The following is a 72089-nucleotide window of genomic DNA, read 5'->3' on the forward strand; positions in this document are numbered from 1 at the left end:
CTGGTTGTACCCTTGTCTCAGAGAGGTTTCCTACTTACCTTGGCCCATGAGATTCCCTTAGCAGGACACTTAGGCCAGACAAAGACTTGGGACAGGCTTGTCTCACACTTTCACTGGCCTCACATGAATGAGGATACCAAGGAGTTTTGTCGCTCCTGTGTCACTTGCCAAGCCAGTGGTAAGTCAGGTGGCACAACAAAGGCCCCCCTTATACCAATGCCTGTGGTGGGGGTGCCCTTTGAAAGAGTGGGGATTGACATTGTTGGTCCAATGGAACCCCAGACAGCATCAGGGCACAAGTTTATACTGGTGGTAGTGGATCATGCCACCAGGTACCCTGAAGCTATTCCACTTAGGACCACCACAGCCCCTGTGGTGGCAAGGGCCCTGGTTGGAGTATTCTCCAGAGTGGGCTTCCCTAAGGAGGTTGTCTCTGACAGAGGTGCAAACTTCATGTCAAGCTATTTAACTGCTATGTGGAAGGAGTGTGGTGTCAATTACAAATTCACTACACCCTATCACCCACAATGCAATGGGCTTGTTGAAAGGTTCAACAGGACCCTAAAAGGGATGATTCATGGACTACCTGAAACACTCAGGCGTAGATGGGATGTCCTGATGCCCTGCCTTCTGTTTGCTTACAGAGAGGTCCCACAAAAGGGGGTTGGCTACAGCCCTTTTGAACTTTTGTATGGGCATCCTGTGAGAGGCCCCTTGTGTTTGGTGAAGGAAGGATGGGAGAGACCTCTCAAAAAGCCTGCAACCAACATAATGGACTATGTACTTGGTCTCCGCTCCAGGATGGCTGAGTATATGGAGAAGGCATCAGAAAACCTTAAGGCCAGTCAAGAACTTCAAAAAGCTTGGCATGACCAAAAGGCTGTCCTGACTGTTTATCAGCCTGGACAGAAGGTGTGGGTGCTGGAGCCAGTGGCCCCAGCAGCACTCAAAGACAAATGGTCTGGGCCCCACACAATCCTTGAGCAAAAGGGAGAGGTCACCTACCTGGTGGACCTTGGAACTCCCAGGAGTCCCCATAGGGTACTCCATGTCAACAGGCTCAAAGCATATGTCGACAGGAAGGACATGAGCTTGCTCATGGCCATAGATGAGGGACAGGAGGAAGAGAGTGACCCTCTCCCAGACCTGCTCACTCAGAATCCTGATGATGGGTCAGTAGATGGTGTTGTCTTTTGTGGCAGCCTCTCTGAACATCAGCAGAAAGACTGTAAACAGGTTCTTCAGTCTTTCAGACATATGTTCTCTCTGACACCCAGTCAGACCAATTGGTGTACCCATGAGGTTGACACTGGTGACAGCCTGCCAGTCAAGAGTAAAATCTACAGGCAGCCTGATCATGTTAGAGACTGCATAAAAACTGAAGTGCAGAAAATGTTGGAATTGGGAGTCATTGAACCCTCAGATAGCCCTTGGGCTAGTCCAGTAGTTCTAGTGCCAAAGCCTCACACCCAAGATGGTAAGAGAGAGATGAGGTTTTGCGTAGACTACAGGGGTCTCAATGCAGTCACTAAGACTGATGCCCATCCAATACCAAGGGCAGATGAACTTATAGATAGATTGGCTTCTGCCAACTACTTAAGTACATTTGACTTAACAGCTGGGTATTGGCAAATCAGGTTAGCTGAGGATGCCAAACCCAAAACAGCATTTTCAACCCCTGGTGGGCATTATCAATTTGTGGTAATGCCCTTTGGTCTGAAAAATGCACCTGCCACCTTCCAAAGGTTGGTGAATCAAGTCCTTACTGGGCTGGATGACTTCTGTGCAGCATATCTAGATGATATTGCTGTCTTTAGCTCCACCTGGGAGGATCACCTGGTCCACCTGAGGAAAGTGTTAGAGGCTCTGCAAGCAGCAGGCCTCACTATCAAGGCCACCAAGTGCCAGATAGGGCAGACACAGGTTGTATACCTGGGCCACCTTGTAGGTGGAGGCCAGGTTCAGCCACTGGAGAGCAAAATACAGTCAATCAGGGACTGGGCTCCTCCAACCACCCAGACTCAGGTTCGAGCTTTCTTGGGCCTGACTGGATACTACAGAAAATTTGTCAGGAACTATGGTTCCATTGTGACACCATTAAATGAACTGACAAGTAAGAAAATGCCAAAAAAGGTTCAGTGGACAGCAGGCTGTCAAAAAGCATTCGATGACCTAAAGCAGGCCATGTGCACAGCACCTATCCTTAAGAGTCCAGACTACTCCAAACCATTCATTGTCCAAACAGATGCTTCTGAGTTGGGTGTGGGAGCTGTTCTTTCTCAACTGAATTTTGATGGTCAGGATCAGCCCATTGCTTTTATAAGCAGAAGGCTGACCCCCAGGGAGAAGAATTGGTCAGCTATTGAGAGGGAGGCCTTTGCTGTGGTTTGGGCCCTGAAGAAGCTGAGGCCATACTTGTTTGGCACTCACTTCAAGATTCAGACCGACCATAAGCCCCTCTTGTGGCTAAATCAGATGAAGGGTGAAAACCCCAAACTGCTTAGGTGGTCCATTTCCCTACAGGGGATGGACTTTACAGTGGAACATAGACCTGGTACTGATCATGGCAATGCCGATGGGCTCTCCAGATATTTCCACTTAGAACAAGAAGACTCACCTGGTCAAGGTTAGCTTATTGTCCCAAAGTTTGGGGGGGGGTCATGTAGGAGAGTAGGGTCTGCAATCCTATGATCACCCAGATTTTTTGCTTTTGTTTCACTGGTTTACGACTTTCTCTGGCTGTGGGCCTGCCAATCAGACCCACAGCCTGGCTGTTCTCTTTCTAAATTACCTCATGTACCCTAGGTGCATCTACCAATTGGTACTGGGCCACCTTATCAGACTCTGTAACTCAGGGCATAGGTGTACCCAGGGCTACCAGGGGCTGCAGCACGTATTGTGCCACCCCTGGCTGGCCTCCTAAATTTGACACAACTGGCTGCATGACAGCTGGGGCAAAGTCGTGTAATCACCCTTTGCTGTAGGTGTAGTATACCTATACCTAACCCTAAAATGGACACACAGATTCCTATCAGTCACTCCTATGGCAGGCCTTGACAATCCTGAAGGCAGAGTGCTTGGAATCGTGTGAGATGGTGCTCTGGCATGAGCTGAGCCTGTCTGCAGCTTGCGGAATCAAGTCCTAATAGCTGCTCCATGATATCGCATACCATATACTCTTAAGTGCATTATAATCCTCGCGGTTAAATGCTATCTTTGGTATTGCTTTATCAAAACATGTCGAGTAAGGTGTCATACGAATTGGAATACTAACCCCTCGCCAATTCTGGCGACGGGGTTAGCATTCCACCCTTCTAGAGGGACACGACATGTATGTAACTGTGAACCCCGGTTAAAGTTAACTGAAGCCTCAGCTCCACAAAATGGATGCTGCCACCACAGACACAAGTCTGACCCCCTACAGCTGGGAGTCCTTCCAGCGAGGGGAGCCTGGACAAAGGGTTTCCTGTCAGGGGCGGTGCTAGCACCGTCCCAGACAGGGTTTTGTGTATCCTGGGTAGGCAGGGCTTTACAGGAAGGTGACTGCTGAGTGGCACCCCGGTGCTCACTACGCATAGGCCGGTCTGAACCAGTTCCAGGGGCACACCAGCCCCTGGCCTGGGGAAGTCCGGCATGGCTGAGGGGTGTAACCACCCCCCACCTAGTCCCACCCATAGGCAGGACCTAGTCACCGGGTCAGCCCCCTTTTTTAGTATAAAGATGGGAGCGGGCCCCCTGTTAAAATTAGATCATCTTTGGAATCAAGATACCACTTTCTTCGAAAGGACTTCACGATTTCTTCTTCAAGATTCTCCCTTGTGGCTAAGGAGTAGTCACCCTGCATCAAGCGGGCACCATCCTAAAGAACACTGCGGTCTGCTGCAAGTCCTTCATCACGAATCCGACGACCCAGCTCGACGAGACCCGGCTTCCCTGGCACCTCTGACCTCTACTCACCTCTACAGCCAAGCTGAGAACCGTGAGTGCGACGAGACCTCGAGGGACCGACGATCGCCAAGACTGCACGACATCTTTACTGCAAGCCCACCGTGTCCTCCACTGGTGAGTGCTTTGGGGTCCGAGAAGCCCCGACCCTGCGCAGCTCCAGCACCCAAGATCAGCCCCCCTGCATCTCCACGATCTGCGTGGGGCCCTTCTGCTGTTTGCTGTGCACCGCGTTGTTTGGCTACTAGCCGGCTGGCTTGTGGCCCTCTGAACGACGCCCAACGACTTCACGACTGCTGGTCTGGTTGCTCCAGGCTGGCCTTTGCTTCCTTCTTCAAGAGAGGCACCCCGGACCCTCCTGGTCCACTCCAGACGCCATTTTAGGTCCACCGCGTGGGCTTGAATTTGCCAAGGCTTTGTTGCCCAATCCTGGGTCCAGCGACGCCGACAGCTTCTATCTTCGTGGGACAGCTCGATCCTCCATCCTGGTCGCCGACAACGCCTCCTGGTCTGTGAGATCTTCGAGTCAAGCGTCACCCACTCACCTAGTCGAGGTGGCTACCATCCGGTGCCCTCCTGGTGCCCACTGACTACTGGCTAGTAGTCTCGAACTTGGTCCCCTCTGCTTTCAGGTGTCATCTATCTTCGAGATCCAGGCTTGGATCCAACTGAACTTTCTTCACTGGTCACCGGCCAGCATCTTTTCTTCCGGCTCCTGGTCCGTCTACGAGGATTCCCGACGTCTTTTCAGACCTATGCAGCTGCAGCCCCTGGGCTAGGTAACTTCGGCATTTCGGTGCCCCAGCATAGCCTCACTATCCAAGGGTCAGAATCTACTTTCGTTTTCTCCCTACCAGGTCGGGTTCGCCCGAGAACACTAACTTTCTAATTCCTAGCTACCATAGACTTTTGTCCCGCATCTCGCGTGAGAGTGCACACACTGCACCCGAGTCCCCTAGGCCTCCTAGACATAATCTAACGATTCCCTAGTCAAGTCCTAGCGATTCCAAAAGCTATTAATACTGTACTTACCTGCTAGGAATTTCGCATTCCACTTTCAGAGTATATGGTTTTCCGTGCCCCTCGGGCATTTGTATATACTGTGCTAACTTAAGTATTTTTGTAAGAGTTTTTGGTTTGTGCTTAGTACCCTGTCCTCATAAAGAGTACAGGGCTGTTGTGATCTTTAATAAATAACTGTTTATTTTCATAACACTTGTGTGGTGTCCTTTCACTGGGTATTCAAGGGATATATGTGTGGTAAACAGCTGGCTTAACACGCCCTCTCGAGTCTTTAGCCTTAGACTGCTCGTATCCATGCTACTAGGATAGCTGGTCTATAAGGTTGACTTACAACCAATCATCAATAAGGGTTGCTGGACTGATACATAGTGGGCACTAGAATAGTGACCACTGCATATCAGGCCACCTTCTCACAGCCGGTTCTAGCCAGCTACACACCACATCCTGACATTGCAAGAATGTCTAAGGAAGAGCTGTTAGCACAGCTCAAAACACTAATAAAAATACATAGGCAATTAGTCCAATATGTAATGCGGACTGCAACAGTCCAGCCAGCTGTTAATTCACACCAGCTGACCCCTCACCAGGGGAACACAAATAAAATAACACCACAGAACATACAGTCATGTCTTGGTAAAACACCCGTAAAACGGGAACAAATTCCTTTCTGGTTAGCACAGAAAATAACTCAAATAGAGGCAGTATTTCCTGATACTACCCCTATTGAGAAACACAGAATCTTGACCATCTGCCTTCCTATGGGAATCGCACCACACGTGGAGGACTGTGACACTTGGGGTACAGTCTTTGCTTCCATTTATACAAAAACACACGGTGTTCCGTCTATGGCGGTTATACCAGAAGTGCTAAAACAGATTCAAAATGAATTCGGTCCAGAGCCCGCTTTAAATCTAGGTATGAAATTACTGAAAGACTTCAAGCAGGTCTCGGCTATATTATTAGCCAACATAAAAGGAGAAGCAGCATCTGTGGCGATTCGCCAGAAGGTGAGGGAAACAGATATAAAAGATCCTGTTGAGCTTGCAAAAATCATAGAAAAATGCTATGAAGAATTAGGTAGAGACAGCTTGGGTGGGAAACCGGTAAAGCCCCAACTGCTCGAAAGTCCTGAAAAATTATTTATTAAAAATAATTTAAACACTCCTAAAAAGAGCTGGGATGGAAATAAACAATCCACTCCCAAGGAAAAAGTTTTCCAGTCCAGAGGAAGGTCTCCTCGACGGAGGGAAAGAACTCCGACTCGAGAACGCCAGTCTCCCCAGAGGGAGCCCTCTGGGAAAAGATATAACCTTAGAAATAGGGATAATCTGAAAAAACCTGATAGATATCAAAGTATTGATACACGTCCCTCTCGATCTTCTCCACAGAATTCGGAAAGAAGAGGACGGTCAGACCCAGGAGAGCACACCAAGTCCAAAGACAAGGAACCTGCTCAAAATAAGAAATCTCAATTTCAGAAAAAGAAGGTAGCCAGTATTAGAGTAATCAACCATGCCGAGAATACTGAGGACACAGTTGAAAAACGGGGAGTGGGCATTGACAATGTTGGACAGTGCAGCAGAAATCAGTATAGCGCGCAAGATCTTGATGAGTCATCTGGAGACAGTGGACACGAATGAATACATTCAGGTTGAAACTGCCGACACCAGACTTAGCGAGCCCCATAAAATATACGAAATAACATTGCGTATGGAGGGTGATAAGACTAGGAAAATTAAGGGTCTATTTTGGGATAAGCTCTCAAAAGGCTATGATATTCTGTTAGCTGAAAAAGATTGGCCCCCGGAGTTTGTCAGGGAGTGCCCTCGTGGCGAAGAAGTGATTATGCCTGCCTTCTCGAATCACATTCCGATTCACAAAAAATACACATATGCAAGGAAATGGGCAGTAGCCCAGGCACCTGCATTATATAAAAATCATGTAGGATGGGATGAGGACTCTCCTCCTCACAAAATCCAACTAAAAAGTGAACCAACTGCCCAACGGCAGTATCCCATAAAGCAAGAAGCTAAAAAACAGGTCAGGGAGATCTTAGATCAACTTGAGTACCAGGGGGTGATTGAAACATGCACCTCTCAAATGAACAATCCTTTGTTTCCTGTCTCCAAGCCAGACAATTCATATCGTCTAGTTTTGGACTACAGACATCTTAATACATGTTGTAAAACTTTTGCAGTACAAAACTCGCATAGTGCAGCCCTAATGAATAATATAGTTAGGTAAAAATATAAAACGACATTAGACATATCTAATGGTTTCTTTTGTCAAAACATTGCACCAGAAAGCAGATATTTGACCGCTTTCTCCGCATTTGGGTCGCAGAACAAATTCTGTCGACTCCCACAAGGGTTCAAGAACAGCCCAGGACTATTCTCAGCTAGGGTAACAGAGTTACTACAAATCTATGATGATGAGGCATTATCTTACGTAGATGATATCTATCTCACAGACGACGACTTGGATACTCACTTGAAAAGAGTGAACACCATTATACTTGGGTTCGCAGCAGAGGGTTACAAATTCAACTTTAAAAAGTCTCGAATTGCCCATCTGACAGTACTGTTTTTAGGGTACGAAATATCAAGTGAAGGGAAAAGCCTAGCGGACAACTTCTTAGAGAAGTGCGCTGTACTCCAAGCTCCAAAAACGCTGAAGAATTTACAATCAATACTAGGTATTCTGAATTTCGGAAGAACTTACATCCTAAATTACCCAGAGAGGGTTAAACCTCTCTACGAACTAATTAAACCCGATTTTAAACAAATAACTTGGACTCAAAAACACACAGAAATTTTGAGATCACTGCAAACAGACATGTTAGCAAAAACAAAATTAGACACACGTGACAACACACGTGATCTTGTAATCCGAGTCATCCCAGGAAGATGCGGATTCACATACCTAACCTCTAATGAGGGAGAAAAGGTACCAATTTCAATTAAATCTCACTTGTACACACAAGCAGAAAAAACATTCAGTCACACAGAAAGAACTGTGAACGCAGTGCAAATCGCATTAGCAAATGAACGAGAACTAGCACACGGCAAAAGGATTAACATCCTCACAGTGGAATCCGCCTTCGAAGCGCTATTCAGCCCAGTAAACCTGCCTACAGTGTCACTAGATCCGAAATGGATACAGTGCATAGATTCTCTAGGAGCGGAAGACGTGAAATACTATTTCGCCCCGCAATTTGAAGAACTGAATGATTTAGAATATGAAGAAGAATATCCTCTGCCAATCGAAATTCTGCCTCTCTCACAATATGCCTGTATAATCTATACAGATAGCTCTGTACAGCATTTCAACGTAGAGAGAAAATCCTACGATACAGCATGTGCGATCATTAAATGTCGTTGGCTGTGCGGTAAAATCAGACCGAAAGTAACAAAAACTGAATCTGTAAGAAACTGTTCGGTTCAGAGAACTGAAATTAGATCTTTAAAGATGGCGCTCGAAAATGCAGAACGCGAATTCCCGACACTTATAGTGTGCGATTCTCATTTTTGCGTCAACTCTTACAACAATAAACTGCAGAGTTGGATCAAGAACGACTACAAAGATGACACAGGTGCCACAATAAAGCATAAATTGCTCTGGAACGAGGTAGCTCTTTTAAGTAAAGAACTACAAAAGACTCACGTGATTCACGCACAGAGTCTTCAACGTGATGGCGTTCACGTTGCAGGGAATTCATTGGCTAATACAGCCACCACGGAAGCAACTAAACCGGCTTCCGTAGCCACAAAAAAGCGTACAGATAAATACATAGACGGGGAAACCATGCTGGCAGTAAAATCGACCGTAAAAGGCGACTGTGCAGCACTACCCGTGAATTATCCACTCAATTATGCATACATAATCGATGCAAACTCCGTTCCTTTTGCTCGAATCCCTGGAGTGGGGGACAGAGTAATTCCAAACAGGAGCAGGAGGGGCTTCCTCTTACTGGAAGCACACATGGGGTTGGGTCTGAGACACCAAACAATCAAAGCCTCTCTGAAAGAATTACACTCAGAGTACTGGTGGCCAGGAATGAGTATAGACATTCAATGTTTTGCTCAAAATTGTGAAGACTGCAACAGAGATCACAGTAATGAACAGGCCAGTGTAGTTTCAGGATCCCTGCTAGACAGCATAAGGCGGTCTATCTGCGCAATCAAAGAAGAGAAGCGCGTCCCAGTGTACACCATTAAGACGAAAAGCACTTAAAAAAATTAGGCCTCCAGCGCTCGGCTGACGCTAGAACGGTTATAAAAGATTTGCGAGTCTTTATCGGCACATACGCAATTACCACGTTCCATTCTGACCAGGGTCCTGCTTTCAGCTCTCGAGCCTATAAGGAGGCCATGGCCAGCATGGGAATTGGGTTGCGGTATTCTTGTCCGTCATACCCCGGAAGGGAATAGTGTGGTAGAAAGAAAAAACTGGGACATAAAGCAATCTATAACAACGAAGGTATTAGGTTCAGGCGCTGGGTGGGTCAAGCATTTAATAAGTGTCCAGACTAGTCTTAACAACATGCCAAGAAATTCTCTAAAAGGCTTCAGCCCATACGAACTATTGTTCGGAATTAGAATGCGAGTTCAGGACCTCGATAGTCAGATGTCAGTGGTACAAGAAGAAACAACGCACTTTGATGTAAAGGATCGTTTGGCTGTTTTACAGGAACTGAACGAAACAAGAAAATCCTTAAGCAACACAAAGTTAAAGCAACAGCCACCTACCACTGACGAGGCACCACCTGCAACAGCCCCAGCAAGGACTGTCTGGATTCCAAAGATTGGGGATCTAGTCAGAGAAAAGATCGCGGTTAAGAAGGAATTTGGGCCTTCTTACAGAAAAGCAGTACCTGTCTTAGCAGTCACCGGAACAAGATCAGTTGTGCTACCGCCCCTTGCTGGTAAAAAGGAGAACAGAGTCGTGTCTATCGATCTGGTAAAACCACAAGCATGTGGCCTATAATCAACAGTAGGCCCAGTGGACTCCCAAGAAACAACAGAATACCCAAACTTGCAACAATCCAAGAGGTTCAAACTGAAAGACTAATCACATTCGATCAGCCTGCAGTGCACAATGAAGGACTATGCAATAATGCCATAGAACTCGTGCCTCTTGAAACACGGATTGAAACAGTTTGTCAAGAAACAACACCAGTCTACAATGATGTGGCAACAGAAAGTGCTACCGAGAGACAGATTGAAAGAACAATCCCATCAATTGACAGAACTGCCTCTGGTTATTTCATCAACTTCGACAACTTCTCTGAAGATTTAAATGACCCCGAAGTGATGCCAGAAACAAAAAAGTATTCTAAAGAAAATACAACAGGACTCCTTCAACAAATCAAAGAATTATATCTGGATTCACCGTTGATTGAGCATTGGATTATCTCAGGGGTATTCATACTCCTACTATGCCTAATTTTAGTTTTAATTTTAGGAAAGTTTATTACAATTGAATGGACACAGCAAGTCAGAACATCAACCTAGTCCTGAAACCACACAGATCATCTCACGTGAAGAAAAGAGAACTGTCAACAGTAAATGTCACAGCAATTCCAATACCTGGTGGGGTTGTATGGGAGAAAACAGACTATGAGATCTATGGTCCGGTCGAAATCCTGAAGTATCCACATCAACTAAAGAATTCCTTAAGTGACTTTGTGACACCAAGTACATTCTCTGATGATTGGGACTTTAACAGTATTAATGACATGATTTCTGATTTAGTAATGTCAGCTAGATTCACAGATCATGATTATTTACAAGGTTCATCTAGTTGTGAGCAGTTATTCTGTTACACCCACTATGGGGATCATTATTTGCACAAATCTGCACAGCCTAGAAATGTTTTTATGTATAATCAATGGGAACATTGTTCTACACCACCTAAAAGCAGTTCTAAAGCATTTTTTGAGAAATTCAAATACTTCTCAGGGTTTAACACCAGTAATGCAGAAACGTTTTATTACAAACTGTTAGATAAAACAGGAATGAAAACAATGCTGACAAATTCTAAATTGATATATTCAGAAGCATTTTATGACAAAATGATGACATTTGGTTTTGATTATTGGAAAAATAATATTGAAACGAAAACAATCTGGGGTACAAAAGATTGGCAGGTGCAAGGCATTGAAGTACTGTTTAGAACCTGCATGATACCAGAACAAATGTTGTTTTTAAATGACACAATACACCAAACATCTTGTCTTGGCCTAGCTAAGAATAAAGACCTTAAAACACCGTCTATACCAAAGCCAATACCTGAAAATGCAACTGCAGATATTGAGTTAGACGTAACACAAATTTTAAATTTGAACAGAACACATCCTGATTGGAAAAAGTGGTTAATCTGGCCTACAGACACAAATAGCTGTCAAAATAGATTCCTGAATAAAACACAGGGTTTGAAAATGACCAGATTAGACTCGAGATATTCCCAGAGACAACATCCAGGGATTATAACAACATACAGTGTAGGGAAACTCTGCCTCGAATGGCTAACTTCGTCCACACTGGCTGAAATTAAGCAACACTTATCTTTACTAAAAGATGGTGCTGATTTGCGCGATTTCATTCTTGGACCACGCAAACAGCGTCAAAAGCGTTTCATAGCGACCAGTATCTATGCTGCTTACAACGAGGCTTGGAAAGTAAAGCAAATTGAAACTGCTGAAAAAATACGAGAAATTGATCGTATTCATTTGGAAAAATCACTTTCTGTAGTAGACAATGGGTTAATGACTCTGTCTTCCAGAATATATTCGTTGGACAATATTGTATCCTCTGCCTTTGATGTGATAGACAGAGATTTGCTTATGTTACAACATGGCCAGTCTCAATTACGCTCTATTATAGAATTAGGCTGGACGCTGCAAAATCTTCGTTCAGGCTATGTGCCTTGGCGTTTAATCAACACAACGTCATTATTTTCCAGTTTTAACCTTACTGATAAACAGATCAGTTTGGCACAGAAAGGAGCAGACTATACAATCCTGAGCATCGAAAAACTCGAGAGATTACCATTGACAATGTCAGAGAGTCCTGTCATTGAATGGATAATACACGGAATTATCACAATTCCGATAACAACTTTCCGGTTTAAAAAGTGCCTTGAGTACATACCTGCTGGCCAGTATGAACAATTGGGTAAAGGATATGTAAAATCTGAATGGAAATTACCATACACTCATTCTTGCTATAGTGACAGCGACAAAAATGTATTTCTTAGTGGTAATAACTGTAAACATTCACTAAGCGGTATACTTTTGTGTCAGGGTATTAATTTACACGGAGCATGTGATGGAAATTCTAACAACCTTTCATGCCACCAGCTAGTCACACCTGCAACTCAGATAGAGCCCTTCTTTATGCAACTTTCGAACGGGAGTTACATTCTTAGAACGGATCACAGATGTTGTGGCCTCGTGCCAGGGAAAAGTTATCTAGTAGAAGTAACATCCATGGTCAAATGCTGTATGCAAGCATTGTTTCCGAGTGGGGCTGCAGACTCAGTGACTCCCATCTGGCCTCGTCTGAATCTCTATTCTATACGAATTGATACTTTAAGCAAAGTTAAATCTGTACTTTTACAGACAACAGTGCCTATAACGTCATCAAAAGAGACGTATGATCTTCTAGTTGCAAGGACAGCTACTGAAGTTCATGACCTTTTATCAACAAATTGCCCCGTGCATTTCGTACAAATGCTAAGCCAACTCCTTAACATGTCTAGTGCCACAAGCATCCCAGGCATATTCAAGACAGTCTTTACGGGACTGCTAACGCCTTTTCAAGCAGTTTTGGGAATCGTTCCTAATTTTGTGCACTCTGTGTTTGGCGGCATACCATTATTTTTGGGACTTGTAGCAGGGATTTTATTCTTGACCCTCCTACTTCGTTATGGCAAGCCTCAGCTCAGACATAGCTCCCATGGGAATGGAAGAGACAATCCTAGCAATGCGCTACCGGGACAGGATAACTAACGTCCTCGGATTGGCCAGGCTGAGAGATCTAAACATGACCTGGTTCCTTTCATTCAGACCTGTATGGCAAAATTGCATTTTACCTGTGCTATGATGTATGCTTTGCGGCGATGAATGAGTGTTGGACATCTGTCTTTCACTTCCATCAGCAGTACCAATGGACGTCGATACTTTGCTCAGTCCAATAACGGCTCACGCATTGTGTTGTCCCCAGCGGCTACCAATCCTGATGACGGCATTTGTGGAGACTCCTGTGCTACAACCAAGTGGTAACAGTGGAGCAAGTGACAAAAGCAACATCATCCAGGTACAACCCTCTGTGAGCATTGCTGCTCCTGACTACGAAGACAGCAATCATTCTCACACCTGCCAAGTTACAGCGATATCAAATTTGGTTGAACTGTCACCTGAATTTGTAGACCAATTCTTTGCGAGCTTGTCTGATATGATGTTCCCACCTATACAGAAACAATAACTTTGAGAAGCTTTCCGACACACAGCGTTCCCATGAAACTCTGAATTCGGCCTTCACTTCTAGTCAACAAAGACTGCTAGCAGCGTTGGAACTTTGTTTCCCCGTTCAAGCATTAATTCTCTTTGGATTGGATATTTTTCAAATATTGACCTTTTTTTTGGCACGAACAAATCTTTGCTTGAGGTAAAATCTATTCTTAAAGAACAGAAGTTCATACTTCTATTTTTTACACACACCTAGAGACATAACAACTTACACTAGCCTCTAGCACACATTTTGCAAATGCATTTATATGTGATGATTTATCTCGCCCTTCTTCTGTCAGAGATACTTCATGTGTAATTTTTATGCATAATCGTTCATTGATTTCATATGCAATAATTTTTGAATGATTCCTAGGCTTTAAATAACGTACAGCACCTAAAATTCATGTTTAACAAGTACGCCTATTTCAAATGCATTTATGTATTTTGGAGTGGGCAATGTTACACATACATCTAATTGCTTTAGTTTTAGTAATTTTGATGGACATTAACCCGTGGAGTGGGTGTTGCGTGTTTATCTAGGGTCCTGATCGATACTGTGACCTTATGCCCCTATTCGGCTATAAATCCATTTTATTCCCTATATTGGCATAACCGTTCAAGTGCGATATTCAGAAAGTCATCTCTGACCTCACACGAACAGAGCCACGTTCAAGGATATCTCTCTCTGCCACTTCCTTTGCGACCAATTAGTACAATGACAGAGCAGAAGTCACTATCTGATATTCCTAGATTAACACTCCGAGTTCTTTAACAAGATAAAAACTCAGCAAACTGGGAAATCCCCCTTGCTATGTTTTGATTAGTAATAGAACTCTAATGAGCAACTGATAGCTATCACTTCCTAGTGATATCTTTAATTGACGTCTTATGTCCAGCAAACTTGCGTCAAACCCGGCACCTGTCAGGTATAAATACTACCAACGTTGCCTTAAGCAATTGTGGTCAAGAGTTGTTGTGCACCCTGTTGTGTATACCGTTGCTGTTGCCGAGCACTGTAGCACTCTGTCGCTACAGCCTGCTGTCCCTGTGGTGGTGAAGCTACTGATACCATTATCGCTGCTAAAGCGCGAACGATGGTGCAGTAGGCTTAGGAGCCGAACAGACGTCCCTCTGCGAAGAGCCCAGCAGATCCAGCTGCCCGCGGATGCTGCCCCCGCCTCCTCCTCTCGACGCGCTGAAGAGACCCGCTGCCTTTCTCGTGCAGAGAAATCCAGCTCCGGCGCTTCCGGTTTACCCTCGCGGGTGACAGGGATATCGAGCTTCCCCTGAAGGAGATACCAATCCTCGATCTTTCTATTCAGAGGTATGGTGCTGACTAAACCCTTAAATGAGAATTCTTGAAACAAACCTTGGCAAAACCAACTTAACTTAAAGCTACTTACTTACTCCCCTTCCACGTGTTAGGCTTAGGTCAGGCACACTGGGGTAGGCTTAGTTAGAAGCACCAGTTGAGTATTTTAGCCTATTGTATATATGACTGTATATATGTTTTATTACTTTTAAACCATTGTATGGCTAAGAAACCATATCAATGATTTTACAGTATTATTTCGCAATACTTATCTTACTGTACGTACTTTTTATAATAACAATTATTGCAATTGTGGCAATACATTTCTCTTGTACGAGAAGAAAGACTGTGCAATAAATGTTAACCCTTTATTGACAAACGCCCGTCTCTCTATTCTCTACATCTCGTGAAAGTAAACTGCACTAGACTGACTGAGTGAAATACATGTCTATTGTTTCACACGACCCTAGAGATTGACTCTTGATCTGAGGAGCAAAGTTGTCATGTTGCACGGTTGTTGGAAAACTGAATCCCTTCTTGTCTGTGCCAAGGAAGCTGATCACTTCCTATGCAGAGAAGAAAGTTTCCAGTGACCTCTGAGCTAGTTGGTAACACAACCCAATTAAGTTTAGCATAGTCAGTGGAGGCCTGGAATATAAGCAGTTCCACGCCGATACTACTGTTTATGTTATTCCAATGCGCAGGGCCTAGTGGGAAACTAGGAACTACACTACACAGTGGTGAACAGGGATTGAGGGCCTGCAGAGGTGTGCTGGGATCGGGGAGCTGCAGGGATCCAGAGGCTGCAGAGATGAACAGGAGTCTAGGGGCAGCAGGCATGAGCAGGGATCGAGGGGCTGCAGGGGTCGAGGGGCTGCAGCGGTGAGCAGGGATCGTGGGGCTGCAGCGGTGAGCAGGGATCGTGGGGCTGCAGGGGTGAACAGGGATCGAGGGGCTGCAGAGGTGTGCTGGGATCGAGGAGCTGCAGAGGTGAGCAGGGATCGAGGGGCTGCAGAGATGAACAGGAGTCTAGGGGCAGCAGGCATGAACAGGAGTTTAGGGGCAGCAGGCATAAACAGGAGTCTAGGGGCAGCAGGCATGAGCAGGGATCGAGGGGCTGCAGAGGTGAGCAGGGGTCTAGGGGCTGCGGAGGTGAGCAGGGATCGAGGGGCTGCAGAGGTGTGATCGGATCGAGGAGCTACAGAGGTGAGCAGGGATTGAGGGGCGGCAGAGGTGAGCTGGGCTCGAAGGGCTACAGCGGTGAGCAGAGATTGAGGAACTGCAGGCATGAGCAGGAGTCTAGGTTCATCAGGCCTGAGAAGGGATGGAGGGGCTGCAGATGTGAGCAGGGATCGAGGGGCTGCAGAGGTGGGCTGGGATCGAGGACCTGCAGAGGTGAGCAGGGATCGAGGGGCTGCAGAGATGAACAAGAGTCTAGGGGCAGCAGGCATGAGCAGGGATTGAGGGGCTGCAGAGGTGAGCAGGGATCGAGGGGCTGCAGACGTGAGCAGGGATCGAGGGTTGGCAGAGGTGAGCAGGGTTCGAAGGACTGCAGAGGTAAGCAGGAGTTAAGGGGTTTTGGAGGTGAGCTGGGACCGAGGGCCTGCAGAGATGTGCAGGGATCGAGGGGCTACAGAGGTGAGCAGGGGTCGAGGGCTGCAGAGGTGAGCAGGGGTCGAGGGCTGCAGAGGTGAGCAGGGGTCGAGGGCTGCAGAGGTGAGCAGGGATCGAGGGGCTACAGAGGTGAGCAGGGGTCGAGGGCTGCAGAGGTGAGCAGGGGTCGAGGGCTGCAGAGGTGAGCAGGGATTGAGGGGCTACAGAAGTGTGCTGGGATCGAGGGACTGCAGAGGTAAGCAGGGGTTGAGGGGTGCAGAGGTGAGCAGGGGTCGAGGGCTGCAGAGGTGAGCAGGGGTCGAGGGCTGCAGAGGTGAGCAGGGATTGAGGGGCTACAGAAGTGTGCTGGGATCGAGGGAGTGCAGAGGTAAGCAGGGGTTGAGGGGTGCAGAGGTGAGCAGGGGTCGAGGGCTGCAGAGGTGAGCAGGGCTTAAAGAGCTACAATGGTGAGCAGAGATCGAGGGGCTGCAGGGGTGAGCAGGGGTCGAGGGACTGCAGAGGTAAGCAGGGATCGAGGAGCTGCAGAGGTGAGCAGGGATCGAGGGCTGCAGAGGTGAGCAGGGGTCGTAGGGCTGCAGAGGTGAGCAGGGATCGAGGGGCTGCAGAGGTGAGCAGGGGTCGAGGGACCGCAGGGGTCGAGGGCTGCAGAGGTGAGCAGGGATAGAGGGTTGCAGAGGTGAGCAGGGGTCGAGGGCTGCCGAGGTGAGCTGGGGTTGAGGGGCTGCAGAGGTGAGCAGGGGTCGAGGGGCTGCAGAGGTGAGCAGGGATCGAGGGGTGCAGAGAGTGCTAGCCAGTTGATTGTCGGAAGCTCCACAATAGTTCCACAGTCACCCCACACTTCAAAGAGTAGAATATAGTGTATTATGCGTCTACACTTCTCTGTTCTTCGTTTGTTGTTTAACATTATGGTACAGTAGTGTGCAGCTTTACTTTCCTGACAATATTTAGTGGTCTTTCTGGTACGACCCTAACTACCTTTTGCTAGGTTCTGGTTTAAATACATTTCACCGTAGTGCCTATACGGAATTCCAAAAGGGTCTTCTAGGATTTTTTTTCACCCGCCCAGATGCCTGACCAGTTGAGCCTCTCGTAGACCAATCATGCCAGCCCCCACCCCCCTCGTCCCCCCAAACCCAAACTCCTAGAGCCTGGTGTGCCCCCAACACCATGCTAGTCCAGTTTCTGATCTATACATTAGTATGAATGAATAAATACATAACTGTCCTGATTGCGTACAGTAAGAGGGCTCTTCACACACACACACACACACACACACACACACACACACACACATACATTGATATATATTTAGATGTTCTTTTAGATTTTTATATATCATGTTCATACTCTACACTCCCAACTTTCAAAGTTACCTTTCCCTCGGGCGCCGCCTACTTCGGATCAGCAGCTGGGGAGGCAGCTCCGGCCGCTGGGGAGGCAGCTCCGGCCGCTGGGGAGGCAGCTCTGGTCAGGACCTTCGCCGGATTCCTCTGGGCCACAATAATAAAGAAGCAATGTTCGACCCTAATAATAATTGCATCCTCTTTTCTCGTGCCTATTTCCCGCTTTTAAATTGATGACGTCGGCTCTTGTGGTTATTATTAGCATTGTATTTACTTTGAGTGGCAGCGATGTCATATTTGCGGGAAAGCACCGTTTTTAATTGCACGATTTAGCATTTCTTAATCGTGTGGCCTCTCAGGAATTGAAACAAAAAAAATAATACTGAATCGAAACTTAGAAACAAGCTCATTGATTATTGCACGGTGGCCCGAAGTCCAGGGCCCCCCAATTTTGCGATTTTGCAGCTGCTGCTTTTTTCTCATAACCATGGATTTTCCTCATTTGCCACGAAATCCACCAATATCTGCATAATCTGTTGATTTTAAACAAAGAAAATAGTTCTTGATCAAACAGATCCAAAGTTAACAAAAAAAATGGGACACATCTTGCTGTGCCACAGAAGGCCATTTACAAAGGTCGACTGCTCCCCTTTCAGTTGCCTATTGCTATTTATGGGTGTCAAACTGGTACTAATAAGTTGAAGCCTTTTCCCAGATAGTGTTAACGTGTAAAAATGCCAAAATAATGACGTAATACTATCACAAAATGTGGCCCAATCTGATGCATAAATTGTGGTTTCTTGCCGCATAATTCAGTCAACCCTGCCGCATAATTTGGCCTTCACCTGCCACATAATCCTAGTGGCCCTGCCCTAAGGGTTCTCTCACTATTCTTTTTTCCCTTTAATGATACTTCTGGTGCCGCGCATGGATGTCTTTGGAGTTTAAAGTGTAAACAGTGGCGGCTGGTGGATTTTCAAAGTGGTGGGGCGAAAAGTTCTGTACTATTCAGTGGCGGCTGGTAGATTTTCAAAGTGGTGACATGCTCCTATCACTCGAGAGTACTGCTCTGCTTCCGGAGATGTGTACCTGCCCCATAGAATAATACTGTGCGTGCCCCATGAGACGTGCACTGCCTGCCCCCCAGAGACTTCTACTGGCTCTCTCTCGGCCCCAGAGGTTTTTTTTTGCTCTGCTCCTACCCATGAGGTCACCATACCCTTTAGGGGGCTCCGCGCCAGTCACCAAAGCTCCTCACATCCAGAGAAACCCAGCTGCACGTGAAATGCTGCTTTACTCGTTGCCTGATTAATCGTAACAAATGGATATGCCCTAATACTCTTTTTGTGAATCGTACATTTCTCCCTGCTTCTTCAGTGAGAAAACTCAAGGTCAAAGAGGACAGGGGAATGAATACATGGCGATGATTCTGCCAGACGCAGTCGCGTGCAGACAGTATCCCCAGGGTTTCGTATACATGATTTATGGGCAATAAATTGGAGACAGCAGGGTCACAAGCTTATATTTCAAAAGGACCAAAGTGCATGGCGCATCGACTCATTACCGCGTTGCACAAATAACAGCTTGTTTGCATTCTGCTGGACAGAGATATATAATTTAGTTCCAGGACCATTACAGATGCGAACCCCAGGCTATATAGTTTACAAAGTTCGACCATTTTCTGTTACATAACACTCATTTGATCGCGACATCTGCTTTAGTTTGAGTGCGTACCTCGAGGACATATACATGTTTTTGAAGACTGTCCCATCACTTCTAAGACACCAACCACAATAGATCAGTCACGGCTCGCTCACAGGGGGGTGGGGATAAATAAAATAAAAAACTTACCTTGTCTTCACTTGACCGGGTCCGCACCATCTCTGCTCTGGGGTCCCGTTGGCGCCTAGACTGATGGCTGCCAACTTGCCGATGACGAGGGACAGTAGTAGCCAATCCTGATGCTGCTCTCTTTAGAGGAGAGCTGCTCTCTAAAGAAAGTAGCATCAGGATTGGGCTGAGCATTAAAAAAACGTCGTTCGTTTTTTGAGCAATGGGGTACGTTGCATTAGGCAGGCAAACCCCTAATCGGTGGTTTTTTTTAAAACCACATAGTTATCTAGTTAAAGAAGCCCTGCCGGGCAAACACCACATGCGCAGTGAGTGCGCACTGTGCCGGCACAGAGTCAGTCCAGCGCCACCCAGTGTCAGACAGTGCATACTGTCCAAGTCCATGACACACACCACGGCCGCAGGGCAATAATTATCGGGCAATTTATTCGAGCGGCGCGTTAATTTATAAAACTTTTACTAACGCGCCGCTCGAATAAATTGCCTGATAATTATAGGTGGGGCAACGCCCAAACGCCCTAATGGTAAAACCGCCACTGAGTGTAAACGTGCAAAACAAGCGTGTGCTAGACAGGGAGGCTCTGCAGTGGCCTGTGAGGCATGTTTAGAAGCCCTTTTAGTGACCTTCCTGTGGCGATAGGGGCTTCTCCTTATTTACAAGTTAGCTTTAAGCCACTATGGTGCACAGATGCCTGTGTTGGCGCTAGGCAGATAAATTTAGCGCCAGCGCAGGGGAAATGCAGGGCTGCCCGCATTGTTGTTAACACGGTGAAGCCCTGCGTTTCTGAAGTGGCAGAGCGTGGCTTTAAGCTAACAAGGCTAACGCCACGCTCTGTCACTTCATTGTAAATATACCCCTGAGTTCTGTTTCAAAACTGTCAACCTCTTGACGCAAACATGTGGGTGAAGTCAGGCGCTCAAGATGGTGATCCCATTAAAGTTAACAGAAAGGGAAGGGCGGTGATATAGGTTTGAAAACTAAGACTATGAGCGCATTTTGTTAACAGGTATGCGGTTTGGCTACCTTTAAACTCACTGGGAGCACAAGTTTAACACTTGAGAATAAATGTTAAATATAATGCGGCTATTTAACAATGAAAATAAAATTGACAGCCCTCCATGCAGTTCCTACTCACTTCAAGTTCAAGTTCAAGTTTAACATTTATATAGCGCACTACTCACCCAGAGGGTCTCAAGGCGCATGAGGGAGGGGGTAATTTACTTATCAAATATCCAAGTTTTTAGTTGTTTTCTGAAGGAGAGGTGGTTCTGTGTAAGGCGGAGGTGGGTGGGGAGAGAATTCCAGGTCTTGGCCGCTAAGTCAGTCAGTCATAAGCTTTTATTCGATATGCAAGATATCTTATAAGCACATTAAAAATACAATCATTACAGTGTTCAAAAAAACATTGTTACAAGAAGCCAGTATAAAAAACTCATAAAAAAGGATAAAAGGACATGAAGTGCCCGTTAATAAATTAGCTAAAAATGAATTAAACAGCTACTGACAATCTCTTACAACGAATAAGCCAAGACTGCTTTAAAAATTTAGCTGTTCCGCACACTATAGGGGGGGAAGTGTCTGTGGTTAGGATACGCAAGGCTACTAGGTGGCTACGTGTGCCCATATTTCGACAGAGAGGTTTCAACCAAGATCTCCTAGGCCTTGCATAATCCGGGCATTCAAATAGGACATGCGCAATGGACTCAACCCTATTCGGGCAACATGCACAGTTAGGAGAAGTACGGGCCGCTAATGTCCAATTCGATACCACAGCACCTAGCGGGAGGGATCCAACTCGAAATTTAAAATAAAGGGCTCGGTCAAAGGGGAGGGTGATCAGGTCCAGGTAGGGTTCAAAGGCCACAGTATCTTTGATTTGTAAAAAGGCGACAGTGGACTTGCAGTGGTTAGAGTTTGTAATTAGACACTCCGCAGTCCATTTCCAGTAAAGCGCCTTGACAACTTCTTTTGGAGGGGCTGAACGTGATGACCAACAGTCTCCTAGACCGATCTTCTCCAGGAGCTTTTTAGTTTCTCTTAGCCATCTTATCTTAGCCCAACCCCCCAGACTCATTATTTCCCCCAGTGCATCAGCGTAGGATTTTAGTTCTTCACCCCTCCAGATTCTTGTCCATAGCAGGAGCGGGCGGAGCTGGGCCTGATCTTTGATGTTTTTACAGCCCGTGTCTAACCACACTGGTACAGATGGTGTGCTCAGTGGAACGGAGATAATGGATTTCAGTAGCTTGCTCTCCGCTGTCACTAGGGCATCCATTCGGCAGTGACCCCACAATTCTGCCCCGTACAAGGCTGATGTCACTACTTTGGCCTTGTAGATATCAATTACTGGGGTAAGTGATCTCCTAGGTGAGGCCCTGAACTCCCTCATGAGAGCTCCTCCTACTCTCCTATGGTTGAGGACCATTTTATCAATATGATTTGCCCAAGACATCTTGTCCGTAATCCGAATACCGAGGTAGTCGAATTCGGCTACTTTCTCTAAGGGAACCGAGTTAAGTGTAGGTGGGCGGCCCAGTTTCTTGGGAGGATTTAGGACTAGATATTTTGTTTTGTCCACATTTATTATTAAGCCTTTTGCAGCACAGAACTCCTGGAATCGCGTTAGCAATTTCTGCAGGCCTTGTGGGGTCTTCGAGATGAGGAGCGTGTCGTCTGCAAAAAGTAGGGTGGGGATGCGGACTCCTCCGAGACAGGGGGCGTCGGCTGGTTCTTGTTGAAGATGTTTTACCACCCCATTCACATATAGTGAGAATAGGGTGGGAGCCAAGACACAGCCCTGTCTTACGCCCCTGGACACAGGTATCTTCTCAGTGAGCTCTCCGTTTTTACCCCAACGGACCTGTGCAAAGGTATGGGCATGAAGGCTAATGAGAAGGGACAAGATGTAAGGGGGTAATCCCAACTCATAGAGCACCCTCCAAAGCTCTTCCCGGGGGACCAGGTCAAAGGCAGTCTTCAGGTCTATAAAGGCCAAGTAAAGACTACCCTTGCCTAGTTCCACCACCTTCCATCCCAGTAGTGCCAGCCTAAACACCTGCTCTATTGTCCCCATACCAGCCCGAAAACCTGCCTGAAAGTCTGATAAGATTTTATTCTCCTCCACCCAATGGAGAATCCTTCCGAGGATAGCTTTACCAGCTATCTTTTGGGTGGAGTCTATCAGACTTATAGGGCGGTAGTTCCCAGGTGTTTCCCTGCACCCTTTTTTGTAAATCGGGACCACCACCGCCCCTTTCCAGGATTCTGGCACTGCCCCTCCCATCATAATATCGTTTAGGAGAGCTGCTATGACCCTTGCCCATTCCCCTGGGAATGCCCTCATAAGGTCCCCCGGAAGGCCGTCAGGGCCCGCTGCCTTGTGAGGCGCTACCCAACCTATAACCCCCTCAATCTCTAAGGGAGTGAAGAGATCATAGGCATGAGGTTCAACTTCTCGTATAAGGTCCATCCCCACGTTCAGTTCCCCAACTGGAGGGAGGTATAGAGACCCAAAGTGCTTTACCCAACTTTGAGGCGGAATGTTGCAGGGTCTCACAGATGCATCTGGTTTATTCCGTGTGCTTATGAGATTCCAAAAGGCCCGTGAGTCCCTGATTTTACTAGCCTGGAGCAGGTCTTCCCAAAATTTGTCTTCCCACTCCCTCCTAGCAAGTTTAAGGGACTTATTATAAGCCTTCCTTGCTTCCTGAATTGCATTTTGGGACTTGAGTTTGACCGCCTCAACTAACTTTGCCTTGTGGACCCTACATGTTTGGGTATACCAACCATCAACTGGTTTTTTAAGTTCCTGGTTGCCCGACTTGTTTGGGTATAAGGCAAACACGTTAGTTAAGGCTTCTACCAGGGAGACAAAAAGCCCACTCGCTCTACCCACCCCTTCTGAGGAGGTTCCGAGGGTTGTTACCGCTTGGTTTAAAAGGGATTGAATTTCCCCTACCTTCGCCTCGGATAAAACCAGTTTCGCCCATTTTATTCATCTACCGCAAGGGGAGACTTCAGTTTCATCCGGGGGTGCGGCTACCAGGTTAATATTATCCTTCTTTAGGGGGTGCCACCACTGGACCATACTTAAGGAGAGTGAATTGTGGTCACTTTCAGTCGATGGGACCACCTGCATGTCCCTTACGTAAGACCATAAGAATACATCTATTAGGAAATAATCTAGCCTAGAGGTGTGTCCTGGTCTATTGTACGTGTGGGCACCCCCCCTATCCGAGGGTGTCCTCCCATTAGCTGCCCTTAAGTTGAATTCAAGGCTCAGGGAGTATATCTGGAGCGCCACCTCTGTCCACCTTCTAATCGGCGGGATTTCCAATACCGGGATCCCCAACCTGGAATCCTCCTCGTCTTGGTCGAGGGAGACGTCCGAGCCCAAAGGCTCGAACGTACAGTTCATATCACTTGCAACCAATGTACGTGTCTTATATGGGGTATTATTTAGCAAGGTCTCGAGGAGAGATATTACAGGAGACTTTCTCCCACCCTTGGTTCCCCGGGCATAAACATTATAAACATTTAAGACAATTCTTCCCCTCTGGTCTATTAGGGTGATGTTTTGTATGTCCGGGGAACCTGTGGGAGACTCCACTACTCTGCAGTCTAAAGAAGCCGCGACCCAGATGAGAAGGCCACCCGAAGGTCGCCCTCTCCCTGTCTCCGAGACTTGCGCAGGGGAGAAATAGGAAGAAAATCCCACCCTATGGACCGGCGCCAAGCTCCATGTCTCTTGAAAAAGGCACAGGGAGTGCTCATCAACCCAAGCAGAAAAAATTCCGGTAGAGCCAGTTTTCTTGCAATCCCTGCGACATTCCAGCTGAAAACCTTAAAGACTAGGTCCGTCACAGCTGAAGTGTCGTTGGGTGCTAGAATGCCCCTATCTATGGACCTCCTCGGAGGCATCTGATGGGAACAGGGATCTTGTGGGGTGGCTATAGAGACACCTATTCCACTTACAAGGTTTGTTTGGGTGGGTGGTACTCCTGCTGTTTGCTCTACTCTACTCCCAGTTTCCACTCAGTAAGGCCCTGAAGCCCACAATTGGTTCTCCCTAATTCCCCCTGAGACCCCCGCCCAGTTTTGACTAAAAATAGGGGAACTTAAACTTCCTCCAGTAGGGCTAACAATTTGCCTGGGGTAGAAATAAGAAAGATCTACCACTTTAACCCCCGGGGCCCCCATACTTTTAATAGGAGTACAAATCGATGGTACTACTCTTGGGTCTTGGAAATTTATGATTATACAATCCCCCTCCTGCGTTTTTTTCCCCTGCCCTACCCAACCCACTCTGCGGACACTTAGAATAATACCATCCACACCCAACGGGATTGGCTTGTTAGCCTTCAGCCAATGGATACACTTGTTCTTGAGTGATTGGTGGTTTTCCAACTGTCCTTCCTTTAAAGGGGGCATGTTAACCATGACGGCAACAAAGGGTTGACAGTCTGGAGGGAGGTTTACTGGGGGGATCCGTCGTACTGGAATACTGGGGACCGGTAGGGGGGTAAATGAGGTAGTAGTTCGGGATACAGACCTAGGGGCTTTCCCTGTCGCTAACCCGTTGGGTTTGCTGCGTGCCCCTGGTTTTTGGGAGGCTTACGTTTTGCCGCTAGCTATCTGTGGCTGCTTTTGAGAAAGAGGCTTAGGCTTATTTTTATCAGGCTCTAAGTGTGTTGATGGTCCCTTGTGTTTTGGCCCTGCTTTGGGACGGGGAGGAGATTTAAGAGCTGGAGTTAATGGACTATTGGGAACAACTTTGTTTAGACATGTTGGGGGCTTAGGGTCTCTCTGAGATGGTGGTTCAATCCCCTTTGCGCCCAAGTCCTTATTTTCAGTCACTCTGGTTATTTGTTTAAATGTTGTTTTGAGTGAGTGAAACCCATCAAGGGTTGATTGCTCTAATTTGTCTATCCTCTCCCCTAAGCCCTTGACTTGTGATAGTAACGGTTTCAAGAGGCTGTATACCTTCTCAAGGATATTTTCTACTGTTACTGAGTCAGAGAGCTTCGAGACCTTGGCAATGTTAGCATCTGGGTGAAGCTCCTTGGGAGAGATCAAAACATCCCCTTCTATGTCAATTTCATTCACTATAGACGTACCCCTTGTTGTTCTCGTACCTGGTCCAGAAGGATTTCTTACTCTTTGGTAAAGAGCGGCCTGTCTCACTAGCCTACCCTTTTTGCGTTTTCGTGGCTTTTTGCTTAAGGGCCTGTTCTCCTGTCTAGTATCGGGAGTTTGAGTGTTGGGGGAAGCCCTAACTGACTCCCCTTCTGTTCTAACTATGGAGGGGGTCAGCGGGTTTGGGGGCTCTGACTCACCGTTGACTTCGCTTGGGAGATTGGGTGATAATGGTGTGGGCAGCTTACTAAGGCCACCGTCTTCCACTGGAGCTATAGGGAGAAGAGCGGCCAGATTTTCCAGCCTCTCTATATTCTGCTCTAAACCAGCCAACTGGGGGGGGTCTGTGAAAACACCAGGGACACTAGGAGGGGAAACAGATTGAACCCGGCCACTGGCCGGTGTAAGCGACTGAGCGGCAGCCCCCAGGGATGAACGTCTTGAGGGTAGGTAAACCTCAGATAAACGCCGCTCAGACATAGCGATTTCCTTTTCAATCACCGCCGTCACCCTGGTGATGAACCGGTCCATAGTTCCAATAACAGGGCTCGCGGCATTTGACCCCCTTTCGGCTTCGCTCCTGAGGAGCTTCCCGGAACGAGTAGACATGGTTTCGAGAAACAGAACGGGGAGACACACCAGGCGTATGTACTCACTGTTGGTAGAGAGGAAAGGGACGTGGCCCAGCCCAGCCTTGTCAGCCCCTGACTGCCACAGACTGCCCGCCCTTTGCTCGGGCTTCGCTCGGCGTCCCGCTCGCGTCCCGCGGAGCGCCTGGTAGATCGTTAATCAAGAGCGTTGCAGGCGGGGGGCGTGGCTGGTGGTGGGCGCGTCCGCTCGCGCACCTGTGAGAGCAGGGACTCCTGGATCTTCAAGTCCCTGCTACAGCGCCAACGCTAGTTCGATGTTGCTCCCAGCGCCTCCTGGAGCCCAGCGCCTAGAAGCAGCTTTCAGCTTCCTTAATCCGCAAAGCGGCACCCGCGGAGCGGGTGCGGCGAGGGGCAGCGGCTGAAACAGAGAAGACTGACCCAGGATCAGCAGGACGTGCAAAGGCTCCTCAACACACCGCAACTCCACTTCTGCTCACAGGTAGGGTCCCGGGGAGCACTGGAGACGCGCGCCTTTTCTGGCTGGCCAGGCGGGGGGCGTGGCTGGTGGTGGGCGCGTCCGCTCGCGCACCTGTGAGAGCAGGGACTCCTGGATCTTCGAGTCCCTGCTACAGCGCCAACGCCAGTTCGATGTTGCTCCCAGCGCCTCCTGGAGCCCAGCGCCTAGAAGCAGCTTTCAGCTTCCTTAATCCGCGAAGCGGCACCCGCGGAGCGGGTGCGGCGAGGGGCAGCGGCTGGAACAGAGAAGACTGACCCAGGATCAGCAGGACGTGCAAAGGCTCCTCAACACACCGCAACTCCACTTCTGCTCACAGGTAGGGTCCCGGGGAGCACTGGAGACACGCGCCTTTTCTGGCTGGCCAGGCGGGGGGCGTGGCTGGTGGTGGGCGCGTCCGCTCGCGCACCTGTGAGAGCAGGGACTCCTGGATCTTCGAGTCCCTGCTACAGCGCCAACGCCAGTTCGATGTTGCTCCCAGCGCCTCCTGGAGCCCAGCGCCTAGTAGCAGCTTTCAGCTTCCTTAATCCGCGAAGCGGCACCCGCGGAGCGGGTGCGGCGAGGGGCAGCGGCTGGAACAGAGAAGACTGACCCAGGATCAGCAGGACGTGCAAAGGCTCCTCAACACACCGCAACTCCACTTCTGCTCACAGGTAGGGTCCCGGGAGCACTGGAGACACACGCCTTTTCTGGCTGGCCAGGCGGGGGGCGTGGCTGGTGGTGGGCGCGTCCGCTCGCGCACCTGTGAGAGCAGGGACTCCTGGATCTTCGAGTCCCTGCTACAGCGCCAACGCCAGTTCGATGTTGCTCCCAGCGCCTCCTGGAGCCCAGCGCCTAGAAGCAGCTTTCAGCTTCCGTAATCCGCGAAGCGGCACCCGCGGAGCGGGTGCGGCGAGGGACAGCGGCTGGAACAGAGAAGACTGACCCAGGATCAGCAGGACGTGCAAAGGCTCCTCAACACACCGCAACTCCACTTCTGCTCACAGGTAGGGTCCCGGGGAGCACTGGAGACATGCGCCTTTTCTGGCTGGCCACTCGGGGGGCGTGGCTGGTGGGCGCGTCCGCTCGCGCACCTGTGAGAGCAGGGACTCCTGGATCTTCGAGTCCCTGCTACAGCGCCAACGCCAGTTCGATGTTGCTTCCAGCGCCTCCTGGAGCCCAGCGCCTAGAAGCAGCTTTCAGCTTCCTTAATCCGCGAAGCGGAACCCGCGGAGCGGGTGCGGCGAGGGGCAGCGGCTGGAACAGAGAAGACTGACCCAGGATCAGCAGGACGTGCAAAGGCTCCTCAACACACCGCATCTCCACTTCTGCTCACAGGTAGGGTCCCGGGGAGCACTGGAGACACGCGCCTTTTCTGGCTGGCCAGGCGGGGGGCGTGGCTGGTGGTGGGCGCGTCCGCTCGCGCACCTGTGAGAGCAGGGACTCCTGGATCTTCGAGTCCCTGCTACAGCGCCAACGCCAGTTCGATGTTGCTCCCAGCGCCTCCTGGAGCCCAGCGCCTAGAAGCAGCTTTCAGCTTCCTTAAACCGCGAAGCGGCACCCGCGGAGCAGGTGCGGCGAGGGGCAGCGGCTGGAACAGAGAAGACTGACCCAGGATCAGCAGGACGTGCAAAGGCTCCTCAACACACCGCAACTCCACTTCTGCTCACAGGTAGGGTCCCGGGGAGCACTGGAGACACGCGCCTTTTCTGGCTGGCCAGGCGGGGGGCGTGGCTGGTGGGCGCGTCTGCTCGCGCACCTGTGAGAGCAGGGACTCCTGGATCTTCGAGTCCCTGCTACAGCGCCAACGCCAGTTCGATGTTGCTCCCAGCGCCTCCTGGAGCCCAGCGCCTAGAAGCAGCTTTCAGCTTCCTTAATCCGCGAAGCGGCACCCGCGGAGCGGGTGCGGTGAGGGGCAGCGGCTGGAACAGAGAAGACTGACCCAGGATCAGCAGGACGTGCAAAGGCTCCTCAACACACCGCAACTCCACTTCTGCTCACAGGTAGGGTCCCGGGGAGCACTGGAGACACATGCCTTTTCTGGCTGGCCAGGCGGGGGGCGTGGCTGGTGGGCGCGTCCGCTCGCGCACCTGTGAGAGCAGGGACTCCTGGATCTTCGAGTCCCTGCTACAGCGCCAACGCCAGTTCGATGTTGCTCCCAGCGCCTCCTGGAGCCCAGCGCCTAGAAGCAGCTTTCAGCTTCCTTAATCCGCGAAGCGGCACCCACGGAGCGGGTGCGGCGAGGGGCAGCGGCTGGAACAGAGAAGACTGACCCAGGATCAGCAGGACGTGCAAAGGCTCCTCAACACACCGCAACTCCACTTCTGCTCACAGGTAGGGTCCCGGGGAGCACTGGAGACACGCGCCTTTTCTGGCTGGCCAGGCAGGGGGCGTGGCTTGTGGTGGGCGCGTCCGCTCGCGCACCTGTGAGAGCAGGGACTCCTGGATCTTCGAGTCCCTGCTACAGCGCCAACGCCAGTTCGATGTTGCTCCCAGCGCCTCCTGGAGCCCAGCGCCTAGAAGCAGCTTTCAGCTTCCTTAATCCGCGAAGCGGCACCCGCGGAGCGGGTGCGGCGAGTGGCAGCGGCTGGAACAGAGAAGACTGACCCAGGATCAGCAGGACGTGCAAAGGCTCCTCAACACACCGCAACTCCACTTCTGCTCACAGGTAGGGTCCCGGGGAGCACTGGAGACACGCGCCTTTTCTGGCTGGCCAGGCGGGGGGCGTGGCTGGTGGGCGCGTCCGCTCGCGCACCTGTGAGAGCAGGGACTCCTGGATCTTCGAGTCCCTGCTACAGCGCCAACGCCAGTTCGATGTTGCTCCCAGCACCTCCTGGAGCCCAGCGCCTAGAAGCAGCTTTCAGCTTCCTTAATCCGCGAAGCGGCACCCGCGGAGCGGGTGCGGCGAGGGGCAGCGGCTGGAACAGAGAAGACTGACCCAGGATCAGCAGGACGTGCAAAGGCTCCTCAACACACCGCAACTCCACTTCTGCTCACAGGTAGGGTCCGCTAAGTAGGAGAAGGATCTTCCCCCCCATGGTGGATCTATGGATGCGTGGAATTGCGGCGAGGGCTTGATTAGACGATCGTAGTTGGCGGGGGGGGGGTGTAAAAGGGCAGGCGCGTGTTGAGGCATTCGGGTCCTAGGTCGTAGAGGGCTTAGTGTGCGTGGGTGAGGAGACGGAACGTTATTCTCTTGTTGACGGGAAGCCAGTGGAGATCTTTCAGGTGGCCGGAAATGTGAGCTTGGCGGGGGATGTCCAGTATGAGTCTGGCTGAGGCATTTTGGGTGCGTTGGAGTTTTTTCTGTAGTTTGGCTGTGGTTCCGGCGTAAAGGGTGTTTCCGTACTCCAGTCGGCTTGTGACCAGTGCGTGGGTGACCGTCTTTCTTGTTTCGGTGGGGATCCAGCGGAAGATTTTTTTGAGCATACGTAGTATGTTGAAGCATGATGATGAGACGGCGTTGACTTGTCTGGTCATCGAGCGGGAGGAATCCAGGATGAAGCCCAGGTTACATGCGTGGTCCATAGGTATGGGTGCGTTTCCCAGGGCCAGTGGCCACCATGAGTCGTCCCAGGCGGAGGGGGATGAGCCTAAGATGAGGTCTTCCGTTTTGTCCGAGTTCAGTTTTAAACGGCTGTTCTTCAGGTTTGTTTTGGTGGTGTTTGGGTCTTTGGTGAGGGAGAGGATCAGCTGGGTGTCGTCAGCGTAGGAGATGATGTTGAGGTTGTGTTGGCGCGCGATGGATGCGAGGGGACTCATGTATACGTTGAAGAGGGTGGGACTGAGTGATGATCCTTGTGGTACGCCGCAGATGACTTCGGTGGCCTCTGATCTAAAAGGTGGGAGGCAGACTCTCTGTGTTCTTCCAGCGAGGAACGAGATGATCCAGTCCAATGCTTTTCCTTGTATTCCGACGTTACTGAGGCGTTGTATAAGGGTGCTATGACAGACTGTGTCGAAGGCTGCGGAGAGGTCAAGTAGGATGAGGGCAGCTGTTTCTCCATTGTCCAGTAGTGTTCGGATGTCGTCAGTTGCTGCAATGAGGGTGATCTCGGTGATGTGTTTGGCTCGGAAGCCGGACTGTGAAGGGTCGTGGGATTTGTTGGATTCGAGGAAGGCGGCGAGCTGACTGTTGACGGCTTTCTCAATGACTTTGGCAGGGAATGGGAGGAGCGAGATGGGGCGGTAGTTCTTAAGTTCAGTGGGTTCTGCTGTGGGTTTCTTCAGAAGGGCGCTGAGTTCGGCATGTTTCCAGCTTTCCCGGAAGGTAGCGGAGTTGAGGGAGCAGTTGATGACGTCTCGGAGATGGGGTGCGATAATGGAGTCTGCTTTGTTGAAAATGTGGTGGGGACATGGGTCGGTTGGCGATCCTGAGTGGATGGAGTTCATCAGGCGGATGGTGTCTTCAGTGGTGATTGGGTTCCAGGCGCAAAGGTTGTTGGAGGGGGGTTTTAGTTCGGAGGTGGGTGGGGTGGACTAGTCTCCGTACTGGTTATCAAAGCTGTTATGTATGTCAGTGATTTTGTTGTGGAAGAATGTGGCTAGGGAGTCGCAGAGGTCTTGGGAGGGAGTGATGTCGTTAGTGCCGGCGGTGGGGTTGGTAAATTCTTTGACGATGTTGAATAGTTCCTTGCTGTTGTGGGCGTTGTTGTCGAGTCGATCCTTGAATGCTGATTTCTTGGTGGATCGGATCAGTTGGTGGTGTTTGCGGGTGGCGTTCTTGAAGGTGGCCAGGTTGTCAGTGGTTGGGTTTTTTCTCCAGGCTTTCTCGAGGGTGCGACAGAACTTCTTGGATTTCTTAAGGTCATTGTTGAACCAGGGGGCTTTTTTGCTACCTTGCTTGATTTGATGTTTTTTCAAGGGTGCTAATTCGTCAGCCCTGTGGGTGATCCATTGTGTGAGGTTGGTGGCTGTGAGGTTTGGGTCCGATGGTTTTGCAGGAGGGTTTTGGTGAAGCGATGTGAAGAGTTGCTTGGTGGTAATTTTGTTCCAGTTTCTGCGGGGAATTGGTTGTGGGTGGTTGTGGGTCGTAGTCTTTTTGTAGTTGAAGTGAACGCAGCTGTGGTCTGTCCAATGGAGAGCTGTGGTGTGATTGAAGGAGATGTGCTTGCTGGAGGTGAAGATTGGGTCGAGTGTGTGCCCGGCAGAGTGGGTGGGGGTGTCAACAAGTTGTTTGAGTCCGAGATTGGCAAGGTTGTCCAGAAGGGTGGTGGTGTTGCTGTCGTTGTTCTTTTCCAGGTGGAAGTTGAGGTCCCCAAGGAGGATGTAGTCCTCGGAGGGGAGGGCGTGTGGGCTGATGAAGTCAGTGATGTCTTCGCTGAATTGTGTGTGGGGTCCTGGTGGTCTGTAGATGAGGGTGCCTCGGAGTGTGGTCTTGGGGTCGCTGTGGATCTGGAAGTGAAGGTGTTCGGCGGCTGCGAGGTGATCATCAGAACTGGTCGTGATGCGGATGGTGTTCTTATGAACAATGGCAATGCCTCCTCCTGTTTGGTTGATGCGGTCTTTTCGGATGATCTTGTAGCCGTCAGGGATGGCTATGGCGATGTCGGGCGCTGAAGAGGCGTTCATCCAGGTTTCTGTAAGAAAGGCGACGTCCGGCGATGTGGTGTCGAGTAGGTTCCAAAGGTCAATGGCGTGTCTGTGGACCGAGCGGGTGTTGAGTAGGATGCACTTCAGGTGGTTAGTGTTGGAGCTCTGTTTTGAGTTTGTGGATTTGGTGTGGGTCTTGATGCAGTCGAACTTTCAGGAGTGGCAGGTGAAGGGTCCATGGGTGTGTCCTGGGGCGGCTTGGTAGCAGTTTGGTACTCGGCCTGGGTTAAGGGCTGAGAGGGCTGCGGCGTCGGACGTTATGCGGGTGGAGTGGATTAAGCTGGGGCCAGGGGGTTTGGCGCTGGGCGTGGTCCAGGCGCGGACGGGCGTAGACGGACTTACCTTTGGCGCAACTTCGGCGCGCATAGGGCGCGTCCACTGCGCGTGAACGCTGCGCATCAGCTGTTCGGACATAAGTGGATAGTGGGGGGGCGGAGCGAGGGAGGAGCAGCTGGGAGGCGGGAGCGGGGTGGAGGGAACGGGCTCCGAGGCACAACAACAAAATGGATGGCAGCAAAAACAAAACTGAAACAGGTTGGGGCCCAAAGTGGGATTACGCTGTGGACAGTGGCACCGGGACAATTAGGCACTGGTAAATATTTTCAATAATGCAATGTGAGTGCTACGATAATGCAGCAATGAGCAATAAAGCGCTATGACAATTACAATGCGCAAATCAGCAATAGAGCGCTATGGTATTACAATGCAAAAGCTATGAAATGAAAACTAAGCAGGCAGCAATCTAGGCAGGCAGCAATTCTTAATAGCAACAATCAATGCGAGAGAGCCCAACGATACCAGGGAAGACCAGGGAGCGTGGGGAGTGACCGCTTCCGATAGAGTCAGGACGTCTGCATAAGACATTGCAAGTCCTGGATGCCAGGGAGCAGTCCCTCCGACCATGCTTGCACTCAGCTTAGCTCAATGTAAATTTAGCTCAGTATGCATCTTCTCTATCGTAGTACAATATAGCCAGAAACATTGTTTCTGAGCGTTATTGCAAAAATTGTGTTATTTAATGTCACTTAGCATGCATATGAGTCCACCTCAGGTGTTCTGCACATTAAAAATAAACTTGTATTAAGCGTTCTTTCTGCACAGAGATTTCAATGTGTTTTTTAAAGCACCAAAATACACATATATAGGAGAGGCACACCGTAAATAATAAAGCAACTCTCAGTTTGTCACAGAATAAAATTAATGTTACAAATGTATGTTCCAAAACAATTATTCAATCCCACGGATATAGGAATACTTTTTTATATAGTCAAACTGGAATTCTTCATCTCTTTCTAGCAATCTGGATGACGAACACAGCTGTAATACGAATGACAAACTCAGCCAACACGTTTTGTCCCAGAGGCAATGGGTCTTCTTCAGGGCCTCTAAAAACACATAACACATGGCAAACAAATATTAAATTCTCATTCACTACAATTGTGAAAGATTCAAGTCAAGTCAAGTCAAGTTGAAATTTGTATAGCTCACTACTCACCCGGAGGGTCTCAAGGCGCTTGAGGGTGGGGGGGGTTGTTACTTATCAAATAGCCAAGTTTTGAGTTGTTTTCTGAAGGAGAGGTGGTTCTGTGTGAGGCGAAGGTGGGTGGGGAGAGAGTTCCAGGTTTTGGCAGTCAGGTAGGAGAAAGATCTTCCTCCCATGGTGGTATTACGGATATGTGGAATCGTGGCGAGGGCTTGATTGGACGATCGTAGTTGGCGGGTGGGGGTGTAAAAGGTCAGGCGCGTGTTGAGGTATTTGGGTCCTAGGTCGTAGAGGGCTTTGTGTGCGTGGGTCAGAAGACGGAACGTTATTCTCTTGTTGACGGGGAGCCAATGAAGGTCTCTCAGGTGACCAGAAATGTGGTCGTGGCGAGGTATGTCTAGGATGAGTCTGGCGGAGGCGTTCTGAATGCGTTGGAGTCTTTTCTGTACTTTGGCTGTGGATCCAGCGTATAGGGTGTTTCCGTAGTCCAGTCAGCTTGTGACAAGTGCTTGAGTGACCGTCTTTCTTGTTTCGGTGTGGATCCATCGGATTTTCTTTTTGAGCATGCGTAGGATGTTAAAGCATGATAATGAGATGGCGTTGACTTGTCTGGTCATCGAGAGGGAGAAGTCTAGAATGAATCCCCGGTTGCGAGCATGGCCTGTTGGGTTGGGCGCGCTGCCTAGGGCTGGTGGCCATCATGAGTCGTCCCAAGCTGAGGGTGAAGATCCTAGGATGAGGACTTCCATCTTGTCTGAATTTAGTTTTAAGCGGCTGTTCTTCATCCATTCGGCTACGTCTTTCATCCCTTCATGTAGGTTGGTTTTGGCGGTGTTTGGGTCTTTGGTGAGGGAGAGGATCAACTGTGTGTCGTCAGCGTAGGAGATGATGTTGAGGTTGTGTTGGCGTGCGATGGATGCAAGGGGGCTCATGTAGACGTTGAAGAGAGTGGGGCTGAGCGAGGAACCTTGGGGAACGCCGCAGATTACTTCGGTGGCCTCTGATCTGAAAGGGGGAAGGCGGACTCTCTGGGTTCTTCCGGCGAGGAACGATATGATCCAATCCAATGCTTTTCCTTGTATTCTGATGTTGTTGAGACGTTGTACAAGGGTGCTATGACAAACCGTGTCAAACGCTGTGTCAAATACACATAACACACAAATATTACAAATATACATGACGTAAAACAAGATGCAAATATAGTATGCAAAGGGCCTTTTCGGATAATAATAATTTGGTAAGATAAAAAATAAATCTTTTGATTATTTATATAGACCTTCAGTATTTGTTTATACTGGTCACAATTATTTGGACTGAAAATTCTATGACTTATGTTCCTTAAATTTGATATAGGTCTAAACTTTTAATAAGGAATTGGTGTCCATTTCCAAATTTAAAACTTTGGAATTGATCTGAGGCACATTGTCAAATATTGACTTATTATTGTTTCAATGTCTTAGGCCTTATTCTGTACAATGACTATTGAGTATATTTGTGTATTTCCAATTTTAAATGTTGGATGGACTGAGAATTATTGTGATTGATAAATATACATCAAATTAATACTGCAGAGGTGTGAATTATGAATCAATTTTGTATTAGGTCCGTTAAAAGCCCACCAGAGGCCCCAAAAACCAAAGAATGGACAGAAGATCTTTCAATGTTCCTAGACGATAAGATCACAAAAATATGTCAACCATTCAATGCAGAAAATACACCTCTCCAACACCTGGACATAGAACTACACATGAATAAAGAGGTCTCTTCCTCTAACTGGTCCACTTTTGAATTGCTAGACGATGATAAAATCCTACGTCTAGGACATAAAATAAAATCCGGATCTCCCTGTGACCACCTAACATCCAAACTATTTACTACCCTCACTCCAGTGTTGGCCCATCCCCTCTCCTGCCTCCTAAACACATCCCTGAGAGAAGCGGAATTTCCTCAAATCTGGAAAGCGGCTAGAATAAAACCTCTACTAAAAAAGCCTGGTGCGGATGCAAACACCTTTTCAAACTATCGCCCCATCTCCTTGCTACCTTTCTCGGGGAAGGTGCTGGAGGCATTTGTAAATGAGCAGTTGAGAAGCTATCTCGAGAAGAACAATCTACTTGACACCTCACAGTCAGGTTTCCGTGCGGCACATAGTACGGAGACAGCCCTGATAGAGGTGACGGATAACATCAGAGGTGCCCTTGACAAGCGCCAATCATGCATTCTGGTACTTTTAGACCTATCAGCTGCCTTTGACACCATCTCCCACCATATCCTAATCAGACGACTGTGGGAGTATGGTGTCAAGGGGCAGGTCTTAAAGTGGTTCATTAGCTATCTGTCAAACCGAACCACCACACTGCAATTAGATGAAACCTTAGCCAGCACACGGCCAGTTACAAGGGGTGTGCCACAGGGCTCTATTCTCAGCCCCTCACTTTTTAATGTTTATATGGCCCCCCTGGCCAATCTCATTAGGGCACATGGATTTGACGTGTTATCATATGCTGATGACACGCAAATACTTGTTACCCTTGAACATGATATTAATGACACCAAAAAACGCTTTAAAAAGTGCTTAATAGAGGTTAAAAACTGGATGAGTCTAAACCATTTACAACTAAACGGCGCAAAGTCTGAAATAATGACTTTCGGTCAAGCCAGTGCACACTGGTCTCAGGACTGGTGGCCCCCGGAAATGGGGGAATGTCCGGTCCCAAAAGAATCTGTCCGCAACCTTGGAATCCACATGGATAATAAATTATCCATGAAGGACCACGTAAACCACACTGTTGGAACCTGTTTTGGAATCATGCGAAGTCTCCGTAGAGCCTTTAAATGGATACCAAAAGAAGCACGTAAAGTTCTAGTTCAGGGCCTCATTATAAATAGGCTAGATTACTGCAACTCCATTCTGCTTGCCATAAATGAATGCCACATAAAGAGACTGCAAGTTGTTCAGAACACTGCTGCTCGTCTGATTTTAGGACTCCCAAAACGATCCCCCTCCCTTCCTAGCCTGAAAAATTTACACTGGCTACCCATAAAAAAGAGAGTCATTTTTAAAACCATGTGTCTGGTCCACAAACATATGCATGGCACTGGACCCAAATACTGGAACCAAAAACTGACTTGGTACCAGCCCGGACGAGAACTGAGATCTAGCTATAAGTTCCAACTTACGCCATCTAGAATACAAACCGTCAGGAATGGGGGACGTGCTTTCTCACATATGGCACCTCTCCTATGGAACAAACTTCCTCTGAATATTCGTGCAACGACCGAGCACATGAGTTTCCGAAGACTGTTGAAAACATGGCTCTTCAGCTAGGTCTCCGCCTTTTTCGCAAGATCTCTCTCCTTTTTACTCCGGGGCTGTCCGCATGCGCCATGAGACTCCCTCACGGGACGTGATATGTTTTGCGCAATACAAATTTCCAGACTAGACTAGACTAGACTTATCATTTGTACATGGCGCATTCCTTGCTTTTAATTAGGGTTACATTTATGTATGTTAGGGTTCGCTTAAATTGGTTGATTTCCTGTAAATCAATGTACTACATTGGTATCTTGCGTTTAATCAAATATATTTTTAAAACATTTTGTGTTATGTGTATCTTTCTCAATTGTAGTGTGTAAGATTTTGATATTTGTTTGTCATATTCTATGTTTTTTTACCAGCCCTAAGAGGTCCCACTGTCTCAGGGATGAAACGCTTTGGCTGTGTTCGTCATTCATATTGTGGCTGCATTAGTTATTCATATTGCAAGAAAAAAATAAAGAATGTCACTTTGATTATATAGAAGTATTCCTGTATCTGTGGTATCGAATAGTTTTGACCCCTGCATTGGTAATATTAATTTTATGTTGGTACTGATTGAGAGTTACTTTATTATATATGGTGTGCCACTTCTATATCTGTTTATATTAATTTTGTGATATATATATATTTTTTGTTAACCCAGAGAGTAGAGCATTTGTGTTATGGAAGTACTTTGAGTGCGGCAACACACCCCACAGCCACCCTCAGCTTCTTGGATTTTTCTTAAAGCATCAATATTGTACTTGTCCGAGCCACAGCTAATAAATATAGGGGCTGATGTACTATTCATATTTGCAGGCCAGGAAATACAATTTACAGTGCGACCTAAGTACTAATAGGCTGCATCATTAATTTGTAACTTTTCAGTGGATCTCAAAATGCCTTGCCTTATTAATATTAATTAAGCAGTTTGTAGTTTGCAACCCCTGGTTGGATTGGCAGCAAACACAGGGATGGGGACCTGCAATGGACAGCAGGTTCTCGTCCCTGCACGCATATTTCTGAACTGGTAACATGTTTTTTTTAAAAGTAGCATGTGTCCAATGAAGGGACCTGTGCTGCTTTTTGCATAAAAATGCTCCCCGTTTGAGAAAACATTGGAAAGAGGAGACACCAAGTGGTCCTCTACGCCATCATAGAAGCCACCATCACGAATCCTGAAAGGGAAACTGTCCCATAAGACGGCTTTTCCTTTGTAAATCAGACACCAACCCCCATCCGAGGTATTACTATTTGACCAATGGTTTGTGACCACAATTGCTGTCGCAAACCGTTAATACACTCCACTCCAAATTGGAGGGGGCAGCACTTTCTCACACTCTTCTTTTTTACAATTTCAACAAGGTTGCAGTAGCCTTTTTAGGTTTTGCCTGGCGAAAGCTGCGCTCTGCGCAGCTTTTTCGCGCAGGCGAAAACCTGATGAGAATTGTAGTGTGCTTTGGGTCGGCCCTCGTCATTCATTGGCTGGCTCCGTAAATGGAGCCTTGCCATTGGACGAGGGGCCTGTCCGTCAATGCCGGACCAGACACGGGGGCGTTCCCGACATTCTTTGGCTTTTGCCGACGTCACGCGACGCCGGGAACGCCCCCGAGTCTGGTCCGGCATTGCCGGCACTTCTGCGTCTCTCCTCCCCCGTTTCCCGCCCCGTGACTGGCCGGCCGGCCAATCCTAGCGCGGCCGGCCGGAAGTGCCCACCCCCGCAGCCCGGGGGAAGAAGGAAGACGGCAAGAAGTATGGCGGCGCCCGCGGGGCTCCCGTGGCCTGGAGGGAACCCCGGGAGATGCGGAGGACGTTGCCGGTCTCCCATGCCGAAGAGGGAGACCGGAGAAGTGCCGCCGTCGCAAGGTGCAGGTGAGTCGATTTTTTTTTTTTTTCCCCTCCTCTCTTCCCCTGCCTTCCTGCCCCAACCTCTCTCCCCCTGTCTCCTACCTTCACTCGTCGCTACGGGCCGCCGCTTAAGCGAGGTCGCTGCCGCCTTGTTATCAATTCTTCCCCGATCATCTTGTGTCCACTGCCGCCTAATTCCAAAGCCCTCTGTTATAAGAAGCCACCACTGTCTCTGCACCGTGCATTCGGCGGAAACCCCCGGCATGGCGTAGATTGTGTTCCAGGCGGGCAGGGAGCGGCGGCTTCCCCAGTCCCCGCCATGTGTCAGATCCTTCTGGAAACATCCGCCGGCTCCGGAGCTCATTAGCGCCAGAGAGGGGTGGGTTTCCCTAAACGTGCTGCGCCCCCGCCCCTCAGCCCGTCACACGGGCAGCCTTCCTTTTGTCTGGCGGCGGCGGGGAGACAAAGCCCGCCGCCCCTGTGGACTCTGCAGCTCAATGCGTGGTCCGCCGGGGGCAGCCATGCCGCTTCAGAAATGTCCAGAACACACGAGGCGCGAGAGCCTTCCTTCCCGCAGGGGCGCCCCGGACTCTGGCAGGCCGCGCGGCCTGTAACCACTCACAAGGACGTCCTCTGAAGACGACACAAAAACCTCTCACATGCAAAGTGGCAAAAGCACAAAGCGCCCTTTACAAGAGAGAATCAACAACAAAGTGTCTTGGCAAAGGCGACATTCCGCCACCGAGGCCGCCTCCAAGCTCTCGGCCGTAACTGGGCTCAAATGAAACGCCAAGAAGCTGCTACAGAGGCATCAAGGCGCCGAGTTCAAAGCGTGGCGCCAATATCCAACACGTGGCCTGCTGCAGAAACCGCCTTATGAACCTCTAGACAGGTTCAATGATATGCCCAAAGTGGGAGTGGTTAGAAAGCAGCTCAAAGCGCTATGACGGAACAAGAACTGGAAAAGCCAACTGGTCTCGCCCTTTCCACATTTTAACTTTGCCAATGCCTTTTACCGGCGCTCAGCATCATCAAAAAAATTAAAGGCATTTTAGAGAGGAAGTGACAAAAAAATGGGAAAACAATGCGCCCATGTTATGATTCTATCGTGGCAAGGCGCGATAACGTGCTCGCATGCAGCACGAAAAAGCGGTCATTAAAAAAATATATACTGTTTCAAGAAGGTACACGTCGCTTAAAAATGTCAACAAAAACACATTGAACAAGGCGCACAAATGCACTTTGTGAGAACGGCGCAGCTGAGAAGCAAATGGCAGCTAACAAGTCATCAAAAATATGAAAACATGTTTATTGTAAATGGGCAGTGACAGAAGGGTTGGGGAAGCACAGGAGGGTTGGGGAAGCACAGCGGGGGGTCGTGAGGTGCAATGGAAAAAACCTTAGAAGCCAGATTTGGGGAAGTAATGGGTAAGCCGAGGGGGTAATATGGCGCACAATGGGTGCGGACAGAAATTTCGGAGGAAGTTGCACGACAGAGAGAAAGACGGAAAACACATACACTCCAATGATGGACTGAAAGAAAATAGCGCTTGGTTAAGAAGCGGGGCGACAAAACAAGGTAAACAAACATCTCCACTCCCAAAGGGAGTCTTGCACTACCTTCAGGCAAGAGGCTTAGAACTCACATCACCTTTACCTGCACACAAGGCTCGTATGCTCCTTCGCTGGTGTGACAGCTCCACAGGCCAGGCAATGATCCCAATCTGAGGGACAGAGTCCCGCGAGGCAGCTGCCCGGGAACTCACTGGCCAGCCCGAGAAGTAATGCTAACTCAGCTGGAGTACTGGATCCCACAAACAACAGCCGTGCGCACAGAGAAAGAAGGGATAACAAGTGGAATGGGCCAGGCTTAATTTCTCATCGTCGTCAGCGGATCCAGGCTGGTAGGCAAGCTTGCCACCAGCAACAATGCCACTATCCATGGGTCGAGTGAACATAAAAGGCATTCTTAGCACAAACAGCTGGTTAAGAAATTTTGCCTCCAGCTACTTCAAATACAAATTTACAATTCGCTAAATAAAGTACTTTCATTTGGGCTTGCAGATCCAGCCAAAAATCTCCAATACCGGCCACCACAGCAGAAACTGCTAGCACCACAAGATTAGGCGATTTGGAAAACATTTCTTAAGCCGTCAAGAAGATGTCTTTTCAACTCTTCAAATCCCCTACCACCTCCAAGAGTGTCTCAATTCCTCCCCATGATAACTAGGATAGTCTTGAACACCAGCAACCTGGTTATCTCAGTGAAATACAGCAATAGTGCGTCTCTGGCTACCAGTGGAAAAGGATACAGAGGTATATTCCCAGTAACCACTGGCTGCCCTCGGATTCCATTAAAGGTCTTGTAGATATGCTATTCCCTAGACCATATCACTTGCGTCAGGAGACAACAGAGGTTATTTGCACCTCCCTGGCCTGGCCAGACCCAATTTCAATGGACTCTACGTGCGACAACGTGGCTGTTGGATTAGCAAATAACACATTGAAAGACCAAACAAAACCAATTCAGCAAGATTATCACCTCTACCATGAGTGTAACTCACCATACTGGACACCAGAAAGAACGGGGTATCAATGGGAATTTGGAGGTCTAGCTAAAGAATTCATAGAGTGGCACTTTCGTGGTATCAACGGAAAAATAATGCAGGACACACCTTGGTAAAGTTCAATCACTATAGTGCTCCTTCTTTTAAGGTCTTGTCTAAAATAGTTCATGCGCTGTCTGTTGCGAGACATATTGTCATCTTAGAATGGGCTTAGAGCCCGAAAAATGCTTTCCACGTGTTGGCTTGAAGGTGTCTCTTATTTGCATGATTCTTATTGGTTAGCTGTGCACACTTTCTTTCCTTCCTCATCTTGTATTTTTCCAGTCCCCGGAGAATGGACAAATTACTATTTCCTTCCACTACTTGCTTCTCAGGTGCTACTTTTTTGTTTTGAAGCACTGTACAAGAGTGCATGTGTTTACCAGCAGTCCCCTCAGGTGCTTCTCCTCCTCTCCGCCACATTCACTGTTCCTCTCGCTCACCCATGAGATTCACCTTCTTTAAACCCACACTGCTTTCTCGCTCCTGGGCTTTGCACCCGCCACTGACATTGGCTTTACCCATTTAACACCCCACACGTGCCCAGTTTTGTTACACCTCCAACCCACACTCCTGTATTGCTTCTACCCACCCACTTAAAAAAATGCTTTGGATTTATTTATTTCCTTTTTAGTTACTGATCCAACTTGGATTGGTAACTAAAAAGAAAAAAAAAAGCACCATGTCACATTATAGGCGCACGCATACATGGTGCGTGAGCCTACAAAATGTACCTTCTCTAGCCATGCAGCCCAGCATCGGGGCTGCTGTGCAGCATAGCTAAAACCTTTGGCAAAGCCAATGAATTCCAAAGGCGAGAATTGCACTTTACAGGTCCCTGGGAACTCAGCAGGACCTTTGAGGGAGGGTTTTCCCAACACAAATCTAGTTTCTCGTAGATTTCTGTATTCTTTTGCAATGCTTCACTGTGAGTTTCCCAGGCAGGTGGGGGAAAGCCATAAGAGGAGTGTAGGAAAAATGGTGCACTTAACTGCTGGAGCAGGAAAGAAAGAGGGAGTGGTCCAAGAGTCGACTGGCTTTGTACACATACTGGACTCTTGATTGGTTGTTACATGTTGACCTTTTCCCAGGTGCTCATGGGAAAGGTCAATGCTGCAGCATAGCTGGTAATAAAGCAGAAATCCGATTAAGAGTCCACCATGACCACTATATTCCTCTCCATACTCCGATAACCTTAAGGTTTCCTACCTCGACCAGAAATAAATATGAGGAACGGTATTAAGTTCAATCAATCAATCAATCATAGACATTTATAGAGCGCTCTACTTACCCGGAGGGTCTCAAGGCGCTAGGGGGGGGGGGTGCTGCTACTGCTCGAACAGCCAGGTCTTGAGCTTCTTCCTGAAGGCGAGGTGGTCTTGGGTCAGGCGTAGGTGCTGTGTGGGTGTGTGTGGAGGGCTCTGTGTGGCTGTGTGTGTAGGAAGCTTTGTGTGGCTGTGTGTGTGGGGGGCTCTGTGTGGCTGTGTGTGTGGGGGGCTCTGTGTGGCTGTGTTTGTGGGGGGCTCTGTGTGGCTGTGTGTGGGGGGCTCTGTGTGGGGGTGTGTGTGGGGGGGCTCTGTGTGTGTTTGTGTGTGTCATTTGCGAGAGATAAAGCTAGCGGCATTGTAAATGACAATGCCATTTATTTATGTTAAAAAAAACATAAATAAAAATAATGTCAAGAGCAATGCCAATAGCTCTAACTTTAACAAAGGCAAAACCATTGCATTGTTCTGACGTAAATAATTAATTTACTCTCTTAATTTCTATGCAGGTAAGTACTTAATCAATAATAACTCAATCGGAAAGAAAGAACCAGAGTCCGTGGTGTTAGAGTTCTTAGGGGTTTTATTCCTCAAAAAGGAATGGTCAAGACCATAATATCATGTTCTTCCCACCGCAGGGGTGGAAGAAGGGATAGAGAGCACGCGCTGCATTTTATTGACAGTACATAGCTTATATACTTAATTCATGTCATAGGAAACAGTGCAGTAGGCGTAACAGCTGAGAGAAGACAAGATAACAGTATACACGTGTTACTAGTACGTAATCCGAAGGCGTGAACTAGGCGTAACTGAAGGTGTGTGCTAGAAACGTCACAGGTAGGTGTCACAAAAGGGATGGCACTAAGCAGAAATGTTGCAGTGTCAGCAGAAATCGGAAGCTTGGATGCGCGCGCAGCTGCATGACGTGTGATGGACGTGAAACTGGAGGGTGCAGGGGGCTTGACATTTGCACTGACGGAAAGAGACAGAAGTCTGGCATGTCAGATCAACTTGTGCTTCTATCATATCTGATATCTGGTGTTTAGGAACTGAGCTATCTGGGCGGAAAGGTCTCTGGGGCAGAAGCTATTCTATACTGACTGTGAGTGCGTGTATAAGCGCCTGAGTGTCTGCATGAGAAGCGTGGGGGCATGGGCCTTCCATGGGAGCATGGTAACAGAAGCTATGAATTACTTGCACGGAGACAGGTCGACCCTTTAGCCCTGTAGCTGAGGAGGATGTTTACTGAAGCTAGCAGGCAGGAATGTATTTTCGAGGAGCGGAACAGATAACTCGAAGGTTGTAGTCAATCTTGGCAGGCAGCAGGCTGAGCTGAGCGCGAAGGGCCGCGCTAGAAGTAAGGCAGAGTTCACGGGTACGGGGGCAGCCTGGGCAGCCTGTCTTGAGGCTCCCAGAGTCAGGAGGGAGAAAAAGACTCGATGGCAGATATTCTGGGCCTACCTAGCCAGGGCTGAAAAACACGTAGAGTACACTACAAAAAGACGTTGGCATAACATACTTAGGAACGGGCTATCCAACCCATTCAGGGTGGGTCTGAAAGAGGACATGTTGACGTTGGACGCAAATGTATTCGCGTCTCTATAGCTGGTACAGGAGGGAAGTTACATGCACTTTAACTCGTACATGGAGACGGTGGGGTACACGCTAGGGAACACAACTTGACCAAAATTTATATTTCCTCATTCCCTCCTTGTTCCCTACGGACCCTTCATGATATATCAATCATCATAAATTGATCGGTCTGTTCTTGTAACATAATTTGTTTGTCTCTCTTCCGTTGTCTGTTTGAGAGAAAACTGGAATGTTCAATGCACGATGTGGCACACAGTCCACATATCGCCGGCCCACACTGTAGGCACAGGCAGCAGCTGAATACTATGACAAGGCCAAAACCTAGGAATGATAGGATCTTCCATCCCCAAGCAGTTAACGTTGTCCAGAACCAACCGGACCAAGTCCAGGTGCCTGGATTCTGATGTATCTGATTAGCAATTTTATGCAGACGGGTAATAGCTTGATATACAGATGGCGCGTTTTGTGGAATGAAAACACAGCAACTTGACCCGATGACCTTACAGGCTCCACCTCTATCTGCCAAGATGACGTCAATAACAAGACGGTTCTGAAGGACAACAACCCGCATAGCGGACTGCTCTTCTGTTAAGTTACCTAAGGCGGAGGCAGTTTCATGTACTACAGCTTCAAGAGTTCTAGTTAATCTACGTATTAATTTACTGTTTTGGACGGGGCCTAAAAAGAAAAAGAATCCTTTATTAAAATCAGTGTACTGTTCCCATGCCGTTTCTGTGTAGTCGACAAGTGGGATATCTCTTCTGGGTCTATTCTTTACTAGATTTGTATTTCTATGGTAATCAGGGGGAGCTAGGAAAACAGGTGGCAGAAGGAATGCAATATAACAAGTACCATCCCAGTCTGGAGGCAGACGTATGTATGCGGTATGACCACAAACAAAATAAGAGTGACTGATAGCTTTAAAGGATGATTTACCATCATCACTAAATTCGACCACAGTAGTGCATTTACTATGACCTAAGTGTATTGAACCTTTCTTTCTGACACATAATTTACCAGTGACTGGTAATACTGACATAACCGGTAGAACTGGTGTGGTTTCGGATTCAACAGTAAGAATCATAAGGCTAATTGTGTAATTACCTAATCCATATACTTCATTTTCTAGGTCAGTTCCTATTCGAGTAGGGAGTCCCTCCTTATCAGGGTAACAGACGTCGAGCAGGACCAAGTTCAAGTTTCCCCAAACCCAGCCCCCATCGAAAACAGCGATATCAGGATCTAAGGAATTAATTATTTTAAACCATGCCCCACAGGAGCCATTGTGAGTGAATGGGTACGGAAAGAGGGGCAGAGCTCCCTTGTAATTCTGGTAGGGAGGGAGTCGGCCACATATCCAACAGTTTGTAGCGTTATTAGTCTGATGAGAATGATGCAGCATACTAATGAATGTGTTGTTGCGCAGCGCAAGTCTGTAGGAGAGTTCGTGTGGAGATAACTCGCTAAAAGTGTGTTCAGCAGAGACATTGTAAACAGATTGTTCACGCCTGAAAATAGGCCAGTAGATAGGTAGAAGGATGCTAGCAACAATAATTAAAATACTCAGAATAAACATGATTAATAGTGCCACTATACAGTGACTACGAAGTGATTTGCAATATGCACTATTCTTAATTCGTCTCTCTCTCTCTCTATCTCGATCTAGGGGATACATGTCAGAAACTATTTAACCGATTCACCTAGGGGAGGACTTAAACAATTAAACTGTCTGACTTGCTAGATCGGAGTTTTGACCTGTACTCCTCTTGGGGAGTTTTGTCTCGTTCGGTAACTGTAAAGTCTTTCGGCTCAACACAGTCTTTGGTGGGGGTGGACGAGTCTCGGTCTGGTTTCAGTTCATGGAATTTTTTCACATGACTCGTATGGACCTACCCCTTTCTCCCTTCGATCTTCACGGCGGTTCTCGTGGTGAGAAGGACGGTCTTCGGTGATTTCCAGCGGGGCTCCAGCGGACTCTTCCTATCGAAATTTCGCACCAATACTAGGTCCCCAGGACGGACCTCGTGTGGCTTTACATCTGTGTTGTCGGGGAAGGCTGCGGCAACCTGTGAACGACATGATTGGAGTGCAGACATCAAGGAGGCAAGGTAATCTGTCAACATATTACAATCAACATCAGTGATCTTTTTAGGAATGGGCGTCCCCCACATATTCGGTGGTCGGCCAAAGACCACTTCGTACGGGGATAGCCCTGATCTCGAATGGGCAACCATTCTCATATAGAATAGTGCCACGGGCAGGGCGACTATCCAGTCGACCCCTTTCTCTTGACATATTTTTGCAAGGCGTATCTTTAGTGTCTGGTTATGCCTTTCTACAAGGCCTGCGGCTTCAGGATGTCGGACACAATGGAATTTCCACTGGTATCCTAACAGTAAAGAAACTTGTTTCATTAGCTCGGACGAGAAGGGTTGTCCGTTATCTGAGTACACGACACGAGGCAAACCGTATCGTGGGAAGAATTCACGAACCAACTGCCGGGCAGTGGTCGGAGCAGTGTAATCTGGGACTGGGTATGCTTCGGTCCAACGGGACAGAGCACAAACAACTACAAGGACATATTTAAATCCTCGACAACGGTCCATCTGGATATAATCCATCTGGAGGACTTCAAAAGGGTGATCAGGAGGATGAAATCCACCTTGTTCGACAGGGACGCTTTTACCTGGATTGAACTGACAACAGATCATGCAAGTACGCACTTTCTGTTTTGCTGCTGCTCGTAAGTGTTTATTGCTCCAGAGATTCTGTAAACTGTCTAACATTGCTTTTTCCCCTAGATGTGCTGGACTATGTGCTGTATTGATTATGACTTGAACCATAGAGTCAGGGAGAAACCATGTAGATTTTCCCTTCGTCATCCAACCTTGATCTGTCTGGATCCCTCCTAGTTCAATCCATTTCTTTATTTCATCTGGGGTGGCATGTGTCTGAATATCGATAACATCTAGAGCGGGATCCTTGACTGCCATACACTTTGTCGGTACTATTGTTTTTGTCACATCAGTTGTCTGAGTGTGAGTCAATGCTGTATGTTTTGCTGTCTGGTCTGCCAGGTCGTTACCCTGGGAAACAGAATCTGTGACTTTAGTATGTGCTTTACACTTCATAACAGATATGCCTGAAGGCAGATGTATTGCTTCTAACAGTGCTTGAATGAGGGGACCGTGTTGTATCTTGGCACCATGAGAGGTCAAGAAACCTCGTTCTTGCCATAACATGCCGAAGTCGTGTACGACTCCGAACGCATAACGGGAATCTGTGTATATGTTAACATTTCTGTTCTTGGCTAGTATACAGGCTCGGGTCAGAGCAATAAGCTCTGCTGCTTGAGCAGACAGTGTGTCAATACGATGTGTTTCTTTAATTTCAGTTTCAGTGGTCACTGCATACGCGGCCACTAATTCTCCTGTACTCGTTCTCATGCATGAACCGTCCACATAAAGTGTCAGGTCTGGATTCGTCAAGGGAACATCTGTTAAATCTCGTCGTGGCTTTGTTACTGCATTAATGATTTCTATACAATCATGCGGGGCTGGATCTGTCATAATTGTAGGTAACAATGTTGCGGGGTTCAGAATGCTGCAGCGTCTGATTTCTATGTGTGGCTGGAATAACGTTAATTCATAACCTGTCAGTCGTGCTATAGTCAAGTGCTGAGTCTGGGTTCTGTTTAAAAGAACCTCAACAGAGTGTGGAACTTGTACTGTTAATTGATGGCCTAAAACAATTGAATCGCTCTGTCTGATGGCTAATGCTGTTGCTGCTACTGACTTTAAGCACGCAGGGAGTGCCTGGGCTACTGAATCCAATGTACTGGAAAAATAAGCGCAAGGCTTATGTGAACCTGCTTGATCTTGGGTGAGGACAGACAATGCTGTACCATCACGTTCTGTAACAAAAAGTGTAAACGGTTTGCTGTAACATGGTGTCGCTAAAACTGGTGCTTGGCATAATGCTTTCTTTAATTCTTCAAAAGCTTGTGTGTGTTCCTGGGTCCAAGGGAGGGCAGTCGAAGTCGCTGCCTCCTGTGTCGTTAACTGAATGAGTGGTTTGGCCAGAAATGCATACTGAGGAATCCATTGTCTGCAGTACGAGGTGAGGCCTATGAAGGCCCGCACTTCCTTTTGTGTCTGGGGTTGTGGCATATTTGCAATTAACTGAATGCGATCGGGAGTGAGCTGTCTCCCCACTTTGGACAGCAAGTGACCCAAGTACACAACTTGCTGAACACAGAATTGTAGCTTCGAAGGGGACACCTTGTGTCCCTTGTCGGCCAGAAAGTGTAAAACTGTCAGTGATGCTTGTTCGCATTCGGGCTCACTTCGTGCGGTGATCAGCAGATCATCGACGTATTGCAGTAAAGCGGTGTTAACTGGCATTTGAATACAATCTAGTTGTCTTTTCAGTGCTTGACTGTAGATGCTGGGGCTTTCTGTGAATCCTTGAGGTGCGCGTGAAAATTTGAAACTGCGTCCATTTAAACTGAATCCGAATAGATATTGGCTGTCGGGGTCAATAGGTACACTAAAGAAGGCGTTCTTGAGATCAATTACAGTAAAGAACGTTGCTTCTGAATCAATATTAGTCAATAGGGAAGAGATATCGGGGACCACAGGATACTGTGGTATAATGCATTTGTTCAGTTCTCTTAGATCAATCACCAGCCGATATACTGGCGGTGCATTGGGATCAGTACGTTTAAGAATCGGAATGATTGGTGAATTACAGACATTGGAGTCGGTCTCTACGACCACTCCTTGGGCAATGAGCTCTTCAATGATTTTCAGTAAAGCCACTACAGCATCGGGTGGTAACTTGTATTGTCTGATTCGTGGTAGTACAACTCCTGTCTTGAGTGTAACACGGTATGGTGTGATATGCATGCAACCTACATCAGTTGGGCCTTTTGCCCACAAGTAATCTGGCACATTTTTCAATCTGACATCGAATTCTCGCAAAACATAATGACCCTTGAAATCCCGCAGAAAGAGTCTAACTCCTTCCGGGGAACAGCAAATTATAGCTCCTAGAGCCTTCAATGTTTTAATTCCTAACAGATTTTCTGGACATGATTTCGTAAGTAATAAGTCTGTAATACGCGATAGTGGACCCACAGCCAGGGGGACTGGTTCTGATACTTCATTTACAATAGGCTGTCCTGAAAAACCAAGGGAAACATTCTGTGAGCCTGAGAGGGGTGCCCCTGGGACTTCATTATGACTGATTGTTGTGCGGCTTGCCCCTGTGTCAATTAAAAACTTTCTATCTTTTCCCAATACATGACTGTGTACATAAGGACCTTCTTGATCTACAGGAATTTCAATAAGAGGCAAGCCACCTTCCCTCTCTAGGCTGTTTCATGTATATCGGGGGTAATCTGGATATGCAGACTGGGCATACTGGTACATCTGTTGCGAAACTTGCTGAGTCGCGGCAATGGGCTGTGGCTGTGGTACCGCTACTGTCTGTGTGGTAGGTGAGGAAGCATGCGTAGGCTGTGTGTTCTGCATGGACTGATGCTGATTATTGTCTTGTCTAGGCGGATGCGGCCTTTCTTTAGTTTTACCTGTTGCTATGTTATGTTTCAGGACTGGGCATTCATGTACGTAATGACCTGGCTGCTTGCAGTAGTTGCATGTCCCTTTAACGGGAGCTGCGGCGTGACCTGTCTGGGTCGCACCCTTTCTATTCCCGTCGGTATGGACCGACTGGGCTACTAACATTTTCATTTTCGTGTCTTTCATACGTTTTTGTTCCTGATCTTGTTCTTCTCTAATTCTGTTCTGATGGTATTGTAACATTTGTAACATCTGTGATGGCGTATTTGCTTGCCATGTACTCTCAACCTTGTATACACGATTCTTAACTGCTAACAGGGAATTCTCAACTAACTTTGATACAAAAAGATGCGGGTACGACTCGCTACTTGGTTTAAGACCACTATTAATAATGAAACATTTCTCGAATCTCGAATAGAAGTCACTAGTATCTTCGTCGGGTTTCTGTTTACATGCTGAGATTGCATCCCAATCTTCCTTTCTAGTTGTCAATAATCTTGGCAGAACCTGTACTATTAAACCTGGTAATGCTTTAGTCTTGTCCCCAAGGCCTACCCCTGGGACCCGTTTGTTCTCTTCTTCTTCTATTTCTGCCCATACAATCTTTTTATCCCCCACCTCCCATTCTTTTTCCTTTAATTTCTCGTAGATGCCCGTGGGCAACAGCACTTTCAACATTTTCATGATATCCTCATACGTGTAATCCCCCATTAGTAACATGTCTTTAAGCTCTCTGTGAAAACCTGCAGGGTCTTTATCATGGCAGGGTACTAGTTTCTTCATTTCTAACAGCTCTAATTTAGTCAGAGGCGTGTGAACATACACGCGTTTCAAGAGATGGTCCTCACCCATAACTGGGTGTACTTCTCGTAAGGGATTCTGGCTTTCAATGCCACTCCCGCATTGCATGTGGTACATTTTTCTTTCTGGAGGCGGGGCGGGAACATATTCAGAGCTTACAAAAGTGTTATATTTATGTCGTTGTTCTAGAATTATTTGTATTAACTTGGTACTGAAACCTCTCCATCTATCCATAAGTAGCGCTTCTAATGTTTCGTGTAAGGGACCTGGATCGGAATGTTGGTTTCTGTATTTCGTGAGGAGGTGCTGAATCATGTATACACCTGCTAATTTCTGCTCGTCTGGGGAAAGGTTCAGAAATGTCTGTGCTAAGGTATCATCATTATATATGTCTGGATTTTCGGCCCATAATATGGCTGACCGGGCTAGTTCTTGTTCATCCATAGAATTGAGTACGTGGTACCCCATTCGGTCTCGAAGCCTTTTATCAGTCTCCTGAAACTGATGTTCAGAAGAATTCGGATTTGTTAAAGCAGAGAGAAAAACTCTCTTGTTCTCCGGACGGATACCCTTCCTAAGGTAAGTTCCCTTACCTACATATGCTATAGTATCTGTAACTCTTTCTGGTTCTTCAAGTTCTTCTTCCTCCTCGGAGGAAGCTTTATCTTTCTCTTTTTGGTGTACTGCTATCACTGCCTTTCTAATTTTCTTGTACATACTGGCTATGCAATTCTGTTTATCATGTTTTCCTTCAGCTATATTTTGACCCCACTTATTCAATGCATCTAATTCACTCTGATCTGTTCCAGGCCTATCTCGTTCTCTTATTAGACAATTTATGAAAAAACGTAGTATCTGTGCTTGAACGTCAACTTTCTGTTTCTCCATGGCCTCCTTAATACTGTCAGGGTCTTTCCCTGTCTGAACAAACTCATATATTCTATCCAGACGGTCCTTCATTCCTACATAGCATAGCAAGATATCAGTAGCAGATCTTAACCGTAGTGATGCCAATATCATTAGATCGTCTTTTCCGGGTACTGGATCATATCTGCAAACTGAAAGGTTTTCTTTTAATGCGTCAAGGCGGGGTGACCGGAACGTGAGAGGACTCTGCATATCCCTGAGGTTGAATCTGTGTGTTAATGGCGGAGTCCGAAGACCCGCGGTCGCACCTCCTGAAGCGGAGGCTTGTGCATTATCTCCCTGCGGAGTCTGTATCTGAACTTGAATTTGTCGTTTAGTAGGGTCGGCTAGACGTTGTTTCGGCAGGTCAATTTTGGGTGCGGGAAGTGGCGGGGCTGGCGGAACGGGGGAGGTCTGTCGCGGTACTGGCGGAACATGATCTGGGGGCGGGGTGCCACCCCCGTCCCTGTCAGTAGGCAAGGCACGAACAGGCAGATTGGTGTAAGTCGGTGCTACATCCTCTAGATAAGAATTTAGGAATATGTCTTTAGTAGTCTTATGCATTACTTTAGTTGGAACTAATGGTGGCGGTAAGTTTTTCGGTATTTCTGATAGGGCCTCAGGTGTACCCTCGGCCGCGAGATACATACCGTTTACGAGATTGTTTCGGGCACGGTCTATTTGTTCTGTTTTTACTCGGATCCCTTCGGTAACTAATTCGTTTTCTTGGGCTTTTTCTGATTCCTTAAGTCTGTCTTCTCTACGGAGTGCTTTTTCAGCACGCTTATGTGATTCCTTACGCCAAAATTCTATGGCGTCTTTCTGAGATTGTCTGGCTTTCTTTTTCCATAACGCTTCTTCTACCTTCATGATGCACTCGGCATCCCATGTTCCAGTAACGGGCCATCTGTGTCTTTCGTCTAGATGTTTCGTATAGTCAGCCCATAAATCGAGATATAATATGGCATCTATGCCATGCTTGTTGTACATAAAGTTACCTGGGGTGTCCCTAGGGGGGATAGGAATTTCTTCCTCTAGTATCCCTTTCCTAGTTCCTATCTGCTTTAACTTGTTAAAAAACGGCATCTTGTCTACTTGATACTGAATGCTCGATCCTTGCTACTTAATACTGAATATAACTAGTTATACAAGAAAACATAAATGCACATATAAAACAGTCACATTCATACCACGACATTAATCACATAAAAAAAAGGACATTTTGAAAACATATATGACTACCCCCTATATCGGATGTACTGCTAAACAGTACAGATACACTGGTGTAACAGTGCAGAAATTCAGAAATTCAGAATACTAGATATACTGCTAAACAGTACAGATACACTGCCTAAAAACAGTGCAGACCGGACTTGTGTACCCAAACCCGTCTAGATACGTCCCAGCAATGGTACTCACCGGGAAGCACGGAAACAGAAGGCCTCGGAAAACTCGACTGGACTCGACTCGACACTTCGGAAAACTTCGGAAAACTTCGGAAAAACTTCGGAAACCTGGTGGGCCTCTTGACACCTCGGACCTTGCTTCTTTCGGCTAGGCTCTGGTCGGGATCCTCCGCACTCCTCACCGCCTCGTCTGGGTACTGATCGCAGTCTTCGTCACCTCCGTGGGTCAGAGGGAGATGCAGGAAATCCTGCCGGTACGCGTAGTTTCCATCTAACTGATGGCAGGGGACATAGCTTGCAACGCACCAACCGGCGCGTGAGGTGGGGGAGGGGTCCCTATTCGGGCGCCAAAATGACGTAAATAATTAATTTACTCTCTTAATTTCTATGCAGGTAAGTACTTAATCAATAATAACTCAATCGGAAAGAAAGAACCAGAGTCCGTGGTGTTAGAGTTCTTAGGGGTTTTATTCCTCAAAAAGGAATGGTCAAGACCATAATATCATGTTCTTCCCACCGCAGGGGTGGAAGAAGGGATAGAGAGCACGCGCTGCATTTTATTGACAGTACATAGCTTATATACTTAATTCATGTCATAGGAAACAGTGCAGTAGGCGTAACAGCTGAGAGAAGACAAGATAACAGTATACACGTGTTACTAGTACGTAATCCGAAGGCGTGAACTAGGCGTAACTGAAGGTGTGTGCTAGAAACGTCACAGGTAGGTGTCACAAAAGGGATGGCACTAAGCAGAAATGTTGCAGTGTCAGCAGAAATCGGAAGCTTGGATGCGCGCGCAGCTGCATGACGTGTGATGGACGTGAAACTGGAGGGTGCAGGGGGCTTGACATTTGCACTGACGGAAAGAGACAGAAGTCTGGCATGTCAGATCAACTTGTGCTTCTATCATATCTGATATCTGGTGTTTAGGAACTGAGCTATCTGGGCGGAAAGGTCTCTGGGGCAGAAGCTATTCTATACTGACTGTGAGTGCGTGTATAAGCGCCTGAGTGTCTGCATGAGAAGCGTGGGGGCATGGGCCTTCCATGGGAGCATGGTAACAGAAGCTATGAATTACTTGCACGGAGACAGGTCGACCCTTTAGCCCTGTAGCTGAGGAGGATGTTTACTGAAGCTAGCAGGCAGGAATGTATTTTCGAGGAGCGGAACAGATAACTCGAAGGTTGTAGTCAATCTTGGCAGGCAGCAGGCTGAGCTGAGCGCGAAGGGCCGCGCTAGAAGTAAGGCAGAGTTCACGGGTACGGGGGCAGCCTGGGCAGCCTGTCTTGAGGCTCCCAGAGTCAGGAGGGAGAAAAAGACTCGATGGCAGATATTCTGGGCCTACCTAGCCAGGGCTGAAAAACACGTAGAGTACACTACAAAAAGACGTTGGCATAACATACTTAGGAACGGGCTATCCAACCCATTCAGGGTGGGTCTGAAAGAGGACATGTTGACGTTGGACGCAAATGTATTCGCGTCTCTATAGCTGGTACAGGAGGGAAGTTACATGCACTTTAACTCGTACATGGAGACGGTGGGGTACACGCTAGGGAACACAACTTGACCAAAATTTATATTTCCTCAGTTCCACCAAGCACTGGTGGAACCTACCACATGAGGCGGGCAGGGGGCTTCTGTGAGCACCAACGGTGACTGTGGGAACAAGCCACGTGCCACCCAGCACTGCTGGAACCTACCATGGAGGCTGCCAGGTGGGGAAGGGGTGGGGGCGGGGTCTCAGCATCAGTGGTGTCTGTGGAAACAAGCTTTGTGCCACCCAGCGTTTTGCATTACGTGTGTTCTGTTTTGTGTAAATCTGAATTGTACACCAGGGGTCTGCATCATGTTGCTGATTTGTGTGTCTAGTGTGCATCTCGTTGTGTTGTGTCTGTATATGCTACCTCTAAATCGGATGGGTTGTCTGTGTGTGTTTTGTGCTGTTTTTTTGTCTATGTCCTGTTTCCTACGTGTCACCAGGTGGTGTAATATATTGATGGTCCTGTATGTGGGTCTGTGGGGTGTGCTGTTCTTTGTGGTGTCTGTCTATGTTCTGCGAGTGTTGCACTGTCTGTGTGTTTGAGAGTCGTGTGGGCCTGTAAGTGCTGTTGTGTGTTGTGTATGCCTGTGCCCTGCTTGTGCTGTGCGTGGGTTGTCTGAGAGACTCGTCTGTTCACGTGAGTTGTGGGTGTTTTACTCTTTAAAATATGATGCCTTTTTTATTTTATGTTTTATTTGGACATTTATATTAGAGCATTGTACTGCGCATTGCTTTAATGCACGGGGAGGCAGTAAGTGATTCGCAGGGTGTGGCACTGAGGCACTGGTTGGCACCTGGCTGCTGGAGTCCGAAGTGGTATGTCTGCCATCACCAGGCCACGTCTACGATCTCCCCCTGTGCTACTCTCGGCTCCCTCCCTGTCGCTATCTCCCCTTGCGCTGCTCTCCCTCCCTGTGTCACTATCTCCTCCTGCGCTGCTATTCCTCCCTGTGTCGCAATCTCCTGCTGCACTACTCTCCCTCCCTTTGCCATTATCTCCCCCTGTGCTACTCTCCCTCCTTGTGTCACTATCTCCCCTAATCTGCTCCCCCTCCCTGTGTCGCTATCTCTCTCTGCAGTACATGGGAGGAAGAAATGTTCAACTCAACACTGGAAAAAGTGTGGGGTTCAGAGACCGTGAGAATGAGGGGCCTGAAATAGCGTATAGCAAGAAGTGGTGGATAGTTCGGGAAAAAAGGGGAGAGTTGGTTTGTTATAAGTGATCCGCCTGTTGCCTGCTTGTGACCCTGTTTTCGTGCCTCTGTTGCCTGCTTGTGGCCCTCTTTACGTGCCTCTGTTGCCTGCTTGTGACCCTGTTTTCGTGCCTGTTGCCTGCTTGTGACCCTGTTTTCGTGCCTCTGTTGCCTGCTTGTGCCTCTGTTGCCTGCTTGGGACCCTGTTTTCGTGCCTCTGTTGCCTGCTTGTGACCCTGTGTTCGTGCCTCTGTTGCCTGCTTGTGCCTCTGTTGCCTGCTTGTGCCTCTGTTGCCTGCTTGGGACCCTGTTTTCGTGCCACTGTTGCCTGCTTGGGACCCTGTTTTCGTGCCTTTGTTGCCTGCTTGTGGCCCTCTTTACGTACCTCTGTTGCCTGCTTGTGACCCTGTTGCTTGCTTGTGACCCTGTTGCTTGCTTGTGACCCTGTTTTCGTGCCTTTGTTGCCTGCTTGTGGCCCTCTTTACGTACCTCTGTTGCCTGCTTGTGACCCTGTTGCTTGCTTGTGACCCTGTTGCTTGCTTGTGACCCTGTTGCTTGCTTGTGACCCTGTTTTCGTGCCTCTGTTGCCTGCTTGTGACCCTGTTTTTGTGCCTCTGTTGCCTGCTTGTGACCCTGTTTTCGTGCCTCTGTTGCCTGCTTGTGACCCTGTTTACGTGCCTCTGTTGCCTGCTTGTGGCCCTCTTTACGTGCCTCTGTTGCCTGCTTGTGGCCCTCTTTACGTGCCTCTGTTGCCTGCTTGGGACCCTGTTTTCGTGCCTCTGTTGCCTGCTTGTGGCCCTCTTTACGTGCCTCTGTTGCCTGCTTGTGACCCTGTTTTCGTGCCTGTTGCCTGCTTGTGACCCTGTTTTCGTGCCTCTGTTGCCTGCTTGTGCCTCTGTTGCCTGCTTGGGACCCTGTTTTCGTGCCTCTGTTGCCTGCTTGTGACCCTGTGTTCGTGCCTCTGTTGCCTGCTTGTGCCTCTGTTGCCTGCTTGTGCCTCTGTTGCCTGCTTGGGACCCTGTTTTCGTGCCACTGTTGCCTGCTTGGGACCCTGTTTTCGTGCCTTTGTTGCCTGCTTGTGGCCCTCTTTACGTACCTCTGTTGCCTGCTTGTGACCCTGTTGCTTGCTTGTGACCCTGTTGCTTGCTTGTGACCCTGTTGCTTGCTTGTGACCCTGTTTTCGTGCCTCTGTTGCCTGCTTGTGACCCTGTTTTCGTGCCTCTGTTGCCTGCTTGTGACCCTGTTTTTGTGCCTCTGTTGCCTGCTTGTGACCCTGTTTTCGTGCCTCTGTTGCCTGCTTGTGACCCTGTTTACGTGCCTCTGTTGCCTGCTTGTGGCCCTCTTTACGTGCCTCTGTTGCCTGCTTGTGGCCCTCTTTACGTGCCTCTGTTGCCTGCTTGGGACCCTGTTTTCGTGCCTCTGTTGCCTGCTTGGGACCCTGTTTTTGTGCCACTGTTGCCTGCTTGGGACCCTGTTTTTGTGCCACTGTTGCCTGCTTGGGACCCTGTTTTTGTGCCACTGTTGCCTGCTTGGGACCCTGTTTTTGTGCCACTGTTGCCTGCTTGGGACCCTGTTTTCGTGCCGCTGTTGCCTGCTTGGGACCCTGTTTTCGTGCCACTGTTGCCTGCTTGGGACCCTGTTTTCGTGCCTCTGTTGCCTGCTTGTGGCCCTCTTTACGTGCCCCTGTTGCTTGCTTGGGACCCTGTTGCTTGCTTGTGACCCTGTTGCTTGCTTGTGACCCTGTTTTCGTGCCTCTGTTGCCTGCTTGGGACCCTGTTTTCGTGCCACTGTTGCCTGCTTGGGACCCTGTTTTCGTGCCTCTGTTGCCTGCTTGTGGCCCTCTTTACGTGCCTCTGTTGCCTGCTTGTGACCCTGTTGCTTGCTTGGGACCCTGTTGCTTGCTTGTGACCCTGTTGCTTGCTTGTGACCCTGTTTTCGTGCCTCTGTTGCCTGCGGGGGGGCTCGCAGCGAGCCCACAGTGTGTGGGGTGGGGCTCGCAGTGTGTGGGGGGCTCTGTGTGGGTGTGTGTGTGGGGGGGCTCTGTGTGGGTGTGTGTGGGGGGCTTTGTGTGGCTGTGTGTGGGGGGGCTCTGTGTGGGTGTGTGTGGGGGGGGGTTTGTGTGTGTTGGGGGGGCTCTCTGTGGGTGTTGGTGTGTGTCATTTGCAAGAGATAAAGCTAGTGGCATTGTAAATGACAATGCCATTTATTTATGTTAAAAAAAAACATAAATAAAAATAATGTCAAGAGCAATGCCAATCGCTCTAACTTTAACAAAGGCAAAACCATTGCATTGTAAATGCTTGTTTAGGTCAAGCGACAGTGTGCATGCGCTGTCTGCAAGACCTGCTGTGATCAATAATCCGACTTTTTTCCCCGCCTGCTGCTTACCATTGGCTCAATCCAAAGTCCTTCTTTGCTGACTCCTAATTTGTTGGCTTTGCCGATAGGTCACTTCCCTTCAGACAGAGGTGCACCTGTAAAGTACTGATTCCTTATTCTTTGCGGTGTGAGCTGTTATGAGGGAGACTTTTATATGTTTTTTAAGTTTTACTTTCCACTGTCGCTTATTTAATTTTCAGTGCGCACTTTAGTTTTCGAAGCAGTCCTGCACCCTGCGCTTTCGCAGTAGCCGCTGCATACACCACTCATGGACGCTTCTTGTGGTTTTTTATTTTCAGCGTGCCATACGTGCTTTTACTTTCATTTTGTAAGCCCCGAGACTGCTACAGACAGGGACAGTAGGTAGGGGGTCTCCCATGCAGGGCCCTCCTTCAATCATCCAGCTGACAGCTCTGGTACACACCAGTCATGGGCGCTTCATTTTTTCCATTAGTTTTCAGCGCGCCAGTTGTGCTTTTATTTTATAAGAGCTGAGACTGCCACAGTCATTGTCAGTGGGCTGAGGGTCTCCCACGCAGGGCCCTCCTTTGATCATTCGTCTGCCAACTCTGGGCCACACATGCCGCAGGCGGAAAGGATGTCCCAGGCGGTCCAGAAGCACTTCCTCATTGGTCAGCAGCCTCAGGTGACCCGACAGAACAGGACTCAAGTGAGCCAACCCTTGCACTTTCTTTTCTGTCAACTGATGATCAAATCAAGACATGCTGGGGGAGGAGCTACGCTAGCGAACAAGATGGCTGCTTAGGCTCCCGGCTCCGCCGACCTCCGTCTCCTGCCAGATGATCCTGTCTTTACGCCCTGCGTCTATGTGTATGAACCGGACTACAGCTCGATGGTGCGATCCCGAGATTTCTACTGGTTTGGTAGACAGAGTTATATCGTGTTAAAGTTTGCGGCCTAGCCCATCTTGGAAGCCGGGGTCTCGAGTACTGGTCCAGCCGGGTTCCAGTTGAACAATATCAGCCGTGAGCGTGTGGCAGGGTCCGGTCTATTGCTGTGGAGGTTTTCTTGGTCCGATTTTGATGGCGGTCTCCTGAGTTGGTAAACATCGAAGGAGGGGTGACGATGCACGACTGAGGCTGTGAGCGGAGGTCCCTGACCCGGTGGCCCGGTTAGCCACCCGCCGGTGTTCGCTGTGTTGGGATCTTCCCTTGCAGTGGCGAAGCGCAGATCGATGCCGCTGTTAACATTGAGTCCCCCTCTGCTGTTGTCCGTTCCACTTTTGACTGTTCCCCCGGTTAGACCGGGCTCTATGGGGGACGTGAAAATGGTTGACATCGAGCGAGAAGCAGTGGAGCGGACTGAGAATGAACCGTTGTGGCGAACTGTGCTGGCGGCCATTGGGGCTCTTCATGCTAACGTGGAAGCCCATATTCATAAAATAATAGCGCGTTCGTTTGAAATTGGGCGGATTGGACCGGACCCTGCTCCACTACAAGGAATGAAGCAGCTCGAGATACCCACAATGGCCATTTTGATAGAGGAAGCGGGCCCCGTGCAACGAGAGGTGTCGGAGCCTCCGGCTGGTGTGATGGCCGATAGGAGCGAGATCAGTGCTTCGAATGGATCGTCAAGCCTACTATCAATGCTGACTGTGGAAGGACTAATCGGTGCTCCCTTGCCGGAGACTTTTGATGAGAACTGTTTTGGGCTTGAAACCACGTCTCTCCCCTATCCGCCAGTTCCATTACGATGGCGGAGGAAACAAAGTTGGGAGTTCATGGTGGTGAGGGGAGTCTTTGGACCTGATGGAGTTCTCAATAATTTAACATCTTTGCTTGATCTCAGTTTGAACTTCGCTGCACTTTTCTCGTATTTTGACTATCCTGTAGAGGCGGCAGTTCGTCCGGAATAGGTTCGCACATCCGATCGGAAGGGTCAAAGATGAGACTGATTGACTGGGTTTGACATCGTGGTCTTGATGGATATGGGATTTGCTACCATGATGCTTACGGGAGGTTGGGCGGTGTTTACAGTTTCCCCTGTTGCATACTGCATTAGCTTCTTAATAGATTTGTGGATTTACTCTGGGGATTCTTGGTTCTGGCGGGAGGGAGGGGGAACCGGGGGCACGTTCGAAGGTGCCCTCCTCCATTTTCAATTTTCAGTATTTAGTTAGATGGGGCGACAGGCACACTGGTAGTTGGGGTTCGGCGAAAGCCATATGCAGGGGTGCAGGGTGGGGGATGGGTGTTAGTGTAGTTAGTTTAGGCTGTGGCGTGAATATTTTTGTCATTTATCCTGATTTAGTTTTTTCGTATCTGGAGGCACTACGCCTTTCTTTATCCTGTTCCGTTGGGTGGCGGGGACTGAGTACCGTAGCGCATCAAATGTAGCTTAATTGTGTGCAGTCAATCATAATTGAACGATCTACGCGTTGATGTTTCAATTATCCAGCCCACTGTGGTTTTTCTTTTACAGAAATCCTGATATATGAAAATGTTTGCTTATTATTGTAACTGAATGTGATGTCCCAGATACGTCTTTGTTTTATTTTGTTTTATATTTGAAAATAAAAAGAAATATAAAAAAAAAAAAAAAATTCAAGACATGGTTTCCCCTCTCACCCTTGAACTCAGAGAGAGTACATGCACAATACGACCGTCCACCCTCACCAGGCACCCTCTAATGTCCTCAGGTCTGCGGCTGCCAGTCTTCCCATGGGCCAGGACAATCACTCGCCTGGGGGTGTGCAGGCCAGTGATTCTGCTGTCCAGGGATCCAGTCACAGTGTTCAAAGTACCAACACCTCCAAACCTGCCGCACTCGAGGTCTTCTTTAAGCGCATAGCTGCAGTGCTTTGATTTTTGTGAGACAGCGAGGCAGTGGGAGGTTTAGAGGCAAGAGTTTGTTTGGTATAAGCGGATTCGGGCAAAAACTAAGACGGGTAAATACTTTCTCTTATTCTCCTTTATACTGTTATCAATCAATCACTCTCTCACTCTAAATGTTTCTCCCTCTCTTTTTTCAGACTGTTTATTCTTTTACTTCAGCTCACGGTGTTATACAGATTTTATTTCATTCATTCTGACTACGTGCATCACCCTCTTGCAAGCGATGCAATTAATAAATCATGACACTCGCACGGAAACCATCGCACGATCAAGTGTGCATCTTCGAAGTTCCTGAGTTGCTCACGTGGGAAGGATGGGAACAGCAGTGCAAACTGTAGGCGTTAAACAAAGGTGCCTAATGCTTAAGCGAGCTTCTAATCATTGGAAAAAAGTGTGCTGGTTAATATTGAGACTGTGCTGAAAAAAAGGAACACAATCGCAAAATTCAGATCTAAGGGACGTATGTATGAAAAACCCGTTTTGAGAGTCCTTAATAGCGATCTTTTGCGAATCGCTATTAAGGATTTGCAAAATGGAATGTATGTAGGAATCGCAATATTAACTGCGATTGCTTAATATTCCTTAATTGTGAACTGTAAATTGCGATTCGCAATTAAGGAATACTTTTCCATTCATTCCTATTCTCACTACTACCAGCGAACGCGGCATCAATGATCTACCACTTTGAGGGACTTGAAAAAAACATTTAGCGCTTTCCAAAAAAATTGAAAATAATCTAAATAAATATGTCAGCTACTGTCCCAAAACAATAGGCAAAAGGTCAAGAAAGTGAAAGAGTGAGGCAGTAAGTTGCAGTCGTGGTTGTACGATGTCTACAGTGGCGTTAAGTGTAATACCAGTTAATCGCCAGCCCCAAGTTTAGCCCCTTAAGCGCTGCCGTCGGCCAACGGTCGTCGTGAGCACTACGGGCCAGCACTCGTTATTCGAACGTTCAGCACTGGGTGCTGAACATTCGATGCAGCTAAGAGGTTAAGATGATTGGTATCCTAACATCTGTTTTGCACGGCACTGTTTTCCGGTTTGGTTTGCTCTTCTTTGCCAGGGTTCTCTTAACACAGCCCTTAGTCTTTATTAAGCAATAAGCACTAGTGCCGCAATTGCTTAAAAATAAATAAATAGCAAAAAAACACTTGCAATGCAATAGCAATTACTGAAAGTTTGAGCTATTGGCGTCGCATAATTATCAGCAAAGCCAATGGCTCAAACGTTCACTAATGCAAGACCTAGTGCATTGCAAAAGCTTGTTGTAGCTGGAAAGACTTTTCTGTATAGTAATATGGATTTTGTGAATTGTAAAAGGGGAGCTAGCTGTTACAAACGCTGTGATTCTGCAAATCGCAAGTCAGGCCACAGAGGTGAAAGGGTAAACTTCCGCATTGCCGGCGAGCGCTCGAGGAGAAATGAAAGTGGAGCTACAAATGGAGAAGTATTTTGGGTCGCACGTGCGCACTGTGTGGAGGGAAATACCGTGCTGTGTTCAGAGGGCATTAATACCCTGGGAAGAGGCTGAGGCGGCTGCAGAACGGGACACTTCCGGGACAATTTAAATAGAAAGCGTGCTGACGTAGTATGCTTGAGCTGACACGGAAAGCGCATGTCAAGAAAATCGGCTTTATTCACTTAATTGCTACCCCTTGTTGCATCTCACCTAATTATATTCCCCCGGAAATAAGCAATATAACCAGTGCTTAATTTGTAAAATATTAAGTGCCGGGGCTCTGACCAGGTGGCCACTGCAGCTTGCACCCCCCATCGCCCTTGTCATTGCTGGCAAACCACCTACTAACCATCTCTCTCGCACGTAAATGCGACAGTTCAGATTATTCCAGGTCCCCAAAGATTAAGGAATAGCTGGGGAGGCAGGTCTCAGCAATTGTAATGTATATTGTATTGTTCTGCTCATCTCTAAATTAGATGAGCAGCACCACCGTGTGGTAGACTGTTCTAGGAATGGTGTTGACAATTAGGTGCCAGTTCCCGAGCACCGGAAAGCACCAGCACTAATTAAGCACTGACTATAACCCACCTGTTAGCTAGCCCACTGTTAATAGTATCTGGATTTTGTAATTTTATTGGTTTTGGCTGTTATCGTTTGCTAACATGCTGCACACTCTTATTTTTAATAACGATTTGAGAGGTGAAAGATTGTGATGTCACTTCCTGTAGGGTTATAACAAGAGTCCTGATACCCCTATGATTTTACTAAAATACAAAACTGGTGCATGCTGGGATTTCTGTATGGTCTAAAGCAGGGATATTCCAACTGGATGTCGGCCCCCTTAGGGAGGGAGGCCTTAAGTGATCTCCGAGGGGCCGAGGGGGCTCCAGGCTCTGGCCAAAAGAAGCATTATGCAGATAACAGTGCTTTGTTTTCAGTGAGGGGAAAGTGAGCTGCAGTAAGCGCTCTGTAATGGGCCATCGCTGACATCTCTTGTCATTTCTATCCTGGCTGGGAGAACGTGTTAAAAGGGACAGGACTCCAAATATTCTATAAAACCCCAACCCCCATTTCTAATAATCACACTGTGGATTATTTTACATGCGTAGTAAGGCCTGCCTGACCTGGATAGTATGTTTGGCAATCATGTATTTCATTGCATTTTTAAAACAGTACAGTCCTTAATTGCAACGTTGAAATAAGGCAAGACATATTTAAACCTTGCCAATTTAATAGAATAATTCTGTATTTTTTGGTGGGTGGTGATGTTTTTTTTTTTTTGCACTGAGCCGGGAGCAGCATTATAACGTTTGAAGACCGCTGCCTAAAGCCATTGAAGATGACGTCACACGCGCTGAAGGATACTAGTACTTCGGGTTATTTGGTGCAGGCTGTAATTTGGAACCAAATGTGTGCAGCCAGAGCTGTGCCAAAATGCTATTTGGGTTGACTTTGTAAATATCCCGTACATATAGGCCGTGCTGATTTCAAATTGTTACTGTGCTTTATAATTGAGGGAGAGGGCTTACATTGCTAACCATCTGCACATGACCTTTGTACTTAAAACAATAAACTTCATTCAGGGGCTCTGGAGTCCTATCCCCCTCCCACACAAGTGGCAACCGTCGCTGTGTTGTATGCAGCAGCAACATGTTTATGTTACAAAAGGGGCCACTCATTTTCTGAAGTGCCAAGTGCACCCCTACTGCTTGTAAATGTAAATGTTTTGTACTTGTATAGCACACAGCTAGCCGGACCGGGTCTCCCAGCGCTTGTACTCATACCGCTAAGGAACCCTTCCTGGCTTTTCCCTGTGAAAAGTCCACTCCTGGGGATCCCCAAGGTGAAGCCAGGCATCCCAGCGCTGCTGGGGCCGTTGTGGACATTAAGCAAGCTATTGCCCAGAGTTGCAGCATGGGACCCATGATTAGAATAGGCATCAAGGTGAGAAATCAGGTCCGAGGAATTTAGAGCTCAAGACCCCGCCAAGACAGGCCGAGGCGGGAATTGAACCCTGGTCCCGGGCCAGACCTCTGCATCAGGGTCTGCCGCTCTAACCATTGAGCCACACTTCTCCACTACTGCTTGATTTGTAAAAGAATGAGGGCTGGTGCCCAAACCTCTGTTCAGGAGCGTGCATGTGGAGCTATTACATATCAACATGCCGAACACCAAGCTTCAGTGCTGGAAAGTATGGGGTTCCCGTTTCCGGCCGCTATGACTGGGCCAGATATCAGATCCAGTCAACCCAGGGAAACGTTGAATTTTTCCTGGTGTCATTTTCTTACACCCGGACATAATTTTGCAGCACGTGCACATTGTGTTCATTTCATTGAGAGCAGCAACCTGCAGTCACCACGAGGGTGTTGTTATTTTAACTTCAAGCCCGGCCCAAAACAAAGGTCTGATTTAAAGGCCATGATTCCTGCTTTTATTCAGGTATCACCCAGGCTTGGAGCTATCTGAAGCCTATTGTCTAGTTGCCAAAGTAATGGAATGAAACAAAGGCATACAGCTTATCACTTCACAAGTATGTTAGAGAAACTATGACTCTGGGGCAAGTTTTTGAATTTGTTCAGCTCTCTCTATAAGAGATTTGCCTCACTTTAAGAATGCAAGGTGTATCTGCGTGCATGAGTATTTACACAAATAATGATTGAAATGTCACATTCTATTTTTGTTATTTAATTCTTTTGCAGTGCTACTCATCCAAAGTGTAGGGTGTGAGACAACCACCATGATCCTTCTCTAGATAGTACCACTTGCTGTGTTGTGTGGTCAAGTGGAAATACCACATGTACAGCAATTAATAGGCCCACCCCTGCCTCTATCATTGTTGCTGAGGTGAAAAATGTCATAGGAAAAGAGTGGGTTTTCAGTCATCTTGTGTTATTCTCTAGTGATTGTATTGCTTGTAAGGAGAGACATCCTGAAAACAATGGGACAGATTTACAAGCCCCTTGCACTGCTTTTGCGTCACTTTTCCCATGTTAAAAGTGACACAAAAGCGGTGACAAAAGGATGCCTCAACCATGCATCCTTTACCACACAATGCCTTTACCACGCAATGACTTTTCCTTGTATGCTCTTACACTGAAAGGTGAGTATACTTAAGATAAGTGTGTGTTTTTATCTCTCTTTCTCTCTCTCTCTCTCTCTCTCCCTCTCTCTCTCTCTCTCTCTCTATATATATATGTATATATATATTATATATATATATATATATATATATATAATATATATACATACATATATATATATATATATAACTGGGTTTTTTAATCGAGGACAGATTAAAAACATTGCGACCGAAAACCCAGCAACAACGGAACAAAAACGAAAATATTAAAATCACAAATGTAACGAAAGGACGAAACGCCGGAGAGAGAGGCTTCGCAAAGAGAGGCAGGGGCAAGAAATGGTAGAAGCAATAAGTATCATTTCTAACACGATAACATCAAGCATTGATGAAACTGTTGTCGGAAATATGTCATCAACCGATAACGAGATTGACAATACAGTCATTAACCTTTCGGAAGTTGACCTTTCCAAAGCTGAAACTCAGCTGTTATCATTAGGTCTTTCCTTTTGTCCAAAGAACTCTTACAAATATGTGCAGACCAGAATAGATGTCTTTAAGTTTATTCGTAAGCTAAAATTGAAAAAGCACTTCAAACTAACTAACGCACAGGAGCGAGCAACTATCATCAGTAGTTCATCGCAACCGTCATCTATATTGCAGGTCGCTGACTTTGGGGCATTACAAACAGCTCATGAATTAGCATTAGATGAGAACTTTGGTACAAGCTCGACCCAGGACAGACGCGATAGAATGGGAGTCAATATTAATGCACCTAGCAAAACGCCTTTCAAAGCTAGGTCCACTTTCATTCCCCTGATGCCTAAGAATGCCATTGACACTTTTAATGATATGATTACGGAGGATTTGAAGGGATTGCAAATTAAAACATCTAGAAAAATCAAAAAAAATAAGTACATGGAAAAACAATACTCAACACTGATGAAAAAGTTGAGGAGCAATTCCAACCTGATAATTAACAAAGCCGACAAAGGAGGTAATATTGTCATCTGGCCCAAAAACCAATACATGGAAGAAGCATATCGGCATTTGGCAGACATCTCCTGTTACATGAAAGGCAACTTCAGTGAAATTCGCAACTTAAAGGAGTCTGTGCATAAGGAACTGAACCATTGGAAGAGAGTAGGCCTTTTGACCAAACAAGAATTAGCGTTTTTGAAGAAAGATAATCCGTTAACACCGACATTTTGTCTCATCCCAAAAATTCATAAACTTGTTTCTCTTGTACCAGGGCGACCTATTATTTCAGCCCAAGGGAGCCTCCTTGAGGCCATTTCCAAATTTGTTGACTATTTCCTTCAGAATTTTGTGGTTGAATTACCTTCATACATTAAGGACACTGGACATTTTCTAACAAAACTAAACGAGGTAAAATGGGAAGAAGGGTATATTCTTGTGGCCTTTGACATTATTACTTTGTACACCAGTATAGAACATGCAGATGGTCTCAATGCAGTTAGACATTATCTAAACCAACGTAACGTCAGTTTTAAAAATCATAACGACATGCTGATAAAAATGATAATGTTATGTTTAACTAACAATTATTTTTTGTTTAACAACGAAATATATCAGCAACAAAGGGGAGTAGCCTTGGGGGCATGTTTCTCCCCCACTTACGCGTATTTACACGTGGGGTGGTGGGAGGAACATGTCCTCAGGTATATCCCTGGTTACACCAATAATATTATTCATTATTGGAGGTTCATCGATGACATTTGTATGGTGTGGAAAGGTGATGAGAGGTCAGCCAAGAGCTTTGAGAGAGCAATGAATGATAATACCCTAAACCTAAACTTTACCTGTCAAATAAGTAAGACCAACATACAATTTTTGGACGTTGATATCTATGTTCAGGATAATGCCCTAGTAACTAGACTTCACAGAAAGAGCACGGCGGGTAATTCTATTTTGCACGGGGCTAGCGCCCATCCGAGACACTTAATAAGAAGTATCCCCTATGGGGAGTTTATCCGGATGCGCAGGATTTGTAGCTTTGAATCTGACTTAGTTACCTGTCAGAATGAGGCCATTAAGAGATTCCTGAAACGAGGCTACCACATTAAAGATCTATTGGTAGCCAAGGATAAGGCCAACAGTAAAAACAGGGAAGATTATTTGGTGAAGCTAGTTGAGGGTGCTGACACAGTTGAGGAAAATGCAACAACCAGAGAAGACAATACCATCAGTTTGATAACCACCTACAATACAGAGGAACGAAAGATAAGGGGCATTCTAAAAAAAAAACTGGCCTATATTACAAACTGACATTAATTTAGCACCTCTACTCCCAATAGAACCATCCATTATTCTTAGGTGGGCTCCCTCTATGAGGGATTCTCTAGTTAGAAGTAGTCCGGAGGTTAAGAACAGCAAAATATGGGTTTCCAACAAGAAAGGCTTTCATAAGTGCATCTCGTGCAGGGCGTGCAAGTTCGGGGTTAACACCTCTGAATTTAGATCGCCATTCAACCCCACTCCTACACCTATTAGGGAGCTATATACATGTTGCACTGATTTCGCGGTATATGTTTTAGAATGCTCTTGCGGGTTGAAATATATGGGCAGCACCAAGTTGCAGGTTTTCAATAGAATACTGCAACATTTGAGAGCCATTGTTAATTAGGATGTCACTTATCCGGTTGCCCGCCACTTCGAACTAGTACATGCCAAAAATTTGAACCATCTGAAATATTTTGTAATCGATTCTATACCCAAGAACATACGAGGCGGGGATCGAGAAAAACTTTTAAGGCAGCTAGAGAGTAAATATATTGTACTCCTTGACACTAGGATACCGAATGGGTTAAACAGGGGAAAGACTTACAGGTCTTCCTCTAATATATCACCTGCAACCCACATCAGTGTTAACATCGGGCCAACATAGTGGCTAAGGTTTACTATTGGGGAGTGAATATCTGTTGACTAATTTAAAAGGTCAAGTTTTGTACTACCAGAGTAATGTCCTGAATCCACAGTAGGAGTACTCTGTCATGTTAGTCTCAGGAAATTAGTTAGTTTTTTCCAAACTTTGAAAAATTAAAAACCCATTTTCCATTGAGAATGCTTTATATATTGTAAATCGTTTCTCACACACCGGATTGTGGTAATTGTTGATATGAATTTAGTGTACCACAGGACAATAAGTCACTATGGCTTTAGTCGGTTCCTAGCAACAGCAGTTATGCTTTGTGTTTATAACTGTGTATATATATTAAATATTTGCGCATGTACAGTTATTTAGATTTATTATTTGTGATTGACCACATTCTATGAAAGATTATCACTGTGTACATATTGCGCTTAATTTATGCACTTTTCTAATTTTGAGCACTTTAGCACTTTTAGGTGACATCATAATTTCATGTGGTTTCAAATATTCAAAGACATAGGAAGACAGAATGGTCTATGTTATTTTCACTCTAGAGTGCATAAGGTTGGTCAGTAAACAACATGTGAACTCACTCGAGAGATGAATTGATTAGCAGTATTAGAACTTTTGTGGGCACTTGCACTTTATTGCATTTTTGTACAATATGTGGGCATTATTCGCTTAATGTTATTAACAGTATGAGATTCTGGGAAAATGAGTTTTTGAAATTTAAAAATTAATCCCAGTAATGATTACACTGTTCTAATCACTGTATATATCGTGAATTTGCACAAGTATTTCCTTTATGTCCATTACCCACATGTATGATGTTATCTGTAATGAACACAGTATTTAAACACCCCCATTGGTAATTTGAGGCCATGCGATCAAGGCTGTTGTGACACAGCCGAAACGCGTCATGCTGATGGTGAGGGGAGAATAAAGACACGTTAATGCACAACTTTTGGTGTTTGAGAGATCTGTACCTGGAGGAGGAGAACGGCGTTGTGAGCCAAACTCACAGGACTTTGTTTGCATATATATATATATGTAGTGTAGCATAGTGGCATAGAGTTGAGTACAGTGTTGTATAGTGTAGTGCAGTCTTGTAGAGTTGAATTGAATAGAGTGCAGTAGAGTGTGGTATAGTGGAGCAGTTTAGAGATGAGTGTTGTACAGTGCCGTAGAGTGGGCTGAAGTGTTGTTCAACGGAGTAGAGTAGAGTGTAGTGCAGCACAGAGCAGAGTAGCGTGTTGTAGAGTAGAGTGGCATGAAGTGAAGTACAATGGAGTGGCATTTATACAGTGGAGTAAAGTGTTGTAGAGTGTAGTGGTGTGTGGTACAATGGCGTAGACTGGTGTGTTGTAGAGTGTTGGAAACTGTTGTAGAGTGGAGTAGAATGTCACAGAACGGATTAATGTGTTGTATCGTGGAGTGAAGTAGAGTGGCGTAGAGTAGAGTTCAGTGCGATATGGTAGATTAGAATGGGATGACTGCTATAGAGTGGAGTGGCATAGAGTAGCATAGAGTGGAATAGCATAGAGTGCAGTAGTGGAGTACAGTGGAGTGGTGTCTAGAGTATATTAACTGGGGTGCAGCAGCATAGAGGAAGTTGCATAGAGTGGAGCAGAGTGTTATAAAGTGGTACAGAGTAAAGTAAAGTGATGTACACTGACACTGATAAGAGCACATTGTTGTACAGCGTAGTGCTTTATAGTATATCGTGGTACAGTGGAAGGGTGTTGACTGTTTTTGAGTGTGGTGAGTGAAGTATTGTGTTGTTGAGCTGGGTAAAGTGGAGCGACATAGAATGGAGTTGGGTACAGTGGAGTGGCATTGAGTGAAATAGCGTAGAGTGGAGTGGGGTAGAGTGGAGTTATGTACAGTGGACTAATGTACAGCACAGTGTCGCAGAGCGGAGGGGAATACAGTGGAGTGGGGCTGACTGCAGTGGGGTAGAGTAGAGTGGGGGTACAGCGGAAGAGCATACATTGGTGTGGTGTTGAGTGGAGTGGCGTGGAGGGGAGTGGGGTTAGAGTGGAGGGGTGTACAGTAGAAGGGGGTACAGTGGTGTTGTGTACAGGTAAATAGCATAGAATGGAGTGGCATACAGTAAAATAGCATACAGTAGAGTAGCGTACACTTAAATAGCGTATAGTGAAGTAGCGTAGAATGGAGTGGCGTACACTGGAGTGGCATAGAGTGGAGTGGTTGAGATTGGAATAGCGTAGAGTTGAGTGGCATAGAGTGTAGTGGCATAGAGTGGAGTAGGATACAGGTGATTAGCTTACAGTGGAATAACGTACAGTGGTGTGGTGTATAGTGGAGTGGGGTAGAGTGGCGTGGCACAGAGTTGAATAGCATAGAGTTAAGTGGTGTGGAGTGGAGTTGCATAGAGTGGAATAGCGCATATTGGAGTGAGGTACAGCAATGTAGCCTAGAGTACAGTGACGTACAGTGGAGTAGCATAGAGTGGAATAGCGTACAGTAAATGGGTAAAGAACTTGATTGCAATCACCCGCAAAATAAAGTTATCATCAGGATATTTCATGAGCTGATAGCTAAGATGAGACCAAAACTGACAATCGTTAGCAGTGAGACTATGAACATTGAATAAAGAAACTGGAAATTTATAAATTTTTTACTTGGTAAATAGTCAGTCAGCCAATAACTTTGTTCCGTTATTATACAAAAGAACAACCATAAAAGCCCAATTATTCATAGCAATTTAAAATATAAAAACATTCATATTACAGCAAAATAGCCTTATTAAATTTCATGCATGATTTGATTTTTGTGTCCTAATAACAATTTTTTTAAACGCAGAGACCGATGCAACAGTTAATATATTGTCTAGTTTCTGGATAGCTAAAAAAGCAGGACAACACTTTTTAAAATCCATGTACTTCAATACGGGCAAGATCCATCTTTTCCTGGGAATTGTGTAAAATTTTCAAAATAACAGGATATGCATATCTGATTGGTTGGACAAATCATCACATGGGCATTTACTAAGTTTCCTTGTCCAGTCATTCATATTAGGAAAACTTAAAAGTCTAAATAGAATATTTAATCTGAAACGTGTTAATAAAAACCTTTCAAAGTCTCTCATGTGTAACTTAATATACAGTTGGATATCACTTGTAATCATTGTTAACTGATGGGCAACCACTGTGTTTTTTGTCATTTGCATGTTGGTTCTAAGATCCCCCAGGTACGTCATACAAAGATTTTTCAGTTCTTTCCTAGGGATCTGGCACATCAGTAAGGGATCTTCATAATAGTCTCTGTGGCCTATTTGAATGAGGAACATCTTTACATAACATAGCCATTTCAACCTGTTAACATTATCGAGGCTCATCGTATCCCTCAAAATGGAACGGTTAAAAGCACACTCTTCGGTGGTCCATACCCTGTGCCACAGAAGAACTGGTTGTACCTTAATGATATCTTCTAGGTACGGTCATCCAAGTTCAGCGTGGCAAATATATG

This window comes from Lissotriton vulgaris, chromosome 3_1, assembly GCF_964263255.1.
Source record: "Lissotriton vulgaris chromosome 3_1, aLisVul1.2, whole genome shotgun sequence".
In the NCBI taxonomy this organism is placed as follows: domain Eukaryota; kingdom Metazoa; phylum Chordata; class Amphibia; order Caudata; family Salamandridae; genus Lissotriton; species Lissotriton vulgaris.